The sequence below is a fragment of the Spea bombifrons genome, chromosome 1 (assembly GCF_027358695.1).
Source record: "Spea bombifrons isolate aSpeBom1 chromosome 1, aSpeBom1.2.pri, whole genome shotgun sequence".
NCBI lineage: Eukaryota > Metazoa > Chordata > Amphibia > Anura > Pelobatidae > Spea > Spea bombifrons.
The window spans coordinates 6508157-6580245 of record NC_071087.1 but is presented as its reverse complement, the minus strand read 5'-3'; the positions used below and the strand labels follow the sequence as shown (position 1 = coordinate 6580245).

Here is a 72089-nt window from a genome sequence, read left to right as displayed (position 1 = left end):
CGGCGCCTGGCTAAAACTGCTTAGGAAGCGATCGGAATCGCTTCCTAAGCATAAACTGTGTTGCTGACATGCCTCAGTATCGAGGCATGTAGCAACACAACCCCCCGACCCCCGATCGCCTTGTGATTGCTCCGAAGAGCAACCACAAGTGCCATCCTGTGAATGACGTTGCCGTCATTCACAGGATGGCATTAACAATAGATCTTAGTTCACAGAGGGTCTATCCAGACCCTCTTGAGAACTCTCGAGCTCCTCCTGCAGGTTGAATGCAGGTACTGCATCCAACCATGCAAGGTCAATGGAGCCCAGCTCACTATTGAGAGTGATTAGTAATAAATAAAAAAAAAAAAAAAAAATTGGTCAAAAATGTTTAAAAAAAATTAAAAAAATATGGTAACATGTAAAAATCCCCACTGTCACCAAAAAAAAAAAAAAAAAAAAAAAAGTTTTTAATAAGCAAGTCCTAAAATTCTTTATCTTTACAAAAATTCCAGCATGGAAAGAGTTAAAATATTGGCATTACAAATGCCCATAGGGTGTCTAGTATTAAAAAATATATGATTTGATGGGGTAAATTGAATTGGCCGGGTTCAAATATGTCCCAAATATGGGACATGGGGCAGATGTCTAAATGGCAAAAAATACACACCTCACAAAGGCGGCATTTTACTTCCCAAATAACCCTACAAACCCATGCATGGGGGGTATCGCTGCGCTCAGGAGATGTTACTGAACACATATTGGGGTGTTGTTTGACACGGACATATACCAGGAGTGATAGATTTATACCTGAAGTACAACATGTGTGAAAAAAAATACAAAAAAAAATTACTACCATAAAGTTTCACTAAGGGTGGTGGTAAAATTAGTGCATGGAAAGGGTTAAAATACCAGCATTTCAGATGCCTTGGGGTGTCTAGTTTTTAAAAATATATGATTTGATGGGGTAAATTGCATTGGCCGGCTTCAAAGATACCCGAAATGGCACATGGGGGGAAGAATTACCAGATTTGGAAAAAATGGTTTTGAAATGGCAAAACGCTACCTGTACTTATTGCCCCATAACGTGCAGAAAAAGGCAAAAAAACATAAAAACATTGGGTATTTCTAAACTCAGGACAAATAGTAGAATCTATTTAGCAGGTTATTTCATTCGTTTTTGCAGATAAGTAAAAGTTTTCTGTTTAAAAAGTGAGAAAAAGTAATTTTTTAACAAAAAATCCCCATATTTTATCATTTTTTTTATAGTAAATTAGATGATATGATAAAATTAATGGTATCTAAAGAAAGCCCTGTTTGTCCTGGAAAAAACAATATATAATATGTGTGGGAGCACGAAATGAGAAAGAAGAAAATCACAGCTAAACAGTAACACTGAAAAACGTTAAAAGAGCCATTGTCCCGCAATATACTACGAGTAAAAACCCCTATTGTCCTTAAGGGGTTAATTATAACATTTATTCTTACACATGAATGATACTTTCAAGTAGCTATCTAATTTCTATGTTTCATAATTACTAATTTATGCATGTATCCCTCTTACATGTTTAATCATGCGTGTCTTTTAAAGCTCAGTAACTTTGTAAGAAAGGTTCATTTCATAGATCACCTGGGAAAAGAAATATTCTTTAATGAAAAAGGAGAAGTGCCTGGTCAATACGTGCTGGTACGATTGTGGTCCAAACGTAGTTCTGATATTTTTGAAACACTCTTATTCCGTGTGGCTACACTAAACATGTCGCTTCCTAAGGACCAACAGCTCAACATTAGTCATCATGCTTTAAAATGGAAAAATGGCAAAGTGAGTTTTTCAACAATAAAAAGAGTAATTTTCTAAAACCTAAAGACCAAATGTGTTACACAGGATTATTGTCAGTTCCTTACTTTTTATCACTGGGACTACCCCTCCAACACCCTAGGGTTTCCCTCCCAAGCTGTAACACACTCTTGACATGTTTTGCACATCCTGTCCCCATCTGCAGATTTTATTATCTGGAATCCTTTATTCTTTTGCTGTGCACAGCTGGGCATACTGCTTGGTGCTACAACATTCTGGTAATGTGCAGTTGAGTTTCAACGAGGAGAATATCTTCTCTCTGATCGACTCAGACTAAAAGTCCTGGGTTTTATATAGTGTATATTACAAGATATAGTATATATAGTTGTCGTGAAACCCATCTTTGCCTTGACTTTTTGAGGAATATTATGTAGATCTAAGGATAAGTGAGGATTGTGAAGAAGTTGAAGTGAGTTTATCTTATCTTCCAAAGTTATAGACTAATAGAGTGATTCAGGGGGGTAAAGTTCACACTAAGGTTTTAGGGAACAAAAGTATTTAGTAACTAGTAGACTTGGGCCCCGGCCAACTTCATGTTCTTCGTGTTCGTCTTCGTGGGGACAAAAATCTTTGTATTCCACGAATATTCGCCCGTTCCTGTATTCAGTTTGGGCAAATATTTGTGTACATTCTCTGTGTTTGTTTTTTTTCTTAGATTTTTAGAAGGGGTTAATACGGGGTTAATGTGGTACACAGCAGATTTGGTGCAAGGTTTGGTGCAGCTGCTCTTCATTGGTGGAAGTCAGACCAGCCCCCTGCTGACGACCAATGGAGTAGCTTGTATAGACTTTTAAAATCCTGGCGACAAAGCTTGGTTGATGCCAGAGGAGGCCCCTGCAGGCGACCAATAGAGTCCCTTGCAAGGACCTTTAACTCCTCACGAGATCCTTTCAGAATTCCACATTCATTAACTCCTGCGATGCTGCGTTGAAAAGGTAGGCTAGAGGGGGAAGGGACCAGGGGGATTAGTTGGAGATACTAACAAAGACGAACACAAAGATTCTTCATGTTGTGTGTCTTTGTCTTCATGTACGTTTTGGTGCTGCCATGTTAGTTTCTTCGGTATTCGGGCTGAACTACGAAAATGCATCCTCCGTGTTCGTTTTCATGTTCGCCCGAATACGAATGCACAAGTCTAGTAACTAGTTGAGTTAACTCAACTGACCATACGACTTGAGACGCATGTCCTTGCATGCTAATACTCCCAAAACACTATGGATATTAACTAAGCTTAGAGATTTGCAGGGGCATGCAACCACCTTTGTTAAATGTAGAGACATGCACATTCAATGTGTCCTGTGGGACACAGAAGGTTAAGTTAAAGGAAGTTAATATCAAGAAGACTGATAATTTACACATGGCTTTATGAAGAGGTCTGTAGGATATGTGAAAAGGAATTTCTTGATTAGTAAGCACAGTGTATTGTGAGGTTGAGTCACAAAGATGGCTCTTAGTAAAAGTTAATAGGGTGCTGAGCACTAAGTGAGAGGGGGCATTATAGACATTGAGTAACTGTGGTTTATGGCAAAGAGACACATGGTGGCTTAGTACATGAGCTAAGGAAAAAAAGATAGATGAAGCACAATGCAACAACCAGCCCCCAAGCAACGAAATTCCCCATGAACAGACATAGATTCCTGGGTATAACCAAAAGATATGCCATATCAATATTTAAAAAATGCTATTCAATAAATTCATATTTTTTTAATGTTCCAAGATTCCTCAAGCACGATGCTCGGACTATTGTTCTCCAGGATCCAGAAAAGCCCCTGGCAGAGGATATCACACTTGCTGCTATGAGTGTGTTCCATGTTCAGATGGAGAAATATCTGAAGATATCGGTAACAGCACATTATATGCAGTAGAAAATTTTACACATACATACATATCGGACATGTGCAAATGTCCAAAAAACTATTTGGACTAATTTTTTGGTTTAAAAGACAGGTATTGGTGGTGCAACCAACCAACAGTGAGCAGAGCGACAGAAGTAAATATAAACGTAGCTCACCCTCACCTCAATGGGTTATGTAGAATAAATGACATGAAAAACAATTAATAATAATAATAATAATAGTGCACTCTGTATGATAAAATATAGCAAATTGTTTTAAAAAAAATGTATAAAAAAACTCTTTTTTCTGGCTGACTCAAATCATCGACGCCTGGTGTGATTAGGGATCACACGCCCAACTGTATTTGAATGGAGATCTCTACATAGAGCAGTATTGCAACACATCCAAAATGGACCAGAAAAAGGTGGCTACAGTTAGCCTCTCACCTTGCCTAGAGCCTGTAACCTGGCTCCAGGGATAAAGAACACTGTACTGACTTAGAGCAGTACTCCCCCTTTAAGGTGATGGACAGCAGAGTAGATCCAGCAGAGTGTATGGAGTACCGTATTGGCTCGAATATAGGCTGCCCCCTATTAAAGGCCGCACCCCTATAGTTTGGTGCTATTTTAAAGAAAAACATTTTTTTAAATTCATTTTTACATTTAATGTATGGTAGGAGGCTCCCGCCCTCCTTACCTAAACTTTCGTTTTGCAACGTTGAGGTGGATGCAGTAGACGTGATCTCCAATTCCTGCACCAGTCTGCCTCATCTACATCAACATTGGGGGGAAAAAAATCAGGGTGGAACTAAAGTTTCTGCTTGTGTTGCCGGGGGACTGCATTTTCGCTGGACCGCACTACAGAAAATGCTCTGCAGTCTTCTGATCCACTCTTCCAGACACCCTGGAGAAGGTAAATATGCTAAACCCTGATTATAGGCCGCACCCCCACTTTATAGATTTACATTTTGGGAAAAAAGTGCGGCCTATATTCCGGCCAATACGGTATATGTATATAAATATAATATAAAAGGTGATGTATAATGTAGAAAAATAATTTACATAAATTACAACACTATCATAAAATATACTATATTTAAGTGTCTCTGTAAATCCTCCGATACGCGTTTCGCCCGTGGGCTTCCTGTCAGGCTCATTATGTTGCAGCCCTTAACTGGATGTTGGAGTCCAGAGCGCAAGAGTGTAAGAACGCAGTGATTTAAATAAACTTCACAAAGGACACAAGCAGAGTGTTTGGTTATAGGTTATAGTACAAAAGTAAAGCAAGGCATCTCACCAGAAGCAGCAGAGTAGGAGGCATATCATGCATACAAGGGTAGAAAAGTCCAGGCAAGTATTCAAAAGGGTCTGGGACAGGTAGCAAGCAAAAAAGGGGAAATCCAGTAGGCAGGCAGGCAGGCAGATCCAGCGTCTGGCATGAACTATAGCTTCAAAGAACTTAATGAACTCACAACACTGTTACAGGGAGGCAGGGATATAAAGCCTGTTCATTAGGTCAGGTGTGAGTCATCTAGGCTTCAGGTGAGGGAGGCATGGTAATAGCAAAACCAAACAGCTGAACAGAAATACACAGCACATTAAATTATATACATAGCAAGATATACATACATGGTGCAGGATGCCACAAAGAACAGGCAACAAGGCAAAGAACACAGGGGGTGGAGTGAGGAGCTGAGATGTATAAGGGAAAGAGGGCAAAGGTACATAAAATACAGACAGAAATAAACAGGACAGCAAGCTGTGGAGAGGAGTTTAACTCCAGGCAGACCTCTTAAAGGGGCGGCCACGCCTGGCAGTTTCCAAGGCTGGGGCTGAACCCTGACACTTCCTCAAGTCGGTTTGCTGTCCAAAACCATAATGCAGTCTTTTTAAATTCAATGCGTCCAATCCAGACGGCTTTTGCAAAAGTGGAGGATGGTAACGGGTGCCTCCAAGGTCCAAAGTTCAATACACCTTTTTCTGGTCCATTTTGGATGTGTTACAATACTGCTCTATGTGATTTTATCCATTTGTAGATAGCTCCATTCAAATACAGTTGGGTGCGTGATCCCTAATCACACCAGGCGTTGATGATTTGAGTCAGTCTTTGTCTGACTCATAAGAATGTGAGTTTTTTTATACATTTTTTTTAAAAAAAGTTGTTATATTTTATCATACAGAGTGCACTATTACCGTATTTGCTCGATTATAAGACGACCCTGATTATAAGACGACCCCCCAAAATCTGAATGTTAACTTAGGAAAAAAAGAAAAAGCCTGAATATAAGACGACCCTAAAGGAAAAAAGTTTTACCAGTAAATGTTAATTCATGTAATCTTTTTTTTTAATAAAAGCTATGATTGAGAAAAATATTTTTTTTTTGTTTTTATTTCTTGTATTTTCCAACCTGTCCCCCAGTTACACACATCTGCCCCCAGGCTTGCCACACCAATATGGCACTGTGGCCCATGATATGCCTTTTAACCCTCTATATGCCACTGTGCCCCATGGTATGCCTTTTGACCCCCTATGTGCCACTCTGCCTCCAGAAATGCCTTATACCCCTATATCCCATTCTGGCATTTAGGGGGTTAAAATGCATATTATGGGGCAGAGTGGCATATAGGGAGGTATAAGGCATTCCAGGAGGCAGAGTGGCATTAAGGGAGTTAAAAGGCATTATATAGAGCACTCTGCCTCCAGAAATGCCTTATACCCCTATATGCCACTCTGGCATTTAGGGGGTTAAAAGGCATATTATGGGGCAGAGTGGCATATAGGGAGGTATAAGGCATTTCAGGAGGCAGAGTGCACTATTAAATGCCCCCTTAACGCCACTCTGCCTCCTGAAATGCCTTATACCTCCCTATATGCCACTCTGCCCCATAATATGCCTTTTAACCCCCTAAGTGCCAGAGTGGCATATAGGGGTGTAAGGCATTCCAGAAATGCCCTACACACACACACACACACACACACACTTACTTACTTACTTACCGGTGCTTCCAATTTCCTGCTGTATTGCCGGGGCAGCGGGTTGAGGTCTCATTCCGCGGCAGCCGGAAGGAGGTGGAGTTGGCAGCGGGGGTTTGTATGCGTCCGTCGCAAATACCTTCCCCGGCTGTCAGAGATCAGGAACTCTGGAACTCTGATCTCTGACAGTCGGGGAAGGTATTTGCGACGGACGCATACAAACCCCCGCTGCCAACTTCACCTCCGGAAGCACCGGTAAGTGTGTGTGTGTGGGGGGCGACGACAGGAGGATCCAGGTCCCCTGCAGCGGTGCGGGGGATCTGGATCTTAGTCTCCTAATCAGACCTCTATTTGAGGTCTGATTAGAAGACGACCCCGATTATAAGACGAGGGGTATTTTTCAGAGCATTTGCCGTATTTGCCGTATTTGCTCGTATTACCGTATTTGCTCGATTATAAGACGAGGTTTTTTTCAGAGCAAATGCTCTGAAAAATACCTCTCGTCTTATAATCGGGGTCGTCTTATAATCAGACCTCAAATAGGTCTGACTATGAGACGACTAAGATCCAGATCCCCCGCAGCTGCAGGGGACCTGGATCCTCCTGTCTCTACCCCCCCCCCGCCCCACTTACCGGTGCTTCTGAGTCCCCGGTGTGTAGACAGGGCAGCGTGTAGACAAATTACGCTGCAGCTGGAAGGAGGTGTGGCTAGCAGCGGGGGTTGTCTGTGTCCATCGCGCAGACCTTCCCCGGCTGTCAGAGATCAGAGTTCCCGGCACCGGTGCCCCGGCTACATGACAGGGGATCCAGAAGCACCGGTAAGTTGGGGGTGGGGTGGGCGTGTGTTAAATAAGGGATCTCTGGAGGCAGAGTGTTCTATGAAATGCCTTTTAACCCCCTTAATGCCACTTTGCCTCCAGAAATGCCTTTTTAACTCTCTATACGCCACTCTGCCTCCTGAAAGGCCTTACACCTCCCTATATGCCACTCTGCCCCATAATATGCCTTTTAACCCCCTTAATGCCAGAGTGGCATATAGGGGTATAAGGTATTTCTGGAGGCAGAGTGGCACATAGGGGGCAAAAGGCATATCATGGGGGACAGTGGCATATAGGGTTAAAAGGCATATCATGGGGCACAGTGGCATTTAGAGGGTTAAAAGGCATATCATGGGGCACAGTGGCATATAGGGGGTATAAGGCATTTCTGGGGCAGATGTGCATAACTGGGGGGGCAGGTTGGAAAATAGAAGGAAATAAAACCAAAATATTTTTCTCAATCATAGCTTTTATTAAAAAAATAGTTTACATGAATGAACTGGTAATACTGGTAATTTACTGGTAATACTTTTTTCCTATAGGGTCGTCTTATATTCAAGCTTTTTCTTTTTTCTCCTAAATTAATATTCAGATTTGGGGGGTCGTCTTATAATCGAGCAAATACGGTATTATTTATTTTTTTTGTCATTTTTTTCATGTCATTTATTCTATATAACCCATTGGGGTGAGGGTGAGTTACGTTTATATTTACTTCTGTCGCTCCGCTCACAAGTGGGGGAGAGTGGGATTCCCACAGAGTGTTGTAGCACATGTACACTTTTACCTATTGTTTTTTCTTTTTTAATTTTTTGGTTTGTTTTTGGCACGTTTGCTTTCTTGCAACAAATCACATTCCCTGCCCATTCCGTTCGGCTAAAAATTTAGGGGCATTTTTAATTCAGGAACAGAATTCATTATCCAGTGCCCACCTTAACTCTCACACTCTCTTATTCTCATTCCCTCACACTCCCTAAATGTTTCCCTACCTTCTCTGCCAACCACTTCTGCTTTTCTGGACCACTTCCTTTTTCATCTTCTATCTTTTGTCTACTCCCTTCTCTTCTCTCCTTTCTTCTATCTTCAATCTGTTATCTTAAGTCTCCTATCTTTGTCCACATCCTCCAATCGGGGGAGAGGAAATCACCAAAAGCGCTGTCATTGTACCCTAAAAGGAACTTAGGGCGCTTATGGTGACATCCTCTCCTTGACCCTCCAATGGGAGGAGAGCAACTCGCAGAAAGTGCCATCATTTTGCTCTAAGATGAATGAGAGTGTGAGAGAGTCTGTGAATGAATGTGAGTGAATGGGTCTGCATAGTTCGGACCACAATTCAGAGCTTTTGCTTCGTTTTCCTCCTTTTCTTGGGGGGGGGGTTGCCTCATTTTCACAGATTTGTACAAAGTGCAGAATTTACAAAATTCTGTAAATTTGCAATTTGCAAAGCCTATATAACTATATAACTAACTATGTAATAAATGCCCTTTATACTGTAACTTAATTGACAAGTTGCAATGTGACCACTTCAAAATTTTGGTTTTCTCTGTTACTGCAGATAGTGAGAGTTGCCAGAAGTGTCCTGATGATCAATGGCCAGATATGAGAAAAATCAAGTGTATTCCTAAAACATACAATTTTCTGTCATACGAAGAAGACGTTATTGCTCAATTATTTACTTTTATATCAATATTCTTTTCATCTATAGTTTGCCTCATATTGGGAATTTTTGTTTATTTTAGAGATTCCCCCATTGTCAAATCCAATAATCTGAACCTTAGCTTCCTTCTTCTTGTGTGCATAATGTTAAGCTTTCTCTGTGTGTTTTTGTTCCTTGGATCCCCCGTGGATATAACCTGCAGGTTACGTCAAACCACTTTTGGAATAATTTTCTCCATAGCTGTGTCTTCTCTGTTGGCCAAGACCATCATGGTTTGCATTGCCTTCAAAGCCATAAAACCAGGCAGTCACTGGAGGAAATGGTTGGGGATAAAAGTACCTTACTCTGTAGTAGTGCTGTGCTCCGCAGTCCAGGTTTTGATTAGTGCTGCTTGGATGTCTATTTCTCCACCGTTTCAAGAGTTTGACATGCACACATACCAAGGGGTTATCATTGTTCAGTGTAACGAAGGATCTGTTTTTGCTTTCTACTCTATGTTGGGTTATATGGGAGCTCTAGCATCGGTGAGTTTTGTTCTAGCGTATATGGCAAAGACGTTACCCGACAGTTTTAATGAAGCCAAGTATATCACCTTCAGCATGCTGGTCTTCTGTAGTGTTTGGATCGCAATGATCCCTGCTTATCTGAGCAGCAAAGGGAAGGACACGGTGTCAGTGGAAATATTTGCCATATTGTTTTCAAGTGCTGGCATCTTAAGCTGCCTATTTTTCCCCAAATGTTATATTCTGCTAAGAAAACCAGAGATGAACACTAGAAGAGGCTTATTAGAGAGATCCCATCCCTAATCTATTACAAATGTATTGTAAACTCACATTAGTTTACTGCCTGCTAATAAAGGTATGCGGAATTGTAAAATAGACACAACTGCAGTGCTTGAGGCATATAATGTGATTCACCCCAAGTATAAAGGTGCCTACGATTGGCTACTCAAACCGTAAGACCAAGGTTCAATACAAAATAGAAACAAGATACTTCCTATACTCACAAGTAAAAAAGCAGGATGACCACCAGCATAGTTAAAAATCTGTTTATTCCATTTCTTCTAAAACACAGAAGTGCAGCGCAACAGAAGACACAAAGCACATAAACAAATACTTACGCATTTGGTCTTATACAGGACTTAATCATAGACTCCTTGTTAGAGGTTAGAACAAGTCTATCTACATTGTTTATGTTAATGAGCTCCTGTTCAAATGAGCTTTAGGCGATGAAGACAGGTGTATTATTATTTGTTGTTTTATATAGCGCCATCAAATTCCGTGGCGCTGTACAATGGGTAGACTGGGCATAGCTAGTAGTATATAACATAACAATTGTGTGTCTGAGAAGTGTTAATCTGTGTAATAAAGATGTTAAAATAACATATGTCACCTTTGTCACTGTTATGTTAGCTTGAACAGGACACTCTAGCATCACATTGAATACTAGTATTGTAATCCAGTCAATCCCTGATTGATTATTTTACCCCTACTCTTTTTGTTTTGTATAAATACCTCTGAAAACCCCGGTTCACGCTTTAGAAAACGTATCATGTCTGCTTTCTTGAAGCAGCCGCCAGTCTGCCGACATGGAGGTCCCGAGCGGCATGTACTGCAGGATCACAGCCGTCCGCGCATCCCCATCAGCTGGAAATGCCTGTAGGTGTACCAGTGGCGGGCTGCTGGAGGCTTGCTGGGTGCTGGATTTAAAAATCCAGAACTGCTCAGCACAGGCACCCTCTTGTGGTGTTGCTATTCGGTGTATTGGAGTTGGTATTTGGGTTTGCTATAATTGACCCTTGGCTTGCCTGACTACTCTCCTGTCTAGTAATCCTGGTCCTACATTACCCTACCTATGTACTGTACCAACCTGTGGCTTGTATGACTACCCATTTAGGGTTCTAAAAAAAGCTGTGTCTGACATCTATTCTGCCTTATCCCCTGACATTCTGTATAACACATCTGTGACTCCAGCCTGCACATTACCTATACAGGTTTCTGGATCTGTCTGTGCATTTCCTACTATACTCAGTACTGATCATTACCTGCATACACCTGAGCCTCCTCACTGCTGGGATCATCTAAGACCCTGTAAGCTTAACCTGGGTCCCCACTCCTTGCTAGGTGACACAGAGCTGAAGAACCTCTGCATTGACGGCCAACGTGACATTACAACAGGGTCATGACCCAATTACACTACAAGCTAAATACAAGAAAATACTTGGGCTGATTGGGCATAACAAGGGCTGGTGGGACATGGCAGGGCTGGTGGGGACAATACTGGGGATGATGGAGAATCCAGGGGCTGATGGGGCATGACTATACCTGTGAACTTTCAGGGTATTTTCTCCAATGTTAGGATGAAGGGGCAGATTCTGAGGGTCATCCAGTCTGGAGATGACTCTTTCCTTTTCTACACTGCTGTAATCAGATATAAGACTGCGAACAGTATATTATTGATAAACTGATATTCTGGTTTAACCCCTTCAGGGCCGGGGTTTTTTTTTACCGTGTTTGCACTAAATGACCAGAGCAGTTTTTGTGCTTTTGCTATGACTTCATTCAACTCTGATTGCCCACTAACTCATTTAGTGCACCCCACACATTATACATTGGTTTTTTTTCAGCACAAGTAGGCCTTTCTTTTGAAATAATAATTATACAATTATATAAACCATCATTTAGTATGAAAAATATCTAAAAATGTGGGGAAAATCAGGAAGAAACAAAAGTAAATGTTTTCACAGTTTCACCTAAACTAAACACCACCAGGTAAGGTTAAACAAAATGGATCCTTACCCCTGTGATCACCAAACTTAAATATCCTCCGACCAAAACCCCTCCCCTAAAATCCACAATTCCCGCCATAGCCTAGCCCTGCTCAGCACTCTGTCAGGGCCCACACTAGTCCATTCTGGCCCCCGTGGGCTTCAGTTAAAGATTTTTAGACTTTTTTTACAAGATTTTGTCAAAAGGTGGTTTTCTTTAGACCTTTAGATACAGTCCACGAGAAATTGGATAATTTGAAAGGTGTATTACTGAAGCGATACAGAGTAATATTTGCCATTAAGACCATAAGGAAAACCAACGTGGTACTCACAAAGATTTGGGAACCAAAAGCAGGCTTGAGCAGGTCTATTCACTAAAGTGCAATGTTCCTCAACCTAAAAATTCACTGAAATCAACTCATATTAACACTTGCAAAAAATACAGAAAAATGAATTTAAAACTGATAACTGCAAATAACATGCGTTTTAACTTTTAAAACTTTATCAGTTATGTTAAATAACAAACAAGACACAGAGCCTGCAATTATGTGTAAATATTATAACTGTTTTGCTTGGGGACTTTAATCCGCTAGAGTAGAAATCTCATAAGCATGGCTTTAGAACGTGAAATATTAATACACTACGGCTCTATGGTTTAAAATAGAGAGACCAGAACATAACATAAAGCGTAGATCTGCGAAGCTGTCAGTAATCAGCTGGAAGGATAAAGGACGCAGCATTTATGATGGATCGTTTTCAGGCCCCTGACATTTCCTGTGAGTTCGAATTAATTTTTATTCTGATCGTCCTGTGGGTAGCATGTGGCACATCTGTAACTCAGGAATCGGCACCGGGATGCCACCTCTCTATGCAGAAATATATATTCGAATATAAATATTATCAGGAAGGAGATATCATTATCGGAGGACTTTTTACCGTGTATAATGGTGCCAGAAAATTAATGTATACAGAGACAAACATCCATGACACATTAATTTGTTCAGGGTAAGGATGTTTTTTTTTCCTTTTGTTATATTTCTGATATGATGAAGTGTTCTTTATCTATAGAGTACAAGTATATAATATGTATTAAGTGTCCATGTGTCCTTTCTTTGACACATTGCTTAATTGCTTAATTTTAAGGGGACATTGAAAGAAAAAAAAAAGGAACAAAGAGGAAAAATACCTTAAATATCTTTGGTTTACAGAAAACAGTGCTGTAAATGTGAGATTGCGCTATCCCTTTAAAGGGCCATTCAAGGCATCATATGTACTTTTCGTTTTGTATGTAGGATCCTCTCATATGCATTTGTCACTTTCCTCCTTGGCCAAACACATCTGCTTACACGTGATACACTCACCCCCAGTCAGCTCCAGCTAAGGTGACCACACTGGGCATGTTTTCCAGGACACATATTATTTTTACATGGAACCTGCATGGCTGTCTGCTTAAAAGGAAAAGGCAAGGCTCAGGGTTACTGCGATAGGCCATAGGTTATTTGTGAACATGTTTACCTGTTATAACTCACGCAGCATTGTGAGAACAAAGACTTGCTTTGCGTGATGGTCCTTTAATACATGACGGTCCTTAAATATGATTCCTGGGGATGCTACAATCTGTAGCTTTCCAATCCCAGGCTTCATTGTGCTCTGAATCTAAAGTATCAGAATTGTAGTGCACTTTGTGTGTGTATTTATACAGTATATGGGGTCTCTTGTGTTGCCCCAGGGCTTCCTCTGACCTCGATCCATCCATGTTTATAGAAGCACTTCCCTTACACTGATCAGCAGCTGATCAGTCACAAGAACAGTCAGACCATGGAGGAGGAGGGCAGCTGCTGCAGCACAGCTGACTCTTCTGTGTCTGTAATTGTAATATTCTGGTGATTTTTAAAATGAGTGATATAGAATTAAATACATAACACTATTTGTTGTAATATGTAAGATTTTAAAAAAGTTCTATTCACCAAATGCATGGGTTCACGAGTTGACAAAAAAAAGTTAGTAGGACAAGTTTTACAAAAGTCCAATTCATAAATTCACAAAAGCTAATTTTTTTTTCCTCACGCAAATAAGCCCCCCCAAAAAAAACCCCCTTTACGCTAATTTAGTGAAACCAGTCTAGTCTGGGCAGTCTGTTAAACCTTCAACTTTTTTTTAGCTCTTGTAAAATGTTGTAGTTGTCACTTCTTTTGGGTGGTAGCTTTAGACTGATTTGTTTCACGGTTAAGTTATTCTGAATTTGCCGTTGAGTTAAGTTATATAATTAATAACAGATATGTTTTTGAATATTCAAATCTGTCCCACAGTCTTATGCCTACACTTTACAAAAATGTTTTGACGTTTATCTTTGCCATTGAAGAGATTAATAAAAACCCAGATATTTTACCCAATATCACGCTGGGTTATCATGCATATGACACTTGTGGATACGTTGAGAAAGCTCTACAGAATGTTCTGCAAATATTGTCAGGAAACGAGAGAGAAGCTCCTAATTATTCCTGTCTACGAGGGGATAAAGTCGCTGGCTTTATAGGAGACACGCAGTCTGTTACAACCCTGCCAATAGCGCAACTACTGAGTGTATATGGATACCCGCTGGTAAGTGACATCATAGTGTCTTTTTGTTTGCTAAACATATTATAAAGAAATAATAATAATAAAAATATAAATGAGAGGTTTTGGTTATATTATGTTTGTATATTTGTTGCCAACTTTATTAGGGTGAGAAGCGCAGACAGATTTAGTTTTTCATATTATAAACATGTCAATATTTAGAGTTTAGAGGTTTTATTTTTGCAAAACAGCAATCTGTTTCTAATTTTTTTTTACATTTATTCCATTGGTGATGTCCCTGAAAAGCTATGTGATATATAAATACTATTACAACATAGGTTTACTCTGCTTGTTTTTGTTTAAATGAGCTTTAGATGAGAACTGAGCCAGGTGACTGAGAGCAGAGTGTTAATCGATGTAACTACGCCATTGTCTAATCAGGATGCTTAACCTAGTGATGTCCGGATCATGAACGAATCGTTCATTTGATCCGGTTCTTTTTAGTGATCCGGATGAGTCGGTTCACTAGACTGAACGATTCGTTTGTAGCGGTTCAGTCTGTGAATCATCATGCAGCTGTAACCTGATCCTAGAGCTGTGAGTCATCTGCAGAGCACTCTGGGGTCAGGTTACAGCTCATTAATTCTCACAGGAACGATGACTCATAGAGTCAGAGAGTCGTTCAAAGAGTCGAATGATCCGAAGAGTCGAATGAACCGAAGAGTCGAATGAACCGAAGAGTCGAATGAACCGAAGAGTCGAATGAACCGAAGAGTCGAATGAACCGAAGAGTCGAATGATTCGAATCTTACAGGGATCCGGATCTTACAAGGATCCGAATCTTACAGAGATTCGAATCATTCAGAGAATATTACTGATACCATACTTTTATAAATAAATACATTAATAATGTTCACACTGCCCCCAGGATTTAGATTCCCATGAGTTTGCCCCCCTTTACCTATAACTGCACCTACAGTTAACTTTATTAAATTAATTAAATTAACCCTCAATCATCAGCATAAAATTAACCCTTATACCCCATCAACCATAACTGCCCCTGAAATTAACCGTAAGGATCCCATTAACCATAACGGCCCCTGAAATTAACCCTAAAGACCCCATTAACCATAACGGCCCCTGAAATTAACCCTAATAAATTGGTATGGTTGATGGGGTATTTAGTGTTAATTTGGGGGCAGTTATGCTTAATGGGGTGTTTAAGGATAATTTAGGGGCAGTTATGCTTAATGGGGTCTTTAGTGTTAATTTAGGGGCAGTTATGCTTAATGAGGTGTTTAGGGTTAATTTGGGGGCAGTTATGCTTAATGGGGTCTTTAGTGTTAATTTAGGGGCATTTATGCTTAATGAGGTGTTTAGGGTTAATTTGGGGGCAGTTATGCTTAATGGGGTGTTTAGGGTTAATTTGGGGGCAGTTATGCTTAATGGGGTCTTTAGTGTTAATTTGGGGCAGTTATGCTTAATGGGGTCTTTAGTGTTAATTTGGGGGCAGTTATGCTTAATGGGGTGTTTAGGGTTAATTTGGGGGCAGTTATGCTTAATGGGGTGTTTAGGGTTAATTTAGGGGCAGTTATGCTTAATGGGGTGTTTAGGGTTAATTTGGGGGCAGTTATGGTTAATGGGGTGTTAAGGGTTAATTTTAGGGGCAGTCATGGTTGATGGGGTGTTAAGGGTTAATTTTAGGGCAGTCATGGTTGATGGGGTGTTTAGGGTTAATTTAATGGTGAGGGTTAATTTAATTAATTTAATAAAGTTAGCTTAAGGTGCAGTTGCAGGTAAAGGGGAATGTAAATCCTGGGGGCAGTGATTATTAATGTATTTATTTATAACAGTATGGTGACATTCTCTGAATGATTAGAATGCCAATGAAGGCAGAGAGTCGTTCAAAGATCCGGATCTTACAATGATCCGGATCTTACAATGATCCGGATCTTACAGTGATCCGGATCACTGTAAGATTCGGATCCCTGTAAGATCCGAATCTTTGAACGACTCTCTGCCTTCATTGACATCACTGGAGGCAGTGGGGAGGATTCATAATGAAAGGGGCGGGGCCAATCGTTAGTGTGCCTGCACAGAGTTACTGGAAAACAGTAACTCCGTGCAGACACACTGAGTGATCCGAAGATCCGGATCATGAATCGGATCATTTCAGTGAACGAATCGAAATGATCCGATTCACTTTAATGATCCGAACTTCCCATCACTAGCTTAACCCCTTCGTGACAAAGGCTGATTTTATTTTTTGTACCCTTCGTGACAATGGCCGTTTTTACATTTCTGCGCTGCTCGTGTTTAGCTGTAATTTTCTTCTTTCCCGTTTACTGAACCCACACACATTAGATATTGTTTTTTTCAGGACAAGAAGGGCTTTCTTTAGATGACATTGTTTTGATTTTATCATATTATTTACTATTAAAAAAAGTATAAAATATGGTGAAACATTTAGAAAAAAATGACTGTTTCTAACTTTTAGTTGAAAAATCGTTTTGGCTGTTTGGGGGCAAAAGGCCACATCTGGGGCATGCGCATTTTTCAATGTTGAACTTTGGCATTTGGGGATCCACTGCCCATGCCCTATTTGGTACATCTAGGAGCCGGGCCATTTCAGTGTGCCCAACAAAACCATATATTTTTGAAAACTAGACACCCCAGGGTATTTTAAATGCTGGTATTTTAACTCTTTGCATGCACACATTTTACCACCAGCATTTTTTCAAAGTTTGCAGTAGTATTTTTGTGTGTGTATTTTTCCCACACACACCTACTTTATGTATGACACGACACCCCAATATGTGTTCAGCAACATCTCCTGAGCGCAGTGATACCCCACATGCATGGGTTTGTCATTTTTTGGGGGAATAAAAAGGCCACATTTGGTACGTGTGCATTTTTCCCTTCCCCCCCGTGTTAATTGGGACATTGTTGAACCTGGCCAATTCAATTTACCCCACCAAATCATACATTTTTTAAAAGTAGACACCCCATGGGCATTTAATATGCCAGTATTTTAACTCTTTCCATGCGAGAATTGTTTTAAGCTATTATGCTAATTTTAGGACTTGCTCACCCAAAATTTTTTTTTATATATATATTTTATTTTTTTTGCCTTTTTTAAAAAAAAATGTAACTTTTTTTTCAACTTCCCATCAGTGGGAAATTATTTTTACATTTTACTGTTTTTTTACTATTTTTTTTTAATTATTATTAATTTTATTTTATTTTTAATTTATTTTTACTAATCACACTGTGATTAGAAAGCTGGGCTCCATTGACTTGCATGGTTGAATGCAGTACCTGTATTCAACCTGCAAGTGGAGCCAGAGTTCTCTAGAGGGTCTGGAGACCATCTAGCGAACTCTTTCATCTTTATTGTTTTTTTTCCCGGGCCGCCGCCATCTTGCTGATGGGGAAGATCTGTGACCGTTCACAGACCATCCAGAGGTAAGTGTTTGGTGTCGCTGGATGCCTCCTGATCGAGGCATTCCAGCGACACCATTTAAGTTTAGGAGGCGATCGTTGATCGCCTCCTAAACGCTTTTAAAACGGGCGTCCGCCGCCATACAAAGTATGGCGGATGTTGACGCCCCAGGGAGGGGCCAGAGATGGCCCCTTTGTGCCGATCGCGGCGTTGCTGAATGCCTCGAGGTCGAGGCATTACAGCAACGCTGTTTGGGTGCAGAAAGCGAAAGTAGATCGCTTTCTGCGCCCGTTTAAAGACGTGCCGGTCCTGGCACGTCAATTGTCGTAAACGACATGTTTTTCCGTGGCGTGCCAGGACCGGCAATTGTCATCAAGGGGTTAAAGTTGCCCAGTTTCACGTACGCCAACTTCGTCATTGTTAGGTTATCTTGAACCAGGCGTTGTGTCTTATTTTTTTAAATAGCAGAATTGCAATCTAATCAGTCCCTGATTGTTGTTTTTTTTTTTTTTTTTTTTTTACCTACGCTTATGATGTTGTGTATAAGAAGCATTAAAAAACCCAATAAAGCAAATCACTCTTTGAAGGATGTATCCTGTCTGCTCTTTTTAGGACTGATAAGCTAAAGTACTATCGTCCAGCATCCCAAAGCAGCTGTACCTCTATCTATGCCCCACAAACACAGACTGCTCTCCTCTACTGCCACGACCCCACAAGAATTGGACGGCTTATCCCAGGACCTCAGGACCTGAGGCATATTTATGCATATTTTCCTTGGGTCCATGTATTGTGTCAATTTCACTATTTCTCAGATGGGGATTTCTGTTTTCTATGTATAGCAGGCAGTACAGTTGGCCAAGATTGTAAGCTCATTTGAGCAGGGCCCTCCTCACCTGTCATTTCTATGTCATCTTGTTATGTTACATACTAATTGTTATGTCCTGTCTACCCTTTGTACAGCGCTGCGGATTCTGATGGCGCTATATAAAACAATAAATAATAATAAGGCTCCCTTATTTAGGAATTTGGCATGTGTCCCACAAAAAGAAAGAAACATAAATCAGTCCTAGTCAAAAAATAAACCTCACCCCTAACCCTTTTTAAAGGGGATGGGCGACGGGGACATCAAAGATTGCTTCTTTCAATGATCGTGAAGAATAAGGACTGAAGAGTTTTTTAGCACTTTTTGCCATGTATAAGACGCTCCCATGTATAAGACGGGGTAAAGGGGGTAAAACTATCCATACACATAAAACTGACACCTACAAACTATGTATCCTGTGAAAGTACCTCACCCTAGACCAGTGATGGGCAACCTTTGTGGCGTGGTGTGTCAAAAATCGGCAAAAAATCGAGCATAACTCGCGTGGTGTGTCACTGCGACAAAAAAACATAATTTTGCGCAATTTATAGTTTAAACTACAAAAATGTATAATTGCAATATATGATTGTATTTAATAAACCAAAAACAAATTATTTAACATACCTGCTTAGTAACTACTTACCTTTCAGGAGTCCTGCGGTGGGGGTGCAAGGCCTCTGTCTCCCAGCTCTGCCACTGTATGGAACAGTATAGAGTGATGGGAGTTATAATGTACTTTAGAGCATAATTATATAATGAAAAATACATTGGAAATGGTACAGCATAACACCCATCACTCTCACACACTTACCAATCCACACATACACCAATCCACACATATACACCAATCCACACATATATACCAATCCACACATATACCAATCCACACATATACACCAATCCACACACATACCAATCCACACACATATACCAATCCACACACATATACCAATCCACACACATACCAATCCACACATATACCAATCCACACACATATACCAATCCACACACATACCAATCCACACACATACACCAATCCACACACATACACCAATCCACACACATACCAATCCACACACATACCAATCCACACACATACACCAATCCACACACATACACCAATCCACACACATACACCAATCCACACACACATACCAATCCACACATATACCAATCCACACATATACCAATCCACACACATACACCAATCCACACACATACCAATCCACACACATACACCAATCCACTCTCACTGTATGCTTTCCTACCTTTCCTCTTTTCTCCTTACAGCTCCTTTTCCTGCTCTTCGCTCCTCTTCTTCTTCAGTTCTTCTGTCTTCTTCCGAGGGCACGGGGTTCAGAGGGCACGGACAGCGGTGGGCGCGGCTTCAGTGTTGTGCGCCGGGATCTGACAACAAACCCCGGCGCACAACAGCTGTTGCCGCGCGGATCGCAAGGGAGCGGTATCGGAGGTCTTTAACAGACCTCCGGCTCCCTTGAGTGATTTTAAGCCGGGTTCAAGGGAGATCCTTGAACCGGCTTAAAATCACTCAAGGGAGCCGGTGCAGGAGCCGAGGATGAATCGCATGAAATCCTGCGCGTCACCCCAAATGGCTACGCGTGTCAGCACTGACACGCGTGTCATAGGTTCGCCATCACTGCCCTAGACCATCACATGTCAGGATGAGCCTTTCCTTTTTTTCTTGCATTCATACTTCCCCGAGTTAGGGGGCAATTATTTCAATGTGTTTTGGTGTCTCTACTTCCCTGAGGTTGGGGGTGTCAATTGTTTCTTTATGTCTTTTCTTCCCTGGGTTTGGGGACAACTTTTACATGTTTTTTGTATGTGTCAAAGCTTAGTGATTATATCTAGAAGTTATGTTGGGGAGATGGGTAATGGGTACCACTGGGGTACTTTAAGTGGATAGTGATGGTGTTAGGTATGTTAGCAATAGAGATGATCAGATATATACTGTGACTATGGCAATTTAGAGGGTGCATTGTGGCAATTTATCCTTCAATGGTGACGCTATTGATCGCTTCCCACAAGTGCTCATCAACAGAACTACTTCCTAGTCATCTGGCAACAGGAGAAGATGCCTCCATTGTACACCTGTACAAGAGGAAAGGGAATCGTCAGGTCTGTGACAACCACAGAGGTATATCCCTACTCTCCATCACAGATATTTGCCTGCTGAACCGCTTAATATTGCATCTTGAGCAGGGACTTCTGCCAGAAAGTTAGTGTGGATTCCCGAAAGAGCGTGAGGGCCTGTGTCTCAAAGGACAGCTCTCAAAGGGTTTAACATCAATCCTGACTCTCGTGAACAAAGAGCAATGAATCAGGCTATATGACCCTCCTCCGTGCCGAATCATGTGAGGCAAAAACGACGGCTGCAGCAGAACAAAAGAGGCAATTAAAAAATGCCTGTGCCAGCAACGCTGCCGTAGATGCCCTCCTCATCTCCTGTCCTATTTACCATTGGCACTTCTGTGCAAGGATTGGCTTCATTAGCCATCTGCGTACCCAGACAAGAATCCAATTGGGAGCCAGGCTTTTTTTTATGATTTTATTTTGGGGTGTTTGATTTGTCAACTTTTAAATAAAACTCACAGTTTGCTTCAAATTGGTGTTTTTGAGCCTCGTTGCCCTAGAAGACTGTGCTTAAGATTCAGAAAAAGTGATGTATTCACCCTTCGCTACAGAGTTTTGTCAGGTGATATAATTGAATATTCTACATTACATATTTAGAATTATATTATATGATATATGTGAAATTGCTGGGTTACACAGGTAATGTGTCAATGTAAAGACTTCTGTTTATAATAATACCTCTCTAATTTGATCTTAATGCACATTTTATTAACTAGATCAGTTATTTGGCATCTGACACTCTACTAAGCAATAGAGTGATTTATCCAAACTTCTTCCGGACAGTACGAGATGATCACTTTCAATACATGGCTATTCTGAAGCTGCTGAAACATTTTGACTGGAACTGGGTTGGGATCATCGCATCAGAAGATGACAGCGGTGATAAAGAACTCCAAGAGCTAAGTAAACTGCTCACAAGCCACGGAATCTGCATTGAATTCATCATTAAAGTTTCTCTTTCACTTATGCCAACTCACAATACATTGGCTCTTGTTGAAAAATCATCCACTCAGATTGTAATACTTTGTGGTACGTGTTCCACATACTGTCTTATTAGATTTTTGAAGTTTCCATCACTTTTTAAAAATAAAACACCAATTGTTCCAGCTTCTTGGTTGATATTTTGGCTAGAGTCGCTACGAGCATTTAATGGTAGTTTGACTTTTACAACTCCATCATTCAGATTGGTTGACTTAAGGAATTTTATAAAAAATGTCCGGCTCTACAATCGCCCAAATGATCCGTTATTGGAAGACATTAGGATAGTATATTACAAACGTTTTTCTTCAAATCCAGTAAAGAACAAATTATTTCAGAAGCTTTATAATATTTCGCTACGTAACTGTACTAGAAATGAAGGTCTTATATTTACCACCATTTCTGGAAGTGATTGGATAACTTATCTTGTGTACACGGCTGTGTACGCCATGGCATATGCTTTGCACAACATGCATTTGCACTGGAATATGATTTATCCAGAGACGTTTGCATATAAGAAAAAGGTGAACATTTTTTTGTATTCTGTGATAAAGGGCACATGTTATGATGTCATAGTAACTCATCAGTGATATTAAAGAGAAGCTCCAGTATTGCTACATTGCATTTTTCAGTAATCTTTTATCCAGACTGCGCAAAAACACCTTAACCTGCAAAAGGTAACAGCATCCCAACCATAAAGCTACAATGAAGGAGGATTGTTGAGTGGCACTTTTGGACTTCAAAACCACACATCAAATAAACAAAAACAAACACTCATAAGATTAACCCCTTCAGTCCCCTACAGTACTGTGGTACAGTATGACTCCTATAATTATATAGTGATCCAGACAAGTAGTGGTACAGCATGACTCCTATCATTATACAGTGAGTCAGACACAGATGGTGGTACAGCATAACTATATAGTGATCGAGACACTGAGGGTGGTATAGAACAACGTCTATCATTATATAGTGATCCAGACATAGACAATGTTTTTTGTCCGGTATCTTCCGGAGCTCTTCCGCATAAGGACGGAGCCTCTGTGCACCACGTGTGCGTGCAGGCTCCCTTCTTTTGAGGAAGCCTGCTCCCCCACCACAAAAAAATACCAGCTTTTCATTGCCATTAATTTGCTGGCACTAGTTCCAAATGGTTAATTACTGGCTGTGCTTGTAAAATACCAGCCAAAGAACAACTATGATGGTTCCTCTTTACATAATTTCAACATAAAATGTTTAGGAGTATGAAAAAGGAAAGAGAAGAAAACAAAATACAGGTAACTATGCATAAAGAGAGAACCAGCAAAAAATTCCAGATATCACAGCAAGGACACAAAACATCTAAGGATTTTTTTATTTAATTATAACATTTATTCTTACACTATCATGAATGATACTTTCAAGTAGCTATTTCATAAATCTCATTTCTATGTTTCACAATTACCGTATTTGCTCGATTATAAGACGACCCTGATTATAAGACGACCCCACAAAATCTAAATATTAATTTAGGAAAAAAACAAAAAGTCTGAATATAAGACTACCCTATTTTAAAAGGCATATCATGGGGCAGAGTGGCATATAGGGGGTTAAAAGCCATTTCTGGAGATATATATATATATATATATATATATAACTGCTAACAGCAATCACACTCCTATCAAGCCAAGGCAGCCAGTACATGCTGGAACCTGGGGATGATAGGAGTGTGAGTACAGCCTCCCTATGCCATGCTACCACCACCACCCCCCTTACACATCCATGCTATCACACACACTCATTCACAAACATTTAAACACTCATTCATTCCATTAATCACACATACTTGGTCAAAAACCCTCCCCCACCCCCTTACCTGAACTGCAGATCTCTCACTCGAAGACTTCTGCAGGGGCCCGGCTGTGCGAGCAACTTCTCTGGCCCCGCCCCCAGTGGAAGGAGGGGGAGGCAGAATTATGTGACACTCTGCTAGCTTCCTGTTCTCCTGCTGCTAGCAGAAGAAACGCTGCTCGCGACCAAAGCACCGGTAAGCAGCCTGGCCCCAGCGGACATTTTTTTCAGGTCTGATCAGAAGACGACCTCGATTATAAGACGAGGGGTATTTTTCAGAGCATTTGCTCTGAAAAAAAACTCGTCTTATAATCGAGCAAATACGGTACTAATTTATGCATGTATCCCTCTTATGTGTTTAATGGTGTGTGTCTTTTAAAGCTCAGTAACTTTGTAAGAAGAGTTAATTTCATAGATCACCTGGGAAAAGAAATATTCTTTAATGAAAAAGGAGAAGTGCCTGGTCAATACGTGCTGGTACGATTGTGGTCCAAACGTAGTTCTGATACTTTTGAATCACGCTTAATCCGTGTGGCTACACTAAACATGTCGCTTCCTAAGGACCAGCAGCTCATCATTAGTCATCATGCTTTAAAATGGAAAAATGGCAAAGTGAGTTTTTCAACAATAAAAAGAGTAATTTTCGAAAACCTAAAGACCAAATGTGTTACACAGGTTTAATGTCAGTGCCTTACTTCCTATCCCTGGGACTACCCCCCCAGCACCCTAGGGTTTCCCTCCCAAGCTGTAACACACTCTTGACATGTTTTGCACATCCTGTCCCCATCTGCAGATTTTATTATCTGGAATCCTTTATTCTTTTGCTGTGCATAGCTGTGCATACTGCTTGGTGCTACAACATTCTGGTAATGTGCAGTTGAGTTTCAACCAAAGAGGAGAATATCTTCTCTCTGATCAACTCAGACTAAAAGTCCTGGGATTTATATAGTGTATATTACAAGATATAGTATATATAGTTTTCGTGAAACCCATCTTTGCCTAAGGACAGGGCCGGCCCAAGGCAAAATGCCCCCTGGGGCGAATTTTAAAATGCCACCTCCCCCCCTTATCTACCATTTCTCTCCCCCCTCCCCTTTCGCCCCCCCCGTACTAACCTTTCAGCAGTCCTGCGTCGAGTCTCCCTGTTCGGTCTCGGTGCTGGCTTGTAATGCTGTGCGCCGGAAATTAGGTAATCTTCCGGCACTCAGCATTACAAGCCGGCACCGAGACCGAACAGGGAGACTCGCTGCAGAGGAGAGAGAGAGGGGCGCCGAGCGGGTACTGACAGCTTGGTAAGCGAAAACCTCTCGGCGCCCCTTTCTCTCTCTTTCGCTTTAAAAACAAAAAGGGCTCGGGGCGGCAAAGTGCCCTTCGAAAGTGCCGCCTGGAGCGGTTGCCCCTCTCGGCTCCATTGTCGGGCCGGCCCTGCCTAAGGATCTACTTATCTAAGGATAAGTGAGGATTGTGAAGAAGTTGAAGTGAGTTTATCTTATCTTCCAAAGTTACAGACTAATAGAGTGATTCAGGTTGGTTAAGTTCACACTAAGGTTTTAGGGAAAAATGTATTTAGTAACTAGTAGACTTGGGCCCCGACCAACTTCATGTTCTTCGTGTTCGTCTTCGTGGGGACAAAAATCTTTGTATTCCACGAATATTCGCCCGTTCCTGTGTTCGGTTCGGGCAAATATTTGTGTAGATTCTCCATGTTTGTTTTTTTTCCTTAGATTTTTTAGAAGGGGTTAATACGGGGTTAATGTGGTACACAGCAGATTTGGTGCAAGGTTTGGTGCAGCTGCTCTTCATTGGTGGAAGTCAGATGAGCCCCCTGCTGACGACCAATGGAGTAGCTTGTATAGACTTTTAAAATCCTGGCGACAAAGCTTGGTTGATGCCAGAGGAGGCCCCTGCAGGCGACCAATAGAGTCCCTCGCACGGACCTTTAACTCCTCACGAGATCCTTTCAGAATTCCACATTCATTAACTCATGCGATGCTGCGTTGAAAAGGTAGGCTAGAGGGGGAAGGGACCAGGGGGATTAGTTGGAGATACTAACGAAGACGAACACAAAGATTCTTCGTGTTGTGTGTCTTTGTCTTCATGTACGTTTTGGTGCTGCCATGTTAGTTTCTTCGGTATTCGGGCTGAACTACGAAAATGCATCCTCTGTGTTCGTTTTCATGTTCGCCCGAATACGAATGCACAAGTCTAGTAACTAGTTGAGTTAACTCAACTGACCATACGACTTGAGACGCATGTCCTTGCATGCTAATACTCCCAAAACACTATGGATATTAACTAATCTTAGAGATTTGCAGGGGCATGCAACCACCTTTGTTAAATGTAGAGACATGCAAATTCAATGTGTCCTGTGGGACACAGAAGGTTAAGTTAAAGGAAGTTAATATCAAGAAAACTGAGAATTTACACATGGCTTAATGAAGAGGTCTGTAGGATATGTGAAAAGGAATTTCTTGATTAGTAAGCACAGTGTATTGTGAGGTTGAGTCACAAAGATGGCTCTTAGTAAAAGTTAATAGGGTGCTGAGCACTAAGTGAGAAGGGGCATTATAGACATTGAGTAACTGTGGTTTATGGCAAAGAGACACATGGTGGCTTAGTACATGAGCTAAGGAAAAAAAGATAGATGAAGCACAATGCAACAACCAGACCCCAAGCAACGAAATTCCCCATGAACAGACATAGATTCCTGGGTATAACCAAAAGATATGCCATATCAATATTTAAAAAATGCTATTCAATAAATTCATATTTTTTTAATGTTCCAAGATTCCTCAAGCACGATGCTCGGACTATTGTTCTCCAGGATACAGAAAAGCCCCTGGCAGAGGATATCACACTTGCTGCTATGAGTGTGTTCCATGTTCAGATGGAGAAATATCTGAAGATATCGGTAACAGCACATTATATGCAGTAGAAAATTTTACACATACATACATATCAGACATGTGCAAATGGCCAAAAAACTATTTGGACTAATTGTTTGGTTTAAAAGACAGGTATTGGTGGTGCAACCAACCAACAGTGAGCAGAGCGACAGAAGTAAATATAAACGTATCTCACCCTCACCTGAATGGGTTATGTAGAATAAATGACATGAAAAACAATTAATAATAATAATAATAGTGCACTCTGTATGATAAAATATAGCAAATTGTTTTAAAAAAATGTATAAAAAAACTCTTTTTTCTGACTGACTCAAATCATCGACGCCTGGTGTGATTAGGGATCACACGCACAACTGTATTTGAATGGAGATCTCTACATAGAGCAGTATTGCAACACATCCAAAATGGACCAGAAAAAGGTGGCTACAGTTAGCCTCTCACCTTGCCTAGAGCCTGTAACCTGGCTCCAGGGATAAAGAACACTGTACTGACTTAGAGCAGTACTCCCCCTTTAAGGTGATGGACAGCAGAGTAGATCCAGCAGAGTGTATGGAGTACCGTATTGGCTCGAATATAGGATGCCCCCTATTATAGGCCGCACCCCTATAGTTTGGTGCTATTTTAAAGAAAAACATTTTTTTAAATTAATTTTTACATTTAATGTATGGTAGGAGGCTCCCGCCCTCCTTACCTAAACTTTCGTTTTGCAACGTTGAGGTGGATGCAGCAGACGTGATCTCCAATTCCTGCACCAGTCTGCCTCATCTACATCAACATTGGGGGGAAAAAATCAGGGTGGAACTAAAGTTTCTGCTTGTGTTGCCGGGGGACTGCATTTTCACCGGACCGCACTACAGAAAATGCTCTGCAGTCTTCTGATCCACTATTCCAGACACCCTGGAGAAGGTAAATATGCTAAACCCCGATTATAGGCCGCACCCCCACTTTATAGATTTACATTTTGGGGAAAAAGTGCGGCCTATATTCGGGCCAATAGGGTATATGTATATAAATATAATATAAAAGGTGATGTATAATGTAGAAAAATACTTTACATAAATTACAACACTATCATAAAATATACTATATTTAAGTGTCTCTGTAAATCCTCCGATACGTGTTTCGCCCGTGGGCTTCCTCAAGTTGGTTTGCTGTCCAAAACCATAATGCAGTCTTTTTAACCCCTTAAGGACCGGGCTCATTTTTCGTTTTCTACCCTGTGGGACCGAGGCTGTTTTGACACTTTTGTGGTGCTTGTGTTCAGGTGTAATTTTCTCCTCACCCATTTAGTGTACCCACATAAGTTATATATTGTTTTTTTCAGGACAAGATGGGCTTTCTTCAGATACCATTATTTTGATCGTATCATCTTATTTACTATAAAAAAAAATAAAAAAAACATGGTGAAAAATTGAAAAAAAACACATTTTATGACTTTTATTTGAAAAATATTTTACTCACCTAAAAAAGCAAGTAAAAAAACTAGCTAAATAGATTCTACTACTTGTCCTGAGTTTAGAGATACCCAATGTTTTTATGTTTTTTTGCTGTTTTTTGTACGTTATAGGGCAATAAGTACAAGCAGCGTTTTATGATTTCCAAATCTTTTTTAACAAATCTGGTCAGTCTGCCTCCATCTCCTCTTTGGAACATCTTTGAAGCCGGTTAACTCAATGTAACCCATTCAAACCATATATTTTTCAAAACTAGACACCCCAGGGTATTCCAAATGCTGTTATTTTAACCCTTTCCATGCACCAATTATACAACTACACTTTGTCAAACTTTGTAATAGTAATTTTTTTTATTTTTTTTTCCACACAAATTGTACTTTAGTTATAGATATACAGGTTCTGGTATATGTCACTGTCAAACAACACCCCAATGTGTGTTCAGGAACATCTCCTGAGTACAGCGATACCCCACATGCATGGGTTTGTCAGATTGTTTGGCTGGTAAAAGGCTACTTTTGGGGCATGCGTAATTCAGGTGGTCATTTGGTCATTCTGCCTCCATCTCCTCTTTGGAATATCTTTGAAGCCGGTTAACTCAATTTAACCCATTCAAACCATATATTTTGGAAAACTAGACACCCCAGGGTTTTCCGGATGCTGTTATTTTAACCCTTTCCATGCACCAATTATAGAACTACACTTTGTCAAACTTTGTAATAGTAATTTTTTTCACACAAATTGTACTTTAGTTATAGATATACAGGTTCTGGTATATGTCACTGTCAAACAACCCCCCAATATGTGTTCAGGAACATCTCCTGAGTGCAGTGATACCCGACATGCATGGGTTTGTCGGGTTGTTTCAGATTTAAAATGCCACATTTGGGAAGTGCGCTTTTTTTCTCCATTTTGGTCAGTCTGTACCTATGCCCTATCTGTGAGCTAGGCCACTCCAATTTACCCCATCAGCCATTTTTTTTATATATTAGACACCCCTTGGGTATTTGAAGTGCTTTTATTTTAACTCTTTGAGATTTTTGAGAAATTTTAGCACTTGCTCAAAATAATAAACTTTATTTTTTTATTTTTTTTTATTTTTTTAATACTTTTTTTATATTTTTTTTTTACACATTTTGCTGGTACTGGATGGTTCATCTAGTGACATCACTGCATAATTATTTTTAAATGTTAGCACATTTTTTTTTTTTTTCCATTTTTTTTTTTTTGAATATTTTACTAATCACATAGTGATTAGAAAGCTGGGCTCCATTGACTTGCATGGTTGAATGCAGTACCTGTATTCAACCAGCAAGTGGAGCCAGTTCTCTAGAGGGTCTGGAGACCCTCTAGCGAACTTTTTCGTCTCTCTTGTTTTATTTCCCGGGCCGCCGCCATCTTACTTGATGGCGAAGATCACCGGCAGCTGCGGCTGTGACCGCTCTCCGGAGCGGTCACAGCCCACCTAAAGGTAAGTGTTTGGTGTCGCTGGATGCCTCCTGATCGAGGCATTCCAGCGACACCATTTAAGTTTAGGAGGCGATCGTTGATCGCCTCCTAAACGCTTTTAAAACGGGCGTCCGCCGCCATACAATGTATGGCGGCTGTTGACGCCCCGGGGAGGGGCCAGACATGGCCCCCGATGCCGATCTCGGCCTTGCTGAATGCCTCGACATCGAGGCATTGCAGCAAGGCCGTTTAAGCGAAGAAAGTGATCCTTGATCACTTTCTAAGCTTATTTAACTTTTTGACGGTTCAGGACCGTCAAAGGTCATTTAGTGACCTTCTTGTCATGACGGTCCTGAACCGGCAAAGGTCGCGAAGGGGTTAAATCCAATGCGTCCAATCCAGACGGCTTTTGCAAAAGTGGAGGATGGTAACGGGTGCCTCCAAGGTCCAAAGTTCAATACACCTTTTTCTGGTCCATTTTGGATGTGTTACAATACTGCTCTATGTGATTTTATCCATTTGTAGATATCTCCATTCAAATACAGTTGGGTGCGTGATCCCTAATCACACCAGGCGTTGATGATTTGAGTCAGTCTTTGTCTGACTCATAAGAATTTGAGTTTTTTTATACATTTTTTTAAAAAAAGTTGTTATATTTTATCATACAGAGTGCACTATTATTACCGTATTTGCTCGATTATAAGACGAGGTTTTTTTCAGAGCAAATGCCGGGGCAGCGTGTAGACAATTTACGCTGCAGCTGGAAGGAGGTGTGGCTAGCAGCGTGGGTTGTCTGCGTCCATCGCGCAGACCTTCCCCGGCTGTCAGAGATCAGAGTTCCCGGCACCGGTGCCCCGGCTACATGACAGGGGAGCCAGAAGCACCGGTAAGTTGGGGGTGGGGTGGGGAAGTGTTAAATAAGGGATCTCTGGAGGCGGAGTGCTCTATGAAATGCCTTTTAACCCCCTTAATGCCACTTTGCCTCCAGAAATGCCTTTTTAACTCTCTATACGCCACTCTGCCTCCTGAAAGGCCTTACACCTCCCTATATGCCACTCTGCCCCATAATATGCCTTTTAACCCCCTTAATGCCAGAGTGGCATATAGGGGTATAAGGCATTTCTGGAGGCAGAGTGGCACATAGGGGGTCAAAAGGCATATCATGGGGCACAGTGGCATATAGGGTTAAAAGGCATATCATGGGGCACAGTGGCATTTAGAGGGTTAAAAGGCATATCATGGGGCACAGTGGCATATAGGGGGTATAAGGCATTTCTGGGGCAGATGTGCATAACTGGGGGGGCAGGTTGGAAAATAGAAGGAAATAAAACCAAAATATTTTTCTCAATCATAGCTTTTATTAAAAAAATAGTTTACATGAATTAACATTTACTGGTAAAACTTTTTTCCTATAGGGTCGTTTTATATTCAGGCTTTTTCTTTTTTTCCTAAATTAATATTCAGATTTGGGGGGTCGTCTTATAATCGAGCAAATACGGTATTATTTATTTTTTTGTCATTTTTTTCATGTCATTTATTCTATATAACCCATTGGGGTGAGGGTGAGTTACGTTTATATTTACTTCTGTCGCTCCGCTCACACCTATTGTTTTTTCTTTTTACATTTTTTGGTTTGTTTTTGGCACGTTTGCTTTCTTGCAACAAATCACATTCCCTGCCCATTCCGTTCGGCTAAAAATGTAGGGGCATTTTTAATTCAGGAACAGAATTCATTATCCAGTGCCCACCTTAACTCTCACACTCTCTTATTCTCATTCCCTCACACTCCCTAAATGTTTCCCTACCTTCTCTGCCAACCACTTCTGCTTTTCCGGACCACTTCCTTTTTCATCTTCTATCTTTTATCTACTCCCTTCTCTTCTCTCCTTTCTTCTATCTTCAATCTGTTATCTTAAGTCTCCTATCTTTGTCCACATCCTCCAATCGGGGGAGAGGAAATCACCAAAAGCGCTGTCATTGTACCCTAAAAGGAACTTAGGGCAAAATGGTGGTGCTTATGGTGACATCCTCTCCTTGACCCTTCAATGGGAGGAGAGGAACTCGCAGAAAGTGCTGTCATTTTGCTCTAAGATGAATGAGAGTGTGAGAGAGTGTGTGAATGAATGTGAGTGAATGGGTCTGCATAGTTGGGACCACAATTCAGAGCTTTTGCTTCATTTTCCTCCTTTTCTTGGGAGGGGGTTGCCTCATTTCACAGATTTGTACAAAGTGCAGAATTTACAAAATTCAGTAAATTTGCAATTCGTACAATTATACATACATTGTGAGTCAAGTTTGAAACTCAGTCTGGTCAGTCGAATTAAACCATAACTTTATTACAAGTGTTCCTAGTAAATAGACCTATGAGTCATCATCTTGGTTTTGGAGAACTGATTCATACATTAATTGTGGCAGTCATGGATGGTTTTAGTGGACAATGCAGGTGCCACTAGATGAACCCTTTCATGAACACGGTATCAAAAGCAACAATTAATATCTTTAAAAGTATTTCATCACATCCTTTCCGGATGAAAACGTAGGTTCATTAAAAACAGAGATGGGAGTGTTGGTTAAGGAGGACCAGAAAAAAGCAGAAACTTTAAATAACTATTTTTCCTCAGTATATATGAAGGAGGAACCTATGGCAATGGATATACATCGGACTACTGGAAAAAAATTACAGTCAGACTGTGATTGGATGACTCAGGACAAGGTGCTGCAGCAACTAAAGAAAGTTAACAAAGCTCCGGGGCCTGACGGTTTTAACTCACGAGTACTTAAGGAGCTGAGTCAGGAAATAAGTGAACCTCTGTTTCTAATCTTCCGGGATTCTTTTCTTTCAGGAATTGTACCAGAGGATTGGAGGAAGGCAGATGTGGTTCCTATATTCAAATAGGGTTCAAACTCTGTGCCTGGAAATTATAGACCAGTGAGCTTAACTTCTGTGGCTGGGAAAGTATTTGAAGGGCTGTTTAGGGATAATATTCAAGAATCCATAGGGAAGTACAGTATTATTAGCAAAAATCAGCATGGTTTTATGAAACATAGGTCCTGTCAAACTAATTTAATTGCATTCTATGAAGAAGTAAGTAGAAGTGTCGATCAGGGTGTTGCCGTGGATGTAATCTACTTGGATTTTGCCAAGGCGTTTGACACGGTTCCACACAATAGGTTAGTATTTAAACTGAAGGAAATTGATCTAGATGCAAATTCTTGTTCTTGGGTAGAACATTGGCTTAGAGATAGAGTACAGAGAGTTGTTATAAATGGTACATTTTCAAGCTGGTCAAAAGTGGTAACTGGTGTCCCTCAGGGTTCTGTTCTGGGGCCAATTTTATTCAACATATTTATAAATGACCTGGCAGTATGCGTTGAAAGTCATGTTTCTGTGTTTGTAGATGACACTAAACTAGGTAAAGTGCGAGCGGGATATTACAGTGCTGCAGAGGGATCTAGATAGACTGGGGGACTGAGCACACAAATGGCAGATGAAATTCAATGTAGATAAATGTAAAGTTATGCACTTCGAGGGAGGGAATGCACTAGCAACCTACACCCTAAACGGTAGTGAATTAGGGGTAACGACAAATGAGAAGGATTTGGGAATTGTTATAGACAACAAACTAGGCAACAATGTGCAATGTCAGTCTGCAGTTGCTAAGGCCAGTAAGGTATTGTCGTGTATAAAAAGGGGCATCAAGTCGCGGAATAAAGATATAATTTTGCCTCTGTATAAATCAATGGTAAGGCCGCACCTTGAATATGCTGTGCAATTTTGGCACCTATTCTAAAGAAGGATATCATAGCACTAGAAAGGGTGCAGAGGCGGGCTACAAAATTAATAAAAGGAATGGAGCACTATAGTTATGAAGAAAGGTTAACTAATTTAAATCTGTTTAGTTTAGAAAAACGTCGCCTCAGAGGGGATATGATAACGTTATATAAATATATTCGGGACCAATACAAACCATTGTGTGTAAATCTGTTCATAAACAGGACTATGCATAGGACACGGGGTCATGCGTTTAGACTGGAAGAAAGGAGATTTAGTCTCAAGCAGAGGAAAGGGGTTTTTACAGTAAGGACAATAAGGATGTGGAATTCTCTGCCTGCAGAGGTAGTTTTATCGGAGTCTGTACAGACATTTAAACTGCAACTGGATGGATACTTGGAAAAACATAATATTCGGGGGTATAATCGTTAATTATGGGGAAACGGCTTATTGATCCAAGGAGAAATCTGTCTGCCATTTTGGAGTCAAGAAGGATTTTTTTTTCCTGGTTCGTGCAAAATTGGAAAGAGAGAAACCGGGGTTTTTTGCCTTCTTTTGGATCAACAGCAACGAATAAACAGATATAGGACGCATGTCTTTTTTCAGCCTATATAACTATGTAACTAACTATGTAATAAATGCCCTTTATACTGTAACTTAATTGACAAGTTGCAATGTGACCACTTCAAATTTTTGTTTTTCTCTGTTACTGCAGATAGTGAGAGTTGCCAGAAGTGTCCTGATGATCAATGGCCAGATATGAGAAAAATCAAGTGTATTCCTAAAACATACGACTTTCTGTCATACGAAGAAGACATTATTGCTCAATTATTTACTTTTATATCAATATTCTTTTCATGTATAGTTTGCATCATATTGGGAATTTTTGTTTATTTTAGAGATTCCCCCATTGTCAGATCCAATAATCTGAACCTTAGCTTCCTTCTTCTTGTGTGCATAATGTTAAGCTTTCTCTGTGTGTTTTTGTTCCTTGGATCCCCTGTGGATATAACCTGCAGGTTGCGTCAAACAACTTTTGGAATCATCTTCTCCATAGCTGTGTCTTCTCTGTTGGCCAAGACCATCATGGTTTGCATTGCCTTCAAAGCCATAAAACCAGGCAGTCACTGGAGGAAATGGTTGGGGATAAAAGTACCTTACTCTGTAGTAGTGCTGTGCTCCTCAGTCCAGGTCTTGATTAGTGCTGCTTGGATGTCTGTTTCTCCACCGTTTCAAGAGTTTGACATGCACACCTACCAAGGGGTTATCATTGTTCAGTGTAACGAAGGATCTGTTTTTGCTTTCTATTCTATGTTGGGTTATATGGGAGCTCTAGCATCGGTGAGTTTTGTTCTAGCGTATATGGCAAAGACGTTACCCGACAGTTTTAATGAAGCCAAGTATATCACCTTCAGCATGCTGGTGTTCTGTAGTGTTTGGATCACAATGATCCCTGCTTATCTGAGCAGCAAAGGGAAGGACACTGTGTCCGTGGAAATATTTGCCATATTATCTTCAAGTGCTGGCATTTTAAGCTGCCTATTTTTCCCCAAATGTTATATTCTGCTAAGAAAACCAGAGATGAACACTAGAAGAGGCTTATTAGAGAGATCCCGTCCCTAATCCATTACAAATGTATTGTAAACTCACATTAGTTTACTGCCTGCTAATAAAGGTATGAGGAATTGTAAAATAGACACAACTGCAGTGCTCGAGGCATATAATGTGATTCACCCCAGTATAAAGGTGGCTACGATTGGCTACTCAAACCGTAAGACCAAAGTTCAATACAAAATAGAAACAAGATACTTCCTATACTCACAATTAAAAAAGCAGGATGACCACCAGCATAGTTAAAAATCTGTTTATTCCATTTCTTCTAAAACACAGAAGTGCAGCGCAACACAAGACACAAAGCAGATAAACAAATACTTACGCATTTGGTCTTATACAGGACTTAATCATAGACTCCTTGTTAGAGGTTAGAACAAGTCTATCTACATTGTTTATGTTAATGAGCTCCTATTCAAATGAGCTTTAGGTGATGAAGACAGGTGTATTGTTATTATTTGTTGTTTTATATAGCACCATCAAATTCTGTAGCACTAAGTAGTATATAACATAACAATTGTGTGTCTGACAAGTGTTAATCTGCGTAATAAAGATGTTAAAATTGCAAGATTTAGTATATGTCACTTTTGTCACTGTTATGTTAGCTTGAACAAGACACTCTGGCATCACATTTGAATACTAGTATTGTAATCCAGTCCCTGATTGATTCTTTTACCCCTACTCTTTCCATTTTGTATAAATACCTCTGAAAACCTCAGTTCACCCTTTAGAAAATGTATCATGTCTGATTTCTTGAAGCAGCCGCCAGTCTGCCGACATGGAGGTCCCATGACGGCTACAGGAGCACAGCTGTCCGCACATCCCCATCAGCTGGAAATGCCTGTAGGTGCACCCGTGACAGGCAGCTGGAGGCTTGCTAGCTGCTGGATTTCAAATCCAGAACTGCTCAGCACAGGCACTCTCTTGTGGTCTTGCTATTCGGTGTATTGAAGTTGGTATTTGGGTTTGCTGTAATTTACCCTTGGCTTGCCTGACTTCTCTCCTGCCTAGTAATCCTGAACCTACATTACCTTACCTGTCTACTGTACCAACCTGGGGCTTGTATGCTAACCCCTTTTGTGTTCTAAACCTAGCTGTGTCTATTCTGCCTTATCTGCCTTATTCAGAATCACACATCCATACCTCCCAACATTTCAAAATGTGAAAGAGGGACACTTTTTATAAAAAATCTTGCGGAACTCACCAATACAAGCAATTGCCTCGCCACTTTATCGAAGATAACAGAAAATTGTATTAGGTTGGTCAGTAAGAGTAAAAAATTAAGGAAACCGCTGTGGTACTCTGCAGAAGTGGCCAAAATCGTGAAAGACAAGAAGTTAGCCTTTAGTAGATACAAAAATACCCAAAGTGAGGAAGATAGACAGATCTATAAAATTAGGCAGAAAGAGGCAAAGAAAGTTATAAAAACTGCCAAATCACAGGCAGAAGAGCGAATTGCCCTATCAGTAAAAAATGGAGATAAAACATTTTTTAGATATATAAATGAGAAAAGGAAAGTTAAACAAGGATTAGTTAGACTAAAAACAAAAGGCATATATGTAGAAGAGGATAAAGGTTTAGCTGACTGCCTCAACGAATATTTCTGTTCAGTTTTTACAGATGAGAATGATGGAATGGGACCTCAGTTGGGAAAAAAGACTGAATCATTTGAAATATGTGAGTTTATCGAGGCGGAGGTTTTACTTCAGTTGTCTAAGGTAAAGACAAATAAGTCGATGGGGCCTGATGGGATACACCCCAAGTTATTAAAAGAGCTTGGGGGTGTACTAGCAAAACGGTTAACTGATATATTTAACGAATCATTGGTAACGGGAGTTGTGCCTGGGGATTGGAAAGTAGCGAATGTTGTGCCTGTACACAAAAAAGGCAGTAGGGAGGAGTCGGGCAACTACAGGCCAGTTAGTCTTACATCTGTAGTGGGGAAATTAATGGAAACAATGTTAAAGGAAAGGATTGTTGAACATCTGAAGTCACATGGCTTTCAAGATCAAAAACAACATGGGTTTTCCTCAGGAAGATCTTGCCAAACAAATCTTATTGATTTTTTTGATTGGGTGACTAAAGTAATTGATCAAGGTGGTGCAGTAGACATTGCGTATCTGGATTTCAGTAAGGCCTTTGACACTGTCCCACATAGAAGACTTATAAATAAACTGCAATCTCTGGGTTTAGATCCCAATGTTGTTGAATGGATTAAGGAGTGGCTGAGTGACAGAAAACAGAGGGTTGTAGTCAATGGCGTATATTCAGAACAAGGTCTTGTTACCAGTGGGATACCTCAGGGATCTGTACTTGGACCCATTCTCTTTAATATTTTCATTAGTGATATTGCAGATGGTGTTGATGGAAAGGTATGTTTATTTGCCGACGACACAAAAATTTGCAACAGGGTTGATGTTCCTGGAGGAAGAAGCCAAATGGCAAACGATCTAGGTAAGCTGGAAAAATGGTCAGAGCTGTGGCAATTGGCATTTAACGTGGATAAATGCAAAGTAATGCACCTGGGGCATAAAAACCCAAGGGCAGAGTATAGACTATTTGGTACTGTCCTAACCTCAACGTGTGAGGAAAGGGATTTAGGGGTAATTATTTCTGAGGATTTAAAGGTAGGTAGACAATGCAGTAGAGCAGCAGGTAATGCTAGCAGAATGCTTGGTTGTATAGCGAGAGGTATTAGCAGTAGAAAGAGGGAAGTGCTCATGCCGCTGTACAGATCACTGGTGAGACCTCACTTGGAGTATTGTGTACAGTACTGGAGACCATATCTCCAGAAGGATATAGATATGTTGGAGAAAGTGCAGAGAAGGGCAACTAAAATGGTTTATGGATTACAAAATAAACCTTACCAGGACAGGTTAAAGGATCTTAACCTATATAGCCTGGAAAAAAGACGGGACAGGGGGGATATGATAGAAACATTTAAATACTTAAAGGGAATCAACAAAGTAAAGGAAGAAAGTTTATTTAAAAGAAGAAATAAAACCACAACAAGAGGACACAAGCATAAACTAGAGGGGCAAAGGTTTAATGGTAACATCAGAAAATATTACTTTACGGAAAGGGTAGTGGACGCATGGAATAGCCTCCCAGTGGAAGTGGTAGATGTTAATACAGTAAAGTCATTTAAGCAAGCATGGGATAGGCATAATGCCAAGCTAGATATAGGATAAGGGCAAGTACTAAAGGAGAGTACTCAGAGGTTGGGCAGACTGGATGGGCCTTCTGGCTCTTATCTGCTGTCACTTTCTATATGTTTCACTTAAAACACGCTTCATTTTTGTCAGCACACTCATGTATATTAAAAATAACCAACACATTGAATTCCCATCAGGCTCAACCAGACATACTACCTCCATGATGCTGGCTGAGCCTCATGGGAAGTGCAGCAACAGTAAAGCTGCAGATGCTAGCTGTGAACAAAAATTCCCACGATTCTCAGCCAGGCAGGTGTCCACCATAAAGCTGGCTGAGCATCATTATTAAAAAATGCTAATGTTAGCCTCCTTCCCAGGACCCCTACACACTGCCCTTACACACACCTGCCCCTAAACACACATATACACATACACTGCCTTTACATATACACATACATTGCCCTTACACACACAAACACATACACTGCACTTACACACACACATATACACGTACACTGCCCTTACATACACAAAAACATGTACACTACCCTCACACACACACACACACACATACACTGCCCTTAAACACACACACATCCATGTACACTGCCCTTACACACGCATACATGTACACTGCCCTTACACACACACACACACACACACATATACACTGTCCTTACACATACACATGTACACTGCCCTTACACACACATATACATGTACACTGCCCTTACACACACACACTGTCCTTACACATACACATGCACACTGCCTTTACACGCGCACATATACATGTACACTGCCCTCACACACACACACACACGCATATACACTGCCCTTACACACCAGCTAACAAATAACTATACTGCTCTTACACACACACGGACCGATACACAGGCTTACAAACACATACATACACATACACTGCCCTTACACCCCTTTCTCCCTATCTCTTACCTCTTCCTCAATCCTTCTTCCTCCAGCCTCCATCCTGTATCCTACAACCTGTGGTGGGAGCGCGAGGTCTGTCACTTCTGCTCCCTCTTCACTACGTGCCGGCTATTGCTGTATTGCTGTCATGAACCTGGTAAGCAGGTCGGGTAGGAGCCCAGTCGCAGGGGATACAAGGGGTTCTGACAGACGCAATGAAACACAGCACAGGCAGAATACTTTGAAAGGTACTGTATTAACGAAGGTGACAGAAACAGCAAGTACAGGCAGTAAGTCTCCAGGCAGGATGCCCACTGGCAGGGCGGACGGCAGGAAGCCCACTGGCAGGGCGGACGGCAGGAAGCCCACTGGGCGGGTGGACGGCAGGAAGCCCACTGGGCGGGTGGACGGCAGGAAGCCCACTGGCAGGGCGGACGGCAGGGAGCCCACTGGCAGGGCAGACGGCAGGAAGTCCACTGGCAGGGCAGGTACAGGGCCAAAGCAGAGCAGTCCAAACACTTTAAATCAAAGACCCTGACTGAAGGACAGGGCAAGTCTTTTAAAGGCAGGGCTTCACTCAGGTAATAAGGCTCAGCTGTACCTGGTAATCTGATTCTGAGCACTCCAGAGGGAGGTAGCAGATGGACATGACAGCAAAATAATTACGCATGGTCCAGGCTAGCAGGGTGGAATCCTGACAATTGCATTATTTGCCGGCGCGTAGACCACCGCGAGGTCTGTCTGAAGGGACAGACCTCGTGCTCCCTAATGTTGAGCCGACTAGAGGGACATCGTGATCTCCCAACTAGACTGCAGGCTGCTGATTGGGCATCTGTGCGCCCCCCCCCGCAGCTGCACCTGAGGTATCGCTCTCGCCTAACCCTTCCTCGCCTAACCCTTCCTCTGCCCCTTCACCTATAAAAACTATATATAACTGTTACTCACCTGTCTTCGGATCCCACGCCACCGCAGCAGCTGCCACGCAGGAGAGAGAGACCCCCTCCACCGCACGGTCAACTCCACAATAGCCGCCACGAGGGAGACCCCCCCTCCACGACACGGCCACCTCCGCAAGAGCCCCCACGAAGGAGAGGGAGACTCCCCCTCCAGCGCACGGCCACTTCTGCAGCAGCCGCCACGAAGGAGAGGGAGACCCCCCTCCACCGCACGGCCACATCTGCTGCCGTCTTCCGAGGAGCCACGCTTGACTACGTTGATCTCCTGAATCCTGACCTCGGCTTGTTACTGTTTACCCTCTCTTCCAGAATCCTGACCTTGGCTACGTTTATCGTTGATCCTGCTCTCCAGAATCCTAACCTCGGCTTGTCTGAACTTTCTTTGTCCGGGAGTCCAACCGGACTACGGTGTCTCCTACTACTTGTACGTGACAGAATCAGAAGGCCCGCTTCGGTGGGACTTCAAGGCTCCTGTGAGGCTCGTCTGGACGAGATGGATCATCGTCTGGATCAGTTTGCCCAGGCTCTCCAGACTCTTCTTCAGCGCATTGATCCCGGATTACAGTTGCATCCTTGCGGCTACTTCTCCAGACACTTCTCCGCAGCAGAGAACTGTTGGCGGTTATCCTGGCCTTGGAGGAGTGGCGTCACATACTGTAGGGGGCTCCGATCATAACAACTTGCTATACATGGAATCTGCCAAGTGCCTCAATCCTCGTCAAGCCAGGTGGGCTCTTTTCCTCTCCCGCTTTCACTTCAAAGAACACTAAGGCGGATGCGTTATCTCGCATGCATATACAACCGAAGGAGGGAACCTGAACCCATCATCCCTTCTACCAAGGTCGTTGCTGCCATTCGGTTATGGGGTCACGCTCCTCTTCTGGATCGCATCACTCGCTCTCAAGGTCAAGCTCCAGTCTCTATGCCTCCAGGGAAGCTTTATGTTCCTCCCAGTTTGCGTGCACCTTTACTACACACACTCCATGGCTCCAGAACCTCGGGACATTCTGAAGTGGCGCGCACCAAGGATTTACTTTCACTGACTTTTTGGTGGCCTCAATTGGGCAGGGACAGTACAGCTTTCGTCCAATCGTGTACCAAGTGCGCCGCTAACAAACCTACTTACACTCGTCCTGCTGGACTCCTTCGGCCTCTTCCTTGTCCCTCGGTTCCCTGGACTCATGTGGCCATGGACTTTATTGTCTAGTTGCCTCTGTCTAGGGGACATTCCGTGATTCTCGTGGTGGTTGACCGTTTCTTGAAGATGGCTCACTTTGTTCCGCTATGGAAATTACCCAGCGCCTCCACCTTGGCAGACATTTTTGTTCGGGAGATTGTTCGTCTCCACGGAGTGCCGTCTGAAATTGTATCAGACAGAGGTACCCAGTTCGTAGCAAGATTTTTCCACACTCATGTGGAGACCGAAGAAACCTTGGCCCCTGTGCCTGAAGCTGCCTCTGGCAGCAGGGACACAATCGCGGGGGTAAATTAATCCAAAAGGTGTTCAGTGGGGCTAAGGTTGGGGATCTATGCAGGCCTAGCCCTTCTCCACCAAAGTTTACAAGAGGCACTATGCATTCTGGTAGGTAGTGTTCTCCTTGCATCTGCCAAACCAATATTCTTTCATTAGACTTCCAGAGACTGAAGAGTGATTCATCATTCCAGACAACAGATTTCCACTGCTCCAAAGTTCAGTGGCAGTATACTTTACTACACTCTACCTGAAACTTGGCTTTCCGCATTGTGATCTTCGGCTTGTGTGCAGCTGCGCGGTCATGGAAACCTGCTTTATAAAATTCCCAAAGCGCCTAGTCAGAGACCTGTTCCTTCTCCTTGTCTTTTTGCACCTCACTTTCCAGTGAGACCACCGTGGCATGCCCACTTACCAAATCCTCCCAGCACTCTTATCTGACAATGGAGCCTGTACCGTTGAGGGATCTCCAGCTTACCCACTCAGACTCAACTGTCTAGGCCATTGTAAAGCCCTAGCCCCTCATGATTATGAATATCTCCCAGGACATAAAGGCTCCTTGCATGCCAGTATTCTAACCCACTCCTCACGCTGTTGCAGCAACCATTGCACTCCCGTCAGCAACTTCCTTACTGGGAAAAAGAAATACTGGCCCTGGCTTCTAAACCCTCAAACAACACTGCCTTGTCACCAGTTGCTAAAACACCCCTATTAGATTGTGAGTATAAGGATGGATAGAAGGAATGTGTGAGAATCTGTAAGCAATGTCAGGTATGTCAGCAATCAACAGCTCACTAAGCTGGGTGCAGGTACCAGAACCAGTGTTACTCACACTTGACTCTTTCTCCGCCCAAGGGATGACCAAGAATATCTGAGAGGCCCTAATTGTCTGGAAACACTCTGTGTGTCTTCAATATGATATTCTGACTGCTGCCAACTAGAGACAGGCCTCTGGGCTGCTGGAGCCATTTCACAACGTTAACCACACACATCCGCCCTCATGAAACAAGCCCTGTCAGCAGGCCTCTTCCTGGCAGATAGCACTTTTAGAAGCAAAAAATGTGGCAAGGCTGCTGAGGAAGAGGCTCTGTGATCAGCAATGCGCTGCAACGCTCGCTGCTGGAAAGGTGCAAAGTCTGTGCTAAGGTGGCATGGAGGGTGGCCTAGCTCTAGTAGTTCTAGAATATTGGGCCTAGCTCTGGTAGTTCTAGAGGGCTGGGAGGAAGGAAAGGATACATTTGATGCACCCCTGATCACAGACAAATGTTCCTGCCATGGTAAGGCCTACAATTAAGCATCTCTCTCCTGTCTTTTTTATTTATTATTTTCCTTTGTTCTCTTCTTCTCTTTCCTCTTCTTTGTGTTTCTATACTCTACTGAGAATGTTAAGTCACCAAGACTTGAAAATGAAGCAGCACTTCTATAAAGGGGCCTTTAAACGCTTCCCAATTAGCACCCCTTAGGGGCTGCCCCATGTCTACCAACACTACAGTTCCCATTTTCACCTCAGGCGAGGTCACGACTCTCTGGCTCCAGGGGTTTCCTAGTCATAGGGGAAAAAAAATAAACATGGAATAGTTAGAATGAAGATACATAATGGTGTATGTGTAAATCAGGCTAAAATTCTAGCTCTTAACACATGTTTTTTGGGAAGGTAAGGAATTTCATAAAGTACATAAAAATACATATGTAAAAAATAAAAATTCTATGTATTTCAACTTGATCAGGGTAAAATAACAAACAATATATAGAGCCTACAATTAGGTGTAAATATTATAACTGTTTTGCTTGGAGACATTAATTCGCTAGAGTAGAAATCTCAAAAGCATGAAGATAGGACTTGAAATATTAATACACTACGGCTCTGTGTGCTTTAAAATAGAGAGACCAGAACATAAAATAAAGCGTAGATCTGCGAAGCTGTCAGTAATCAGCTGGAAGGATAAAGGACGCAGCATTTACGATGGATCGTTTTCAGGCCCCTGCCATTTCTCGTGAGTTTGAATCTATTTTTTTTCTGATGGTCCTGTGGGTAGCATGTGGCACATCTGTAACTCAGAAGTCGGCACCTGGACACAGTGTCACTACTCAGAAATATATATTCGAATATAAATTTTATCAGGAAGGAGATATCATTATTGGAGGACTTTTTACTGTGCATAATGGTGTCAGTAAATTATTTTTTAACGGGACCACCATGCCCAAACACATAATGTGTAAATTGTAAGTATGTTTTTTTTGTATTTGTAAAATGTTACACTGAAAATTATAAATTATACTGCTTCAGAGAATTAGTTAAGCGAGTGTAAGCATGTAACCTCAGTTGAGTCTGGTCAGTAGAATTAAAGGCTTAACTCGACTGACCATTCAAATTCTTTTTGATTAAACCTAAAATGCTGATTTTGAAGCTAGGAGTGTGAATTTGGGTAACCAGAATGTCATCAAGAAGAAATGTGACTTTTCCAGTGCAATAAAAATATTCAAATGTATTTTAAGTATTTTAGCAAAGGCAATTAAAAGGAAAGAGGCTTGGCAACAGGCAACAAGCAGCTGTGGGAAAACTTTAACTCCTATGATGCTCGGCCAGCCAAGAGTTCACATTCAGTTTTGTAGCTCTGTTAAAAAAAAAATGTGGTTTCCAGCTCAGTTCTCACTTATTTAAGGGGGTGCTTCACACTTGCTAGACAAGTTTTATGTTCATAGGTTATTAGAAAGTATTAAGTTCTATAATTACTAACACATGTTTTTAATATTCAAATCCTTCCCACAGTCTATTAATTTCATTGTATAGACAATTTTTGGCATTAGGCTTTGCCATTGATGAGATTAATAAAAACCCAGATATTTTACCCAATATCACGCTGGGTTATCATGCATATGACACTTGCGGGTATGTTGAGAAGGCTATAAATAATGCACTGCAAATATTGTCAGGAGGGAAGAGAGACGCCCCAAATTATTCCTGTCTACAGGGAGATAAAGTCGCTGGCATTATAGGAGACACGCGGTCTGTTACAACCCTGCCAATAGCGCAACTACTGAGTGTATATGGATACCCGCTGGTAAGTGGCATCTCGTGATATTAATATTTCTTACCATGTAATAAAGAAATTTGGGAACAACCCGCCGACGAGCAGTTTTATTGTGCAGGAACATGGAATGCAATGTATGTGTTGTCTTTCTTTTTTCGGAGGAAAAACATACTGTATTTGCGCTGTATACCGTAAAATTGCACACCTGTGTGACATGTTAACCCTTTGAGTGCCAGACGCCTGGCCACATTCTTTTTTTCGACTGGGAAGGCCGGAAATTTTCAAGGTCTTGGGGAAAGTTTTCACTTTAGCCATGGAAAACATTCTGGAAAAAAAAACAACATATGTGCAAGAAAAACAAATAATTAATTTATTCAGATAATATTATCTTGTTAAAGTACCAAGATTCATTAGGGGGGTTCAAATAAATTGGCTTTTTAAAGCTACAGCATCATCAGAATTTATTTTTATAGATTTTTGTAAACATATACTGAAAATTAGTAATAACACAAAGTTGTACTTTAGATTTTTTTCTTAAAAAAGGGTATAAGTGATAAATTTCATGGTAAAACTAGTATAAGGTATAAATAAACATCAGTATATATTTACTAAAAGCTCACACCAAGGGCAATAGCACAGGGATAGTTTTATATTTTTTTGTTAACACTGTCACAAACAGCTTTGAAATGTTTTTTTTAAGATGTTTTATATATCATATTCATTATGTATTTCTCAAACAGCTGAATTAAGGAAAATGTATATTATATATGAATCTCCAAAGGCTCCATTACACAATCACAGGGTCAGAACACGGGTCAAAAATTTTAGGCCGGTGATTTAACAAAATTAGAAGTGAACAAAAGAAAAATCTAAATGAAATCAATATTTGGTGTCACCACCCTTTGCCTTCAAAACAGCATCAATTCTTCTAGGTACACTTGCACAAAGTCAGTGTCACGTCGACGGGACCCATTGCTGTCAGTCAGCACACGGGACCCTTGTGGGCGGCGCGGTCCCGACGGTTCAGAAATGAAAGGGGAGCACCAGTGTCACACATCAGGAGGCGAGGCGATCACGGAGACGGATTTAAAAACCCAGAACTGCAGTTCGCAGGTACCCTGTTGTGGTTCGGCTATTTTGTTTTGTTTAATCTTCTGCACAGTGATTTTGACCCTGTATTGCCCTTCCTGTGTGCTGTAACTGGCTTGTCTGACTACCTGCTCTGTGTACTGACCTCTGGCTTATATGACCACGCGTTTAGTGTGCCGAACCCGGTTGTGCTGTCGATCTCCGTTAACCCCCGTCACATCGTTGACAAAATTGCAGCATTGCAGAGGTTTTTTTTTTTGCACTGCACAAAACATTTCCTTTACCCTGTGTGACAGAAAGCCGGGGATAATAATGGAGGGAGTGTATATATCCTCTTATACCTTGCAGGATGGCTACCATCAGTAGTTTTTACCAGCCCCAGGGAGATGTTTGTAAATTTGCTTCCATGAAAAACCGTGTATTTTTGACTCCCTGAGGTAGAGCACTTGGAGTGTAGGACGAGTCAGTGCTCCACTCCATGGTTTATGAGCAGCAGCAGAACGGCGGGAGGGAATCCAGTCCGGGGATTCCGGCATACTCTCATTAGTACTCACGAAGAGCAAAGGTTTTGTTTTTTTATTTGTTTTGCTCTGTTGTGCCTGTCTTAAAAAATAAAAACAGGCCTAGGCTTTATTTAACCCCCCTTATGTCTGAGTCGTCTCTGCAACCTGGAAGACTGTGTGTGAGCAAAGACTCCTGGACAGAGTACAAAGTTAAGGGGTATTGCGTCACACCTGTCGTAGAATTAATGCTACACAATGTACGTAGTTGGCACTCTAAAGGTTAATACAGGTCAAGTCTGTCTACATAGTAGAACTTTTGATGAGAACTAAGCCTCTCATGTTAAACAAAGCAACAAAACTTTACAGATCTGCGCTTTGACACCCCCCGACCTGACTCTGCTCTGGCCAGAACCTCTTCTAACACCAGTTTGGTGCAACTACCATGCAAAAACTGTCAATCATGGTTAATGACGATTAATAGAGGGGAATTTAAACAGTTAAACAAAGGATTTGAAGAACAAGCATTTGGTGGCGGAATCTGTCGGACGTGATTGTGGATTATCGATATAAATTTTATCTGTGAACTTTACTTTACGATTATTACGGACATTTACAGGACTCTTTTTTTCCCGATTACCGGAGTAATATTGTAGGAATTTCCATGTAAGGTGTTGCACTTTAATAAATATCTGTATTATTTTCTACACTTTTAAGTGGTTGAGCTCTCTTATTTTGGAGGATTGATGATTGAGAAGAAACCTTTTGATGAGTCTGGCATCTTCTGCGTTTTTAAGTGCAATAGCTGTATAATCATAAATACACTGATCAGCCATAACAATATGAGGGTGGGATATATTAGGCAGCAATTAAACATTCGTCCTCAAAGTTGATGTGTTAGAAGCAGAAAAAAATGGGTTTCAGGATCTGAACATTTTTGACAAGGGCCAAATTGTGATGGCTAAACGACTGGGTCAGAGCATCTCCAAAACTGCAGCTCTTGTGGGGTGTTCAAAAGTTGTCACAAGAAGGAAAAGCAGTGAACCAGCGACAGGGTCATGGGTGGACACGGCTCATTGATGAGGGGGGGGGCTGGCTAACCGCCATTTTACATATCAGCGCACCACATGGCAAAATGCATTCATCACTATAACTCACAATGAGGTTTAACATATTAATCCAGCAAAGATACACTTGGAATATATTATATATCATATTTGTGCATCTGTTAGTTTGAGCCTATATTTTTAACGATATAACAACTTTTGAACTTATTTTTAAGCTTTGAGAACTTGTACACCTTGTTTTGCTCAATACTTGCTTTTAACTGAACATACAGCATTGATGAACCATTATGAACCTCTTACATATCAGTTTTAGTTAAAATGATATTATTTAAACAGTTTTGCTTTATTTATTGCCACTTTTGGCGAGAATTTCACTTACCCCCTCATTACAGCATTCAGCGCCACCTACAGGCTGCTTCATGAATACCATACATAGTACTCCAAGTGGCCTGGCATATGTAGGCAAAACCATCAAATGCCTAAATGACCATCATGAATACTTAAGTGGACACACCAGTAGAAACATACTTCTCAATTGAGGTACCAGGTTCCACCATTAACCAGAAGTGGTGACAGAGAATGTTTATTTCTTCAACAAGAGCTGAAGTGGGTGTACCTTTTAGACACTGTAGCCCCCAATCACTGGATGAAAAACTTGAATGGCACTGGTTCCTTTAAGTGTGTTTTGTATTGTTTCATTGGTGCTAAGGGTCCCCACCAGCAAGTGAGTAACTGCTAAATAGATGCTACTATTTGTCCTGAGTTTAGAAGATCCCAATGTTTTTATGTTTTTTTGCTTTTTTTCTGCACGTTATGGGGCAATAAGTACAAGTAGCATTTTGCCATTTCAAAACCATTTTTCCCAAATCTGGTAATTCTGCCCCCATGTACTATTTCGGGTATTTTCTTTTCAGGTATCTTTTACCCTATCAAACCATATATTTTTGAAAACCAGACACCTCAGGGTATTTCAAATGCTAGTATTTTAACTCTTTCCATGCACTAATTCTACCACCAGTCTTTTGTGGTAGTCTTTTTTTGCGTTTTTTTCACACACATTTTACTTCAGGTATGAATTAACAGCTCCTGGTATACATCACTGTCATAAAACACCCAACATCTCCTGAGTACAGTGATACCCCACATTAATGGGTTTGCCTGGCTGTTTGAGGGCAAAAGGGCTACATTTGGGGCATGCACATTTTTCAATATAAAACTGTGACATTTGGTGATCCACTGCCCATGCCCTATTTGGTACATCTTTGAGCTGGGCCATTTCAGTGTGCCCTATAAAACCATATTTTTTTTGAAAACTATACACCCCAGGGTATTTCAAATGCTGGTATTTTAACTCTTTGCATGCACACATTTTACCACCCCTTTTTTTAAAGTTTGCAGTAGTATTTCTTTGTGTGTATTTTTCCCCACACACGTACTTTAGGTATGAATTCACAGCTCCTGGTATAAGTCACTGTCATGAAACACCAATATGTGTTCAGCAACATCTCCTGAGTACAGTGATACCCCACACAAATGGGTTTGTCTGGTTTTTAGGGGGCTAAAAGGCCACATTTGGGACATGTGCATTTTTTCAAAATGGAAATTAGACTTGTGCATTCGTCTTCGGGCGAACATGAAAACGAACACGAAGAGTGCGTTTTCGTGTTCGTTCCGAAGACATGCCGAAGAGAAGACAGCGACGGTAAAACGTAGAAGAAGACGAAGACACACACCACGAAGATCTTCGTAATCGCATTCGTCTTCGTCTACCATTCTCTCCCCCTTCTAACTTACCTTGTCTTCACGGCATCATGGCAGTTCACGGAAGTGGAAATCCGCAGGTTCGCCGTCACGGGTTACAGGGCAGTGCGAATGAGCCTATTGGTCGCCTACAGGGACCTCCTCTGGCATAAACCAATTGGCTCACTCGCACGGCCTTTGTAACCCCTGACAGCGAATCTATGGTTAAAGGGCCGTGCAAGTGACCAATAGGCTCACTCGCACGGCCCCTTAACCCTTTAAAAAAAAAGTTAACCCCTAATGAAAGTTAAAAAGTTAACCCCAATGCTGCAACTTACCCTGCAGACCCCACTGGTCTCCCTGTTCTATCAGTTAAATGTCCGTACAAGCGACTTTATTGGTCGCTCGTACGGACATTTAACTGATAGAACAGGGAGACCAGTGGGATCTGCAGGGTAAGTTGCAGCATTGGGGTTTTAAAAGTCTGTACGAGCGACCAACAGAGTTGCTCATACAGACTTTTAAAACCCCAATGCTGCAACTTACCCGGCACATCCCACTGGTCTCCCTGTTCTCTCAGTTAAATGTCCGTACGAGCGACTTTATTGGTACAGACTTTTAAAACCCCGATGCTGCAACTTACCCTGCAGATGCCACTGGTCTCCCTCCCTGTTCAATTAGTTAAATGTCCGTACGAGCGACTTTATTGGTTGCTCATACGGAAATTTAACTGATAGAACAGGGAGGCCAGTGGGATCTGCAGGGTAAGTTACGGCACCAGGAGTTTAACAGTCTGTACGAGCGACCCTATTGGTCGCCAGCAGGGGGCTCGTCTGCCATCAACCATTGGCAGACGAGCCCCCTGCTGACGACCAATAGAGTTGCTCATATGGACATTTAAACTCTTGGCGTCAGAGCTGCTTCGGTACGCGTAGAATGTCCACGAATATTCGCCCGAATAGTAGACAGGAACAGGCGAATATTCGCGGAATACGAAGATTTTTTTCTCCCCGAAGACGAGCACGAAGACGAACACGAAGAGCCCCCTGGTGCCCAAGTCTAATGGAAATTAGACGTGTGGTCATCCTTCCTCCTGTGTTAATTGGGACATTGTTGAACCCGACCAATTCAATTTACCCAGTCAATTTACCCTGTCAAATCATGCAGAAAGATCACTTTCTGCAGCCATTTGAAGTCATGATGGTCCTGGTATGTTAATTGTCGTTAACCTTTTGTTTTCAGGTATGTCTCTCTTTGCCTTTTATATTTCATACGATATCTGCATTTGAGAGACATCGATTGAAAACAGCTGACCGACCTATGCACGCTTGAATTTAAGTATTTTAAGGTTACTTTATAATCTAAAGATTTAATATTTTATAAGCGCTTGGTTAGAGAAATACTCTTTTTTATTGTTTTACATTTGTACTATTGCATATTTAGTTGGGGGAGTTTTTATATGCACTTTTAAGAGCTTCTCACCATAGCAGCTTATTAACTATTATTGTTTATCTTATATCTGTTATTTTAAGCGCAGACTTTTTTTTAACCTTTTTATGATCTGTATAACGTACACGGACCATTAATTGTCATTAAGGGGTTAATGTGACCTATAACGTGAATAATTCAATTGCAAAACAAACTGAAATCTTTGAGGGGGAAAAAGGAAAAAAACTCCCAATAACCTGGTTGCATAAGTGTGCAAATCCTCTTATAACTGGGGGTGTAGCTGTTTTCAGAATTAACCAACCACAGTCAAACTCATGTTAAATAGAAGGCATTACTCAACTGTCATTTAAAGTGACTTTGATTAATCACAAATAAAGTTAAGCTTTAGCTGACATTTGCTTAGTTGTATCTCAGAACAAAAGCCGTGGTCCGCAGAGAGCTTCCAAAGCATCAGAGGGATCTCATTGCTGAAAGATATCAGTCAGGAGAATGGTACAAAAGAATTTTCAAAGCATTAAATATACAATGGAACACAGTGAAGACAGTCATCAAGCGGAGAAAATATGGCACAACAGAGACATTACCAAGAACTCCCTCCAAAATTGATGAAAAAACGAGAGGAAAACTGGTCAGGGAGGCTTACAAGAGGCCTACTGCAACATCAAAGGAACTGCAGGAGATTCTGGCAAGTACTTGCTGTGTGCTAAATGTGACAACAATCTCCCGTATTCTTCATATGAATTAGCTATGGGGTAGGGTGGCGAGACGGAAGACTTTTCTTACAAAGAAAAACGTCCAAGCCTGGCTGAAGTTTGCAAAAACAATATCAAGTCCCCCAAAAGCACGTGGGAAAATGTGTTATGGTGTGATGAAACCAAGGTTGAACTTTCTGGCCATCATTCCAAAAGGTATGTTTGGCGCAAGAACACTATACCCACAGTGAAGCATGGTGGTGGCAGCATCATGCTTTGGGGCTGTTTTTCTTCAGCTGGAACCCGGGGCCATAGTCAGGGTGGAGGGAACTATGAATAGTTCCAAATACCAGGCAATTTTGGCACAAAACCTTCAAGCGCCCATTAGGAAGCTGAAGATGAAGAGGAAGTTCACCTTTCAGCACGACAATGCCCTAAAGCACACATCCAAATCATGGCTTCACCAGAAGAAGATTAATGTTTTGGAACGGCCCAGACCTGAATCCAATTGAACATCTGTGGGGTGATCTGAAGAGGGCCGTGCACAGGAGATGTCCTCGTAATCTGACAGATTTGGAGCGCTTTTGCAAAGAAGAGTGGGCAAATATTGCCACGTCAAGATGTGCCATGCTAATAGACTCCTACCCAAAAAGACTGATTGCTGTAATAAAATCAAAAGGTGCTTCAACAAAGTATTAGTTTAAGGGTGTGCACACTTATGCAACCAGGTTATTGTGAGTTTTTATTAAATTTGTTCCCCTCAAAGATTTCAGTTTGTTTTGCACGTACGCGTTTTGTTCTGTTTTTTGTAGAAGGTGTTAATACGGGGTTAACGCGGTACAGACTACGCAGCAGCTTTGGCGCCAGGAGTTTAAATGTCCGTACAAGCAACTCTATTGGTCGCCTGTAGGGGCCTCTTTTCCCATCAACCAATGAAGTACACCTATACTTCATTGGTTGATGGCAGACGAGCCCCCTGTAAGAGACCAATAGAGTCGCACGTACAGACTTTTAAAATCCTCGTCCGGCAACTTAGCCGGCAGAGACCACTGGTCTCCCTGCTCCAACACTTAAAGGTCTGTACAAGTGACTTTATTGGTCGTTCGTACGGACTTTTAACTGTTGGAGCAGGGAGACCAGCGGTCTCTGCCGGCCAAGTTGCACCAAGTTCAGGTCAGGTGGAAATGAAATGGGTATTTAACCTTAAAACCCTAGCCCCAAGAGGTCTGAATCAAGACTTTGATCTATTTAATTTTTTAGATTAATTTTAATTTAAAAAGTTTTTTAAAATAAATAATTTTTTTATTAATAAAATTTTTAATTAATAAACTTTTTATATATATTTCTATTTTTGTATATTCCTTTATTGATTTAATATTGGTAATAAAGATGTATATTTATTGTATATTTATTATATATTTATTGTGCAATTGCCACTTACCGTATTGGCTCGAATATAGGCCGCACTTTTTTCCCCCACTTTAAGTCTTTAAAGTGGGGGTGCGGCCTATATTCGGGGTCTAGCGCCCGACGCCCGGGACATGCAGTCCCGGGCGCCGGGCAGGCAGCGGGGTTAGGATACATATTCCCCGCAGCGGTGCAGGGGACCTGTATCCTACTCTCGGATGTGCTCAGACAGCCTCCCCTGCCAGCACTTTCCACGGGCGGGGGGTGCCAGCACGGGAGGTTGTCTAAGCGCATCGTCCGGATGGTCACCGGCTGCGGCGATGCGGGTAAACAGCCTCCGGATGGTTTACCCGCATCGCCGCAGCCGGTGACCGTCCGCACGATGCGTTTTACCTCTGCCCCCAAGACTTACCGGAGCTTTTTCTTTAACCCCTTAAGGACCGGGCTCATTTTTCGTTTTGTACCCTGTGGGACCGAGGCTGTTTTGACACTTTTGTGGTGCTTGTGTTCAGCTGTATTTTCTCCTCACCCATTTAGTGTACCCACATAAGTTATATATTGTTTTTTTCAGGACAAGATGGGCTTTCTTCAGATACCATTATTTTGATCGTATCATCTTATTTACTATAAAAAAAATAAAAAAAACATGGTGAAAAATTGAAAAAAAAACACATTTTATGACTTTTATTTGAAAAATCTTTTACTCACCTAAAAAAGCAAGTAAAAAAACTATCTAAATAGATTCTACTACTTGTTCTGAGTTTAGAAATACCCAATTTTTTTTTGTTTTTTTGCTGTTTTTTGTAAGTTATAGGGCAATAAGTACAAGCAGCGTTTTATGATTTCCAAATCTTTTTTAACAAATTTGGTCAGTCTGCCTCCATCTCCTCTTTGGAACATCTTTGAAGCCGGTTAACTCAATTTAACCCATTCAAACCATATATTTTTGAAAACTAGACACCCCAGGGTATTCCAAATGCTGTTATTTTAACCCTTTCCATGCACCAATTATACAACTACACTTTGCCAAACTTTGTAATAGTATTTTTTTTTTATTTTTTTTTCCACACAAATTGTACTTTAGTTATAGATATACAGGTCCTGGTATATGTCACTATCAAACAACACCCCAATGTGTGTTCAGGAACATCTCCTGAGTACAGCGATACCCCACATGCATGGGTTTGTCAGATTGTTTGGCTGGTAAAAGGCTACTTTTGGGGCATGCGTAATTCAGGTGGTCATTTGGTCATTCTGCCTCCATCTCCTCTTTGGAATATCTTTGAAGCCGGTTAACTCAATTTAACCCATTTAAACCATATATTTTTGAAAACTAGACACCCCAGGGTATTCCAAATGCTGTTATTTTAACCCTTTCCATGCACCAATTATACAACTACACTTTGTCAAACTTTGTAATAGTAATTTTTTTTTTTCACAAATTGTACTTTAGTTATAGATATACAGGTTCTGGTATATGTCACTGTCAAACAACACCCCAATATGTGTTCAGGAACATCTCCTGAGTGCAGTGATACCCGACATGCATGGATTTGTTGTGTTGTTTGAGATTTAAAATGCCACATTTGGGAAGTGCGCTTTTTTTGTCCATTTTGGAAAGTCTGTACCTATGCCCTATCTTTGAGCTCAGCCACTCCAATTTACCCCATCAGCCATTTTTTGTTATATTAGACACCCCTTGGGTATTTGAAGTGCTTTTATTTTAACTCTTTGTTGAGATTTTTGAGAAATTGTTGATTTTGAGAAATCGTTGATCGCCTCCTAAACGCTTTTAAAACGGGCGGCTGTTGACGCCCCGGGGAGGGGCCAGACATGGCCCCCGATGCCGATCTCGGCCTTGCTGAATGCCTCGACATCGAGGCATTACAGTAACGCCGTTTAAGCGAAGAAAGTGATCGTTGATGACTTTCTAAGCTTATTTAACTTTTTGACGGTTCAGGACCGTCAAAGGTCATTTAGCGACCTTCATGTCATGACGGTCCTGAACCGGCAAAGGTCGCGAAGGGGTTAAAAAAGCACCAAACTTTTAGGGTGCGGCCTATATACGGGGGCGGCCTATATCCGAGCCAATACGGTATTTGAGATCATGCATAATGTATTTCATATTTGATTTTACGTTTCTTTGCAATAAGATAATATTTGAAAATGATTATATATACTTATCGTGCAATTACTATTACTTATCATTTTTTATTTATAATGCACTTTATATTCATATTTGATCTAATGCATTTTTGCAATGGAACAATGTTCCAAACTGATTGGCTTTATTAATATATCCCTATTACGGACTTTGAATCATTTGTGAAACCAAATGTTACAATATAACGAGCTGTGGGAACAGGCATAACTCATACAAGACGGGATATTTAAGAAAGGTGGAGAGGACGAGTCGTCGCACTACTGAGGAAGCCTGATTGGGCGAAACGCGTCTACGTGTCAACGGCAATACGTTATACCCGGAAGTCGCTTCTCTTCGGCTGGAGAAGCAAGAGAGACTCTGATACTCCTACGAACTTTTTTGTAATGTGAGCACTTTGCCATACAATAAATCTTCTGCATCATACACCCTGCCTCTCCACCAGTATTTTGTTTCTCAACATACCGACATAGGGTTCGGAAACCAGTTGAAATCTGCAAAAATTTTGGTGGATCATATATATATCTTTTGGTGAAAATTATTCACATGGTTGTTATATAATTTTAATATTGTTTTTTTTGCGCAACACTTTATATATCTTCTATTCTGTTTCTTTGGTAAAGGGGGTTATACCTTTAGTGTTTGTAGCATTTTTTCTGGAGCACTTTTTATGATATAATTTTTTGTTTGCACTAGCCAAAATATATTTGAGCGCCTGACCACTATCTAGACATTCATTAGCCCACCACTACGCCAAAGTACTCCAATATTCGGTGGGTCCTAGCGCTAAACCCTGCATACCAAATTTCTAAAGCTGAAACGAAACAATAGATCTAGACACAGAACAGAGATAAAAAAAACTGCAGACTGAGACAAACATAACAAACGGGTGGGGTAAAACTTACAAAGGAAACAGAAGCTGAAGCTAAGAGCAAGACCAAAATCAATGAATCAGAAGTTATTGGAAGAGTATAAGGAAATTCAAGAATGGATTACAGCGAGACAGGGGAACTGTAGCGAGACAAGGGAACTGTAGTGAGACAGGGGAACTGTAGTGAGACAAGGGAACTGTAGTGAGACAGGGGAACTGTAGTGAGACAGGGGAACTGTAACGAAAAAAGGAAAAACCAGAGATATGCAGCTCTGCAGCCTGAACGGGACCTGACACCACCTAAGGTGTTCCATTGCATATCATTTGGAATTCTACAACTATATATAAAATGTGAAATCAGTGATAAATATAGTATATGCAAAGGTAATTTGTTTCAGAATCAGAATTATCTTCTTTATCAAAACAATCTTATAAGAAACTAATTGTATCTTAACATTTTTTTTCTAGATCAGTTTTGGGGCAACTGACACTTTACTAAGCAATAAAGTGCTTTATCCAAACTTTTTTCGGACAGTTCGAGATGATCATTTTCAATACATGGCTATTCTAAAGTTACTGAAACATTTTGACTGGAACTGGGTTGGGATCATCACATCAGGAGATGCAAGTGGCAAAAATGAACTCCATGAGCTAAGCAAACTACTCACTAGCCACAAAATCTGTATTGAGTTTGTCATTGAAATTTCCGACTCAGCTCAAAAAAATAAAGAAAAACTGATTGCTGCTGAAAAAACAACTGCTCAGATTGTAATAGTTTGTAGTGCAAGTTCTATGTATTGCAGTTATATATTTTTTCATGCTGCATTACATTTACAAAATAAAACACTAATTGTTCCAGAAGGTTGGACGCTTATTATGCTAGACGTACCATCATTTAATAATACTTTAAGCTTTATAACAAAAACTCCAAACACTGATGGCTTACGGAACTTTATTCAAAATGTCCACCCCTCCAATCGCCCAAATGATGGGTTGTTGGCCGAAATCTGGATAAAATATCTACATTGTTATTCACCAAACAGAGTAAAAAACATGTTTTTTCCGATTATGTTTAATATTTCTTTACGTAACTGTACTGGAGAAAGCAATTTTGGAATGCTCGCTAATAATTCAAATGATTGGCCTGGATATCTTGTGTACGCCGCTGTGTACGCCATGGCATATGCTTTGCACAACATGCACTTGCACTGGCATCTGATTCCACAAAGGGAATTTGCATATAAGAACAAGGTGACATTTTTTTATGTCTTTGTTGATAAAAGACTTATGTTATGATGTCATGGTAACTCCTCATTGATATTAAAGGGATAGTTCATTGAACCATTAACACATTTAAGAACCAGACGGCTTATCTTAATCGACAAAAAGTTCAACATCCCACCCATAAAAAACAAATAGTGACATTTGCAATAAAACATAGGAAACGGGAGTTGCACTTTGGTGCTTTTCTCCCAAGCTAAGTGTTTATTCATAGACCTGTTGGCTAAAATCAATAAATTGTAAACAAACATAGAGCCATTACATGCAGTGAACCCTAAAATGGATTTTTACGCACAACGTAAAATCTCATGACTATTTCATCGTCAATTGGTGGGCCAGGGTTTCATAACCTCATCTCCCAACCATATTTGACACACTAACACCATGTTATGGGCAAGATCTGGCCACAGTTTAATATGTATAGGTAAGCAAATTAATAAATCATTTACAACAATGAAGTCATTGTCAACATAAGAACCCAATATATTACAAACCCCCAAGTTACCCTTGAAAAATGACACATCTCCCCATAGATTAATTAATAATGCATCTAACCTTTCTGCCTCGAAGGAAACCCACCACCCAAGCCACTGGTTGGTCTCAAGCATCACATACTTTTTGTCAGGATTTCACCCTGTTAGCCTGTATTTGCTCAGCCATGTCTGTTGCAACCTCTAGAGGTCACCTGTCAGAACAATGATTGACCTATATGCAAATGACCTGACCAGCTGCATCTGCTTACTTGGGTGCAGCCCCCCCCCTTAAATACCTGGTCATTCAACCACTCCAGGTCTTTGCATTGCAGTTTATCTGCCTACTGCCTGGCTCGGTTCTCCTGCTAGCAGCATTCTGATTAACTGTTGTGACCCAGCTTGCTTTTGACTTTCTGGATCTGACCCGGCTTGCCTAACTATGTCTGCCCTCCCAGAGGGCTCCCGGCAGCGTCCAGTTGTGTGCCCTGTCTGTGGGCTTCCAGCCGTGTGCCTTATCTGTGGGATTCCAGCCATGTTCCAGAGATAGCGGACTCTACCAGTCCAGCTTCAGTGTCCTAGAACTATCTTGTGCCCACCTAGGGGGCTATTGTGCTGTACATTTGCCTTTGTGCCTGTGCCCTTTTTGGTTGTGTCTACAGCCTGTACTTACCTGTCTCACCAGCTTCTTCAAGACAGACCCTCTCATGTTATTATTCAGCCTGCGGTGTGTTTAATTTTGCCTGTCTGTACCCTCCTCCCGGTAATGATGCATAGAGGGGTACAAACTGAGCCTCTGATATCCCCTGCAATTGGTCTCCTATCTGACCTGCTTTCCAGAATCCTGACACTGCTGTATACGCTGCCCACATCCACTTTTGCCAGCAATGCTCTCATTTATCCCAGATCTGCCCTTCGTAAGCTGCCCTCCAGGACTGATCCCACTGAAAACAAAAGAGAGAATCTGCAATCTGACAACTCGGAACATGCCTCGCCCGAACAACTACATTAAGAGATATACAGAGCAGTGCAAAACTGCACAACAACCGCACCAACATCTCTGATGTGGCAGATTTATTATTTATGTATTCATTATTTAGGTTATTCACAGCATGCACCACTTACATTATGTGAAGAACACCACTCTCTGATCCCTCAGCTCTTCCCCCAATAACGAGACCAACAACGGGAACAACTCCAAAAAGGCAACAAGGGATTTGCACCCCGAGCCTCCTTCCAGTCTGTATAGTCCTCTAACGATAGGAGAGAAAATATCTCTACAAACTCTTCTTTGCATATCTTTTCTTTGATGTACTCTTTTGTGTGCACCCCGAGTAGACCTACTAACAAGACACAATTAAATTGTATGAATCAAACGCACCCCACTTCTGGGTGTTCTGTTACAAATATAGCTGACCACAAGGCCACATAAGACATATTGATAGCACCACACGCCTAACCATACTCATGAAAACAAAAGTATCCCTCTTGGTTTGGGATGCCGATAAGTAGTACAATTAATAAATTATGTCCCTTTGCAAGTTGTGATTAATCAACTTAGTTTGAACATAAACCATTTAGGTGAATGAGAAAAAAGGGATAGAATAAAGAAGGAAATCAAAACAAAGAAAAATCAAACAAATGTCACATAAGAGGCCAGAATACAGAAAAAGAGAAAAAAACGTACACCATTATGTATGGTAACTTCAAGTGCCTGTCAAGTCCTTAAAATTACTACTTTCTATGTGTTCACATCTTACGTGTTTAATAATGTTCGTCTTTTAAAGCTCAGTAACTTTGTCAGAAGGGTTAATGTCATGATGAATGAGGGGGGAAAAATATTCTTTAATGAAAAAGGAGAAATGCCTGGTCCATACCAACTGACAAGGTGGAGAAGGATAAATACGAAAAATTCAACACACGTAAGCATACTCCGTCTTGGTATTCTAGACCCCTTACTTCCCGAGGACCAGCAGTTGAACATATCTTCTGAATTTGTAACATGGATGAATAAGCAAGTAAGTTAAAAAAAATAAGAATTTTACAAAACATTGGAACCATATTTGCAACATACATGTGGGTCTCCCTCATTGGTCCGCAACGAGCATGCATGTCTTCTCTTCATGTCTGGGCTTTCACTCCTGGCATCTTTTACAGTTAGGTCATGTGTAGCTCTGTATGCTACTATGTTCTGTCATGTAAAGCATTTTGTTCCTTTTGTTTCTGCCTAAATTCAGTTTGCTTTTTTGTTTCAGCTGCTTTATTGTCATTTCATATAACCCAACCTTTTTGGGTTCTCTGTGCGAAGCTGCCTAAGTCCTCAAAGTCATGGTACCTGAAGGCTCAATGGAAGTCCCAGCCTTTCTTTAGCCATCTCAGACCGAGGGTCCAGCCTTTCAGAAGGTTTCAAATGCTAACTCACTAAACAGTTACTGTGGATCCTCAAACTCCTCTCAATGTATCCACATACAGCATTTGAATAACTGGTTTGTAGTAGACTTGTGCACATGGATTAAAACCGATTTGAACACATTTTTGTTTATTTTCGGTGTGTTTCCTACCCTTTCGGTTCAGACAAAATTCAGAGGGCTTTTTTCCTAAGGAAACACAATTTGATCTCACTCGCTCTCTGTCACAATCTCTCTCGCACTCTCTTGCAATATCTCCCTAGCTTCCACGTCTCCACTGTTCCGCTTCAACGTCTCATTTTTTTGCTTCTTCTTTCTTCTCCAGTGATTGTCTTCTCCTGGTGATCCACTGCCTTGTATCACTTCCACATCACAGCAGAGCCCCAGCATGCAACACAACCTCTCTGTAATTAGATGAACGGCGAAGAGGCTGTCCCAGTGTTGCACGCCCAGGCTCCCCCATGTTTCAAAAGTGCTCCAATTGGGGGGAGAGGTTGTCCCTGTGGTGTGTGCCAAGGCCCCAACCTGATGCAGAAGTGATCCAGGAGGCCAGGGTAATGCAGGGAACCACTGGAAGAAGTTGAACACCAGAGAAGAAAGAAGAATTAAGAAACAGTGAACACAAAGAAGAAGGTAGGGAGACATTGAGAGAGATTCAGAGAGGGTGACAGAGAAGTGAGAGGTGAGAAAAATTAAATTGAAAATATAATTCTGAAGTTTTCTTTGTTTTCAATTGTTTTGTTAGTGCCCTTCATTTCTTTGAATCTGTATACATTAACTCAAAATCCATACACGTCTGAATGCACAAGTCTAGTCTGTAGATCTCACAATAAGTGAGTTCCTATATATACCATTTTTCACTGTAAAAGATATATGTTTGCGACATTAATGTAGACTAACATAGGGGTCAAGAGGGACAAGGTCACACTGAGGCTTCAGGAAATATGATGTCTAAAGCACAAAGATTAGTGCATGGTCATACGGATGTTTACATTAGACATTCTTGTTCTCTGAACCTCCTGCTGATGCAGGGTTATAATGCATTGGATTTGATTAGATCATTAGGAGTGATGCTGGGGAGTCTAAGTGAGTAACTTAGTAACAAATTTATGGGAGAGTGGAAGCATTAGGTTATTAACAAAGGTGAATAATATAACTGAAGCATAGTGCAAGAAGAAGGGCATGCTGGGGCAAGATATATATATATACCGGTATAAATATATAAGCTATTAAAGAGTTGCAAGGTATTTAATGATTTAATTATTTCATCTTCTAATTTTCAGGGTCAAAAAACACGATGCACAGACTACTGTGCTCCAGGATACAGAAAGGCTCCTGGGAGCGGACACCACATCTGCTGCTATGAGTGTGTTCCGTGTTCAGACGGTGAAATATCCGAACTTACTGGTAATAGCACATTACATACAACATGAATACAGCTGAGTGTATCCTTAACTTTAATACACATCGTCTTAGTGAATAGACTGAAGAGGCATCTTCCTGCAAGGAGCATTAGATTTTGAAGCACAGAAGTGTACATCAATATTTGTGGTAGACTGAAAAGTTATTTGTAGGTAATAATGCCATAGATTAACTCAAATCGGCGGTGTCTAAAACACCTTCCACGTTGTACTTATTTAAGGTGATCTCCCTAATGATTTTGTTTGACATTGCAAACTTTATTGATAGGTTGCAATCATAAGGGTACAACTGGGCAGTGATTGATAAAGCGGGGTGTGATGGAGGGTGTAAGAGTACGTGAGAGGGAGTGTTTATGTCCAAGAGCTTATGTGTAAGTGTGTATGTTATAAATCGTTTGTGTGTTGCGTGCATGTTAGTTACAGGTGGGGGAGGGGCGAGCTGGGCCCAAAAAGTGCAGCCTTCCTCTGATCTGACCATTTCATAATGTTGTTTTCATGTTTTTTTTTTGTTATTTCAGACAGTGAGAGTTGCCAGAAGTGTCCTGATGATGAATGGCCAGATGACAGAAAAATCAAGTGTATTCCAAAGACATACAGCTTTCTGTCATACAAAGATGACATTATTGCTCAAATATTTACTTGCATTTCAATATTATTTTCTTGTGTAACTTGTTTCATATTGGGAATCTTTGTTTATTTCAGAGAGACCCCCATTGTCAAATCTAATAACCGAAACCTTAGCTTCCTTCTACTCGTGTGCATTATGTTAAGCTTTCTCTGTGTGTTTTTGTTCCTTGGATCCCCTGTGGATATAACCTGCAGGTTGCGTCAAACCACTTTTGGAATCATCTTCTCCATAGCTGTGTCTTCTCTGTTGGCCAAGACCATCATGGTTTGCATTGCCTTCAAGGCCATAAAACCAGGCAGTCACTGGAAGAAATGGTTGGGGATGAAAGTATCTAATTCTATAGTCCTGATATGCTCCTCAGTCCAAGTTTTGATTAGTGTTCTATGGTTATCTATTTCTCCCCCTTTCCAAGAGTTTGATATGTACACATATAACGCAGTTATCATTGTTCAGTGTAATGAAGGGTCTGTTTTTGCTTTCTATTCTATGTTGGGTTACATGGGAATTCTGGCTTCTGTTAGTTTTATTCTAGCATATATGGTCAGGTCTTTACCCGACAGTTTTAATGAAGCCAAGTATATATCATTCAGCATGCTGGTGTTCTGTAGTGTTTGGATCGCAATGATCCCTGCTTATCTGAGCAGCAAAGGGAAGGACATGGTGTCCGTGGAAATATTTGCCATACTGGCTTCAAGTGCTGGCATCTTAAGCTGCATATTTTTCCCCAAATGTTACATTATGCTTAGAAAACCAGAGATGAACACTCGAAAATGCGTATTAAAGAAAAACAGTACTTAATACATTAATTATTTTTGTAAGTAATTAGTATGTTTCAATGCCATAACCGTAATAAAGATAGCTGCAAGCTTCTCTCCAGTTATTTTGGATCATGACTTCTTCAAGAGAGCAAAAATGTGAACAAATGTGAGAGATGTGGTTTCTGAGCTGTTCTTATCTAATTGTTTTCCATGACATAATGACTTTTGCTTATATTGAAAAAGTCAGGATCCAGGGTGAAGCACGGACTAAAACCACCACTACTAGTGCAACCACAAAAGTCCTTCGGGCTACCACCTCCTGCACTGCCACTACCGTAACCACTGGCAGCACTCTCCAGAGCAAAGAGGGGCAGCAAACAGTGTCACTGTCAGATGATAGCAGCAGGGCTGTTTTTGCCCCAGAAGATAGTGAGGAAGAAGAGGAAAGGTCTACTCTTGCAGCAAGAGTTGACCTTAGTCCTCTTTCTGCCTAGGTGGAAAAGGATATGGTCATCTTTGATGATGATGATGTTGAGGACAATGACCTGGATTAAGATTATGAGACAGATTTGAAGGAGTCAAGCGAAACATCTTCCAGATTCTCTTTTGAATGTGTCCATCCTTCCAATGTGCAAAAACAGCAGTGTACCTATACCACAGGTTCCCCTTCATGCAGCACTGCTACCACCACCATCATGAACACAAATATGGGGGAAAAAAGTAGAAAAAACCCTAATACCACTGCTACCTGGTCTGGTAGCAAAGTGTGGGGGCATTTTGAGACAGTGGGAGATGGGCGCAGTGCAAGTGTCGTACGTTAGTGAGCAGGGGTAAGGTGAAAGGACATTTCACCAACTCTGGGTGGTAATCAACACCTAGGTACACACCACAGTGCGACTTTGCTTCAGAGGGGAACTGAAGGGCTGGCGACAACAGCAAGCCCACAACAGCCGCTACCAGCAGCAGCTGCTACAACAAAGAGTGTGGTGATTCTCATAGACGGGTAGGGCACAGACATCCACTGCACCAGCCTTCTCTAAACACTTTAGGGTTTTCCATTCAAGGGCATGTCAAAGCATCAGTCAAATAAGGTGACACAGCTGCTTAGTAGAGATTTCCAGACATTTTAAAGCCATGGAAAAAAAAACAGGAAAAAAATAAAAAAATTTTAAAAAATAGCTAAAAAAAAAAGCAAAGTGGAGTAGTTTTACAAATGTAAAATTATTTTGTTACACTGGGAACATGCAATTCAGTGTATATAAAAATACCATGCTTGAAATAAAAGTTCAGCTTATTCAGTAAATAATAAACTAAATTTGCTTTTTAAAACCTTTTTGTTGCAAATGGAACAAAGCCTGTATATGTTAAGAACATTTCAACTATGCATGAGAACAGATAACCCCCGCTTTCCCTCAAATGCAACAAAATAAATGAAAAAACCATCAAGACAAACAAACAAAAGATCTCCTCCTACACGAATTGCACTGGGAGAGCGATCACAATCGCCCAATCAGATTTGCACCTTAGCACCAAATGCAAAAGTTAAGTAACTGTCATTATTTTACATATACATAGTTACATAGGCTGAAAAAATACATGCATCCATCAAGTTCAGCCTTTACTATATCTGTACATTTTTTGCTGTTGATCCAAAAGAAGGCAAACAAACCCAGTTGTGGCTCTTTCCAATTTTGCACAAACTAGGGGAAAGAAATTCCTTCTTAACCCCAGAATGGCAGTCAGATCTCCGCTACATTGACGATATACTAATCATCTGGACTGGTAGCGAAGAGGAACTCCCAAATACAGAAAGCTATCAATATCCCCAGAGAAAACCTCCTGAGATACCAGCAGCCACAAAAAAGAGATCGAGTACCATTAGTGGTCACCTACAATCCACAAATGGAAGCCCTGCGCAAGATCTCAAAGGAATTACAAGAAAGACTTCGGGCAATATTCCCACATCCCCCACTGCTTTCATTCAAACAGCCTCCCAAAAAGGTCTTTCCAGTTACAAGATTACAAGTGGATGTCGCAAAGCTGATCAGTAGAGGAGCTAGAAGGTCACACGCAAGCCTAGAGTACATACTGGCCACCCTCTGTGACCCAAGGGTTAAGTGTAATTGGTCCTTAATAATAATTTTTAAAGTTGGAGAGACATGCTTGTGCATAGGGTGCATGAGATGCAGCACCAAAGGGGGTATATTAAGGGAAGAGATGCAGGAGTTGGAAATGGAAATTCCAAGCAGCAGTGGCAGTAGTGCAAGACACATGTCTCATTTCCAATCCCTTGTATCCACGCGGAGCAGCTGCACTAGACCCATCACAACATCACCTATTTGGCCAGCAGCCCTTAATGCTTTGGTGGGTAGTACCACCCAAGCTCCCCAAAGTCAAAGTAGTGCCTCTGAGATTGTGAAGGCCTATCTGGAGGAACTGCTAGTACTGAGTCTCTACTTTATTGGGAGCAGAAAGCTGTTGTCTGGCCAGGCCTTTCTTTAGTGTCCCTGCAGGTGCTTTCATGCCCATCCACCAGTGTTTAAAGTGAGCACCCCCAGAGAACACAGCTGTCCCCAAATTAGGCTACCCAGCACTCAATGTTCAAACTTGGTTGAAAAAACTGAGGTCCAGTGCTGTGCTGTCTTCTTATTCTGAGTGATCATTTTTTGTTAATTCAGTCCTGCTCCACAGTGCCAGTGCCCGCCTGCCCAGACCCAGTGCCCTACTACTACTGCTGCTGCATGTGTTTTCATTTCTATAAGGTTAATCCAGAAGGTGTTATATCATTTTTACTTATTGCTCACTAGCCCAGATAAAATACTGCCCTGGAGTATGGGCAATGTATAGGTGACTAATTGGTTACCTTCCATAGTGGCATTTACGGGTATAAGGCATTTCTGGAGGCAGAGTGGCACATAGGGGGTCAAAAAGCATTTCATGGGGCACAATGGCATATAGAGAGTAAAACTTTTTTCCTACAGGGTTGTCTTATATTCAGGCTTTTTCTTTTTTCCTAAATTAATATTCAGATTTTGAGGGGTCGTCTTATAATCGAGCGAATACGGTATACTCCAATTTCCTAGATTAGGAAAATAATTTGCATTCTGTCCTTCAATGCCCTCCTTTTTTTCTCCTCAATCCTGCCTCTGTCTGTGTTTCTTTAAGCCAGTGGTTCTCAACCTGTGGGTCGTGACCCCTTTGGGGGTCGGACGACCCTTTCACAGGGGTCGCCTAAGACCATCGGAAAACACATATTATTAGGGCCTTTTAACACTTTTGCTTTCTGGCATTTTAATACAAATAATGTGATAAAAAGAACGTGTTATAGTTATTTGTATGGCAAATAGTGTGACTCGGGTATGTATAAGGGGTGCGTGTGGATAGAAGAGCTCGACCGCGAGATAAACTACATGGGGCTGCTCTCCAAATGTTTGGTTGGGGGTCACCACAACATGAGGAACTGTATTAAAGGGTCGCGGCATTAGGAAGGTTGAGAACCACTGCTGTAAGCAATTTGAGCCTCACGGTGAGCTGTAGTTTTTGCTGGTTGCGTTACCATGGTAACATGCAAGTCAAGCAGCAACAGGAGCAGGATCCTCGTGGTGAGACAGTTCGGTGAAGTGATTTCCTGGGGGAATCCGTCCCCCCAGTTCCTATGCCCATGCTTCTTACTGGATAAAGCTACGAGAATTATCTTCATAACGAAGTATCTCTGCTTTTGTCATAGATGCAAAGATTTATTCTTATGCTGTCTTGCCTGGTGGGCACCTAGTTATATGTGGATGCTCCTCTTTCATAAGTTTCATGCAGCTATGTGAGAACAAAAACTTGCCCCCCCCCCCGGCTTTGTCTATGATTCCTTTCTTGACCCTTTACTATGATTCCTGTGGAAGTTATAGTTTGATTGAACTATGACTTCTGAGTGAATAAAAAGAGAAATGTAAAAATCCTCAGACTTAGTGCATTTGGATTTGTACAAATTGCAAATGTAATGAAATTTGCATATTTCGTCAATTCTTAGGAATCTCTAAAAACAAGATAAGACCCGCCAATGAAACGTCTCTGATTTTCGTCTAAAAGAAACGGGCAAGAAACAGAATTCGTTGTCCGAAAACAAATGGGCCAAAAAAAAAATGAAAAAAAATTTCCAAATTGTTTTTGGCCCATTTGCACATGTCTAATAATCCTACTGAACAGCCAACAGTAGTGTTTTGTGTATATATACAGTATATATATATATATACAGTATATATATATATATATATATATATATATATATATATATATATATATATATATATATATATATATATATATATATTATATTATTATATAAAATATAATTTTAGAAAACTAGATTAATTAGGTTAATTGAGTTAGTGTGGAGTTTTTTCTACTATTAGGTTAGTAAGTAAATTGCATAGGCAAGTGTACAATTGTTAGGTTAGTTTGCACATTTACTCAGAATAATGCAGATGGATTCCACACGCACAATGTACAGAATTTTATCCTCACGGATACAGAGGATACCACGTCTGCTGCTATAAGTGTGTCCCATGTTCAGATGGTGCAATATCAGGAAATCTCGGTAATGGCACATTATATGCGGTAGAAAACATTATATAAATTTATTCTGTGACCTAATGCAACGTGTGGCCCTTGATGGTGTGTATTTAAGACATAGTGTGTTCCCATTTTACCGTGGTTAGTGGGAAAACACAGTATTCAGTATTTGTATTCAGCCAAATTAATTCTGCAAATGCCCAGATGCTTCCAACGAGAGAGTTTCTGGATAAACACCTTAGATATAGTGGCTCCCAAGGGCATGAATGATATTTCCTATCTTTGTTATCTCGCTGATGTCAGATATGGACGATATGTGTTGTTTTATATGTGTGTTCTTTTTTTGTCTTCTTTTTTTACATTTTTGGTTTGTTGGAATGATTAAAATTATATGTGTAATAGCAGAAACAGGTAACAGTGAGTTAAGGGTTAATACCCATTGAGTTAGAGTAGCCCAAAAGTTAATGGGTGGGGTGATGTTACCGCTGTGTGTGTGTGTGAGAGAGAGACAGAGAAAGAAAATAAAGGATAGAGAGATGTAAAGCTTTTCAAATGAAATCGCCTTGGTCCATTTAGTGGTTACTTGTACCAAAAAAGGTACAAAGCAATCCGAGAGACAAAATGTTCCAAATGGAGTAGATGAACTGCAAGCTTAATAGTGTGTGGTTTTTTTACTGTCAAAATAAATTTTCTCACACTTTCTCACTCTATTTTTACATATTTATTACTCCAGAGAATCACTAGAACACATGACAATCATTAATGTCTACATTTAAAAAGGTAGGGAAACAATTTCCATTCTCTTTCGAGGGAATATTCGATCTTCTAGCATCAGTAGCTGATAAAGGCAGTACCCAGCAGATTCCCAGCGCCGTTACGATAGGGTACATGGAAAGTAAATAAGGAAACGAAAGCCCTGCTTTTGTGAACTTACAATATGTTTGGTGGTTGAGGGGGAAGAGAGACAGTAGGAGAGGACTGCTTGAGTGAGGATGTGTTGATTGTAGCGAGAGGGATATGGAGAACTAAGTTGATCTTGCAGGTGTTTAGGGCGTATGGTTTCTTTGGCATGTTGGTTGGAGTCATTAAGGGGGAGGGTTGTATGCTTCTCGGGATAGGTGAGTTTTTACGGAACATTTGATATTAGAATAAGAAAGAGACGGAATTCCAGAGAAGTGATACATCTCGTGTGAAATCCTGAATACAGGAGTCAGAAAAGGTGATAACAGTAGAAGAGAGACATGAGTCATTGGAGGAACAACAAGGGCAGTTGGGAGTATATTTGCATATAAGAGCAGGAAGAGCTCTGGAAGAGCAGAGATTTCATAGACGGCAAAGGAGGGATTCTTTACAGTAAGGGCGATAAAGGTACGGAATTCACTGCCAGGGGAGGTGGTGTTATCAAATACACTAGATGCATTCAAGAGGGGTCCGGATATTTTTCTTAGAAAGGCATGACATACAGGGCTATAAATATTTTAGAGCTTCTTGATCCAAGGAGAAATCCGATTGCCTCTTGGAGTCAAGAAGGAATTTTCTTCCCTGATGGCAGAATTCAAATTAGCTTAATTAGGGTCTTTTTGCCTTCTTTTGGATCAAGAATAGGAAGGTTAGGTAGAAGGGTCTTTTTTTAACCTTATATAGTTATACTATGTAACTATGTAATGATGTAGCAGAGATGTAAAAAGTTGCCCAATCCCACTGATTCAGCTCCGTGGTAAGCAATACAACCATGTTAGCATTAGATAGGACTTCGCAAAATGGGGGTGCTTTGCCAAATATTTATCCCCAACAGGATCCCCAATATTTATGCCTTAGTTGCTTTTAAATAGTATTTGCTGGGCGTGTACAGATTACTTTTTGTTTTGTTTTGTTGTATGTATATGTTGTTCATTTCAGCAGAACCCCGAAATCTCAATTTATATGTTTAATAGGTTGTGCTTACCTTTTTGTATTTTACAGATAGTCTTTATAACATGATCAGATAAGGAATTGTTGACACAGATCTCCATTTCCCTGGTTAAAAAAGAGCTTTTTTAGACACAAAAAACCATAATATTAGCATACTCTGAAAACCATTACCTAATTACCTCCGAGTAGCCTGCTCTCTAGAGCAATTTGTTCTTTTTTATTTTTGACATGTTTGTTTTATAACAATTTCACTGCTGCAAAGAAAAACATAGAATCGTAGGAGGTTAAAATTAATAAATATAGTTATACTTAACCCTGTCAGTGCTTAGAATGTTATGGCTGATCGGTGTATATACTGCATATATAAATATATACTGTATATATATAAATATATTGCAGGGCAAGCTGACATATAGGTAAGTTGATTTAACCCATTCCATACTGAGGGTGTTTTGTTCCCCAAAAGCTGAGACTTTTTACAGCATTTTTACACTATGTGTTCTGAACCGTGATTCACAAATTATATATAGTTTTTTCAAGGACGGATAGAGCTTTCATTTGATACCATTTTTAGATTTATAGTACAACATTTAGTATGAATACTTCATAAAATAATATACCGTATTTGCTTGATTATAAGACGACCCTGACTATAAGATGACCCCCCAAAATCTGAATATTAATTTATTAAAAGAAAAAAAAAACCTGAATATAAGACGACCCTATATGAAAAAAGTTTTACCAGTAAATGTTAATTCATGTAAACTATGTGAACATTTTTTTTCAATAAAAGCTATGATTGAGAAAAATATATATTTTTTTATTTCCTTTTTTTTCAACCTGCCCCCCCCAGTTATGCACATCTGCCCCCAGGCTTGCCACTCTGCCCCAGAAATGTCTTATACCCCCTATATGCCACTGTGCTCCATGATATGCCTTTTAACCCTCTAAATGCCACTGTGCCCAATGATATACCTTTTAACCCTCTAGATGCCACTGTGCCCCATGATATGCCTTTTGACCCCCTATGTGCCACTCTGCCTCCAGAATTGCCTTATACCCCTATATGCCACTCTGGCATTTAGGGGGTTAAAAGGAATATTATGGGGCAGAGTGGCATATAGGGAGGTATAAGGCGTTTCAGGAGGCAGAGTGGCGTATAGAGGGTTAAAAGGCATTTCAGGAGGCAGAGTGGCATTAAGGTGGTTAAAAGGCATTTCATAGAGCACTCTGCCTTCAGAAATGCCTTATGCCCCATTTAACACTCCCTCCCCCTCCCTCCTCCAAACTTACCGGTGCTTCTGAGTCCCCGGTGCGCTGTCCGGACTAAGCACCGGGGACTCAGAAGCAACGGTAAGTTGGGGGGGGGCATAATACAGGAGGATCCAGGTCCCCTGCATCGCTGCGGGGGATCTGGATCTTAGTCTCATAGTCAGACCTATTTGAGGTCTGATTATAAGACTATCCCGTCTCTGGAAAAAACCTCGTCTTAGAATCGAGCAAATACGGTACATATATATGATAAAATAATGCAACACCCGTGTTCCCTTTTCCAAACTTAAAATTTTCAAATTTTATTTTGCGAGGCCTATGTCTTTGGGACTGGTAAGCAGCTCAACAGTTCAAAACATCCCCACAAAAGTATATATTTTTGAAGAGAAGATAACCCAGGGTATTTCACTAGGAGCTTTTGGACACTTATCATGCAACCCTTTAGTCACCAATCTCTGGCAAAAGGAGACTTAATGTTAATTTTTATTGATTTTTTTCACCAACCTTTCTATGTTTCTTAGGATTGTTTGCACAGATTACATGCAGAAAACCAATATGTGCCCTATGGCATCTCCCAGAATCCCCTATTGCTAGTGGCGTATTTACTTTTGGTGCTGCCCCCTGGGTTAGCCCTTCCATGACACTGTCCTTTTTAGGGAGCGTCAAAATATGACGTCACATCCTGGTGCTCCACTTTTAACCGATATGTGGCTTTGATTGAAACTATGGCTGGTGGGTGAAAGAGATGAACTGCCTTTTAACCGTCCCATTGTCTAGTAGCGTTACAGGGAGCCTGAACACCCAATAGGGCAATCACGCTTCCTTTCATGTATCAGAGCGGCTGATGCCCTCCTGGAATTAGCATTTTAGGCCTGGGCTTAGTCCAAAATACACCACTTCCAATTGGTACCTGTACAACAGATCATGTCCTTTAGTGTGCAACCACTGGCTAGATAGATACCCAAAGCATCGGTGTGTATCCAGCAGGCAGTTTCACGTAAGTCATTTCTCAGCTGCTGGCCTTAAAGTGCCAGGGCCAATTTTAATTGGCTTACTGTGTTATTTTAGCAGTTCTCTGTAAAATAACCAACTCTACAATGTTTACCTTTCTTACGTTAAACAAGACAACTCAGATAATTATACACAGTCGTGTTTCATTGACTGGACATTGTATATATTATTAATATAGCTGACTAAATGAATGCGTGTTATTTGCATCATTCAACATAATTTTAGCTGACAGAATAAACTTTATTTCCATTTTTTTAATAGAGCATATGAGACTTTCACAGACGTGAATATTTAATATGGCAGATCGGCACAAGAATATAGCTGTGGTCTGCCAATGTGACGTTTTTTTCCTGAGAAACCGTAACCGTCTTCAATAAGTTCAAGTGAGGTTATTTACTTACTAATTTGGATTTTTAAAATCTTGTGAATATTAAATGTACTTCGAATTTATCGGTTCAAACTCAGGTATATAAAAGTATATATGCTGCGAAGCGATTGAGAAATTCTCGTTTATTTAGTTTTAACTCTAGGATCTGAGTAAACCGTAGTTGCATTGGATTAGCGACAATGAATTCCACGTCTTCATTTTAGAATTTTTTTTGAAGATGAGGAGGTCATCATCCAGTGGATCAACTAGGGTTATCTAATTAACATTTTAATGAGGCTATTTCTTATAGATATAGAGACCAGTATATTAGCCATTATCTACGCATATTCTAAGTGGATTTGCTATATACATCGGTTCAAACAACTTCTTGAATTAATACTTTTCCTTTTTTATTCCTGTTGATAGAGACAGTTCTATACTGTACTATAGTGCATTTTACTGTGTGTAAAATAATTGATCTGTCGTCTATGTTACATCTACAGGACCGGAGCAATTTTTTGTGTTTTTCTATAACATTTTTCAACCCTAATTCTAAATTTGCAGATTTTTTTGTTGGAAGGATA

General features: G+C 40.9%; 2 protein-coding genes across 2 annotated transcripts; both read left to right on the top strand.

The window, feature by feature from the left end:
- The first annotated feature begins 21704 nt into the window (after positions 1 to 21704).
- On the top strand, positions 21705 to 34907 carry LOC128464011 (vomeronasal type-2 receptor 26-like). The gene is made up of 3 exons (XM_053448099.1): positions 21705 to 21927; positions 26531 to 26617; positions 34000 to 34907. Exons 1-3 carry the CDS (start codon positions 21705 to 21707, stop codon positions 34905 to 34907), a joined length of 1218 nt encoding a protein of 405 aa, XP_053304074.1.
- A 6293-nt stretch (positions 34908 to 41200) lies between these two features.
- On the top strand, positions 41201 to 62442 carry LOC128462420 (vomeronasal type-2 receptor 26-like). Its single transcript, XM_053447982.1, has 9 exons — positions 41201 to 41419; positions 41702 to 41794; positions 42008 to 42125; positions 44216 to 44469; positions 55884 to 56183; positions 57625 to 57757; positions 59117 to 59184; positions 60858 to 60981; positions 61514 to 62442. The coding sequence occupies exons 1-9, from the start codon at positions 41201 to 41203 to the stop codon at positions 62419 to 62421; spliced, it is 2217 nt and encodes a 738-aa protein (XP_053303957.1). The 3' UTR covers positions 62422 to 62442.
- The last annotated feature ends 9647 nt before the right edge of the window (positions 62443 to 72089 follow it).

What these genes read in the sequence shown, in the direction of transcription:
- LOC128464011 (XM_053448099.1), top strand. Translation starts at nt 21,705, where the DNA reads ATGGCTATTCTGAAGCTGCTGAAACATTTTGACTGGAACTGGGTTGGG. An exon ending in TCAGATTGTAATACTTTGTG is followed by an intron (nt 21,928 to 26,530) that starts GTACGTGTTCCA and finishes ATTGTTCTCCAG; the next exon opens with GATACAGAAAAGCCCCTGGC. An exon ending in AGAAATATCTGAAGATATCG is followed by an intron (nt 26,618 to 33,999) that starts GTAACAGCACAT and finishes CTGTTACTGCAG; the next exon opens with ATAGTGAGAGTTGCCAGAAG.
- LOC128462420 (XM_053447982.1), top strand. Translation starts at nt 41,201, where the DNA reads ATGGCTCACTTTGTTCCGCTATGGAAATTACCCAGCGCCTCCACCTTG. An exon ending in GCAGGGACACAATCGCGGGG is followed by an intron (nt 41,420 to 41,701) that starts GTAAATTAATCC and finishes GCTTGTGTGCAG; the next exon opens with CTGCGCGGTCATGGAAACCT. An exon ending in AAAAAACAACTGCTCAGATT is followed by an intron (nt 56,184 to 57,624) that starts GTAATAGTTTGT and finishes CTGCCCTCCCAG; the next exon opens with AGGGCTCCCGGCAGCGTCCA.